The sequence below is a fragment of the Cupressus sempervirens genome, chromosome 7 (genome assembly GCF_028749045.1).
Source record: "Cupressus sempervirens isolate cs-2001-9-10 chromosome 7, ASM2874904v1, whole genome shotgun sequence".
In the NCBI taxonomy this organism is placed as follows: Eukaryota; Viridiplantae; Streptophyta; class Pinopsida; order Cupressales; family Cupressaceae; genus Cupressus; species Cupressus sempervirens.
The window spans coordinates 212,322,703-212,394,791 of record NC_143124.1 but is presented as its reverse complement, the minus strand read 5'-3'; the positions used below and the strand labels follow the sequence as shown (position 1 = coordinate 212,394,791).

The following is a 72,089-nucleotide window of genomic DNA, read 5'->3' as shown; positions in this document are numbered from 1 at the left end:
ATTCTAGTCTATTTCAATCAATCCTAAGTCCTATGTCACTAGGCAATTCTAGCTCTAATATTCGCTACTTGAATTAATTGTCAAATGTAGAAAACCCTAATTTGCATTAATCGTACTATTTATTTAATTCCTAAAGTATCAACTCATATTAGTCACATTAAACCTACTAATTAAGATTTAATTTAATTTAAAGTATTTATACTTTAATTAAATTAAATTATCTCCTAACTCTAATGTATTAAGGAATTAAAAATATTTAATGTAATAATTATTCTTATTTTAATTAATTCAATGTAATTGTTCAATTAAATAGAAAAGGCATTTATGAGGTCATACCTCATTTTATTAAATTGAATATCTTTCACCAAATTCTATTTCTCAGTTCAAAATGGAAATTCTCAGTTAACTACTCATTGAATTAGAAGTGACTTAATTTACTTACTCTCACACTAAAGTGAATCTGAGTTAACTATTTCTTGCACTCAGGATCTGAGTCAGTTAACTACATTTGTATTGGGAACCTTCCACTTTGACCGAATCTTGTCTTCAATCTTGACCGTCGATCTGAGTGGATCTCAACCGTTGATGGATTCTAGGAATTCTATTTAAGAGACTCCTAATTCCACATTATGAAGGTTGAATGGAATTTGCATCCAATTTCTATCAAATTGTGCACTCATTTGCTTACTATTATCATAAGCTTTTCATTATTTAGATTTAATATGCACACATATAGTCTAATTTGTTTTATATGTTATTAGATTACTTGCATCTTTCATATAGACTAATTGCACATCATCTAGATTTAATTGCATTCTAAAATGCTTCATTCTAGAAAGGTTTGGTTGCCTACATCTTGATTCTTAGAGCATAAACAAGAAAAATCCTTCTAAATAGAAGGCAACATGTCGCACTGTTGAACCTCTTAGATGAACTATCCCATGTTCATTCTAGGATGAATCCACAAGTAAGGACCACATTGAAGTGTGTGTGAAGTTCAGAGGCCCACAAATTCACGCATACACATAGAGTCCCTGTTAGGAGATGTGCTTACACTATTAGGATTTGAAAGGAGGACAATTAAACTATCCAAATAGCCTCAAACAGTCCTCACTAGACAATCTTCTGGATAAGCATATCAAAGATCTTTTAAATGACTAAACATCAGCTCCTTTTCCAATACAGTTCTTTTGAATTTCACAATACATTGATCATCATCAATCTCTTCTGTGATCAAGAGATATTTGTATTTAGGTTCGCATGACCAAACTTTATAATGCATATGACCGCATATGATAATTACAACAAAGGAAACAATTTTTCCTTTAAACCAAGTCTTGAAAATAAGTATTGAGGTATCCCGAAAGCTTTTCCAATTTACAATAATAATATAAGACATCTTTAAGATATTAAAATACATGATACATCACAATTAAACTCTTTCCTTAATGATATCAACAATAGTCGGCTCACAGGAAATAATACTATGAACAGTCTTCAAAAAGTTAACTCAAACTACATATCTTATTTATATATCTCAACCATATCATCTTCAACATTTCTTTGACCTTTCTCTATCAAAAGATATAGTTGTTTTACCATCAACAACTTTCCAAAAACTATCTCTAAAAGCTACCTTTAGAAAACATAGTAGAACTGTGTCATCACTTCATCTTTCCTTGCATGCACTTAACTATAGTATCCTCACACGTCATTGAACATATATCTATGAGCGCAAAACATTTCTTATTGACTATTGACCACGCCAAAATAAATCTTCCTCTATAACTCTAATAATTTGCACAGAATATTGTATATATTGACATTAATGACAAAAGTTTTCATGAATGCACCATATAATAATTGAATCATGTCTCCAATAATTATATAATACTCCCCCATATGAATAATATCAGCATTCATGCTAACATGAAATGTGTCATCATAGAAAATATGTCAACTACGACTAAGATAGAATCATTACCTCTTGAGTTCTAGGTAACCTAGGAACAAAGTCCATACTGATATCTTTCCAAGGCTTAATAGGGATAGCTAAAGGTGTATAAAATCTCACCTTTTTATTAGTTCCCTGAGCTACTTGAAATTTTTAAAAATCTTCACCATTTCTTGAACATCCTTATATAACTATGGCCAAAAGTGTCTCTCTAAAATCAACTTTATTGTCTTATCAATCCTAAATGTCTTGCAAGTCCACCACTATGTTTCTCCTTAATAATTTTATCTCTCATAGATCCTATTGGTATGCATAACTAAATTCTTTTAAACAACATATCTTCTTCAATGAAATCATCTAACCACTTATCTTGCTTATCTTCATGTGATTCGTACGAGCCTACCAAGGTTCTACAAAATTAGGGTCAGCTTCATTAAAGTTGTTCAAATTCTTAAATCCAAGTACTTCGATTCTCATCTCTATAAATAGACATCTTCTTCTACTCAATGCATATGCTATCTTGTTTGATTTTCCACTTCTATGCTTCAATACAAAAAGAAAAGGTGTGTATATACTCAACCCACTTCATATGTCTTTGATTCAACTTGTTTTGACTTCCCAAATATGGAAAAGCTTTATGGTCAGTTTACAATACAAATTCTCTAGGCATCAATTAATGTCTCTATTTCTTAAAATTTTGAATAATTTCATAGAACCCTTGATCATAGATTGGATACTTCCTCTTAGAACCATTCAAATTTTCACTATAGAAAGCTACAAGCTTACCTTCTTGACTCAAAACAACTCCATTGCATTCCCACTAGCATCACAATCAATTTGAAAAACTTTCATAAAATTAGGTAAAGAAAGCAAGGGTAATTCTTATACCTTTTCTTTGAATATTTCAAAAAACATATTTTCTTCATGTGTCCATCTGAATTCCTTTTTATTACCTCTCATTGTCTTTGTCATAGATCTACATATTGAACTAAAATTTCTGATAAACTTCCTATAGAAACTTACCAACCCATAAAATAATCTAATTTCTCCCACATCCTTAGGTGTAGGCCACTCAAGTATAACTTTTATCTTTTCAAGATCCATCAACAACAATCAAAAAACCAAGGTACATAATCTTCTCTTTCATAAAGAACATTTCTTCAATTGTGTCAACAACTTTTCATCTTTTAGCCTTTGCAACACTTATTTTATATGAATTAGGTGTTCCTCTTTAGCCTTACTATAGATTAGAATGTCATCAAGATATACAATCATAATTTTACTCAAAATTTTCTTCAAAACTTGATTCATCAATCTCATAAAAGTACTAGGTGCATTAGTTACACAAAAGGGCATAACCAACCACTCATACAAGCCTTTATTGTTTTTAAAAGAAGTCCTTCATTCATTTCCTTCTTTGGTCCTAATCTAATGATATCCACTTCAAATCAATCTTGGTAAACTACTTTTCTCCACACAAATGATCCATAATGTCATTCATCCTAGGCAAAGGAAACCTATACTTCACTATTATTTTGTTTATAGCTCAAGAATCAATGCACATTTTTCATTCTCCATCCTCTTTAGGTGTCAATTTAGAAGGTACTACACAAGGACTCAAAATTTATCTAATCAAACCTTTATCACATAATTCTCATACTTTTCTATTCAATTCTTCACTCTTGGTGGGTGTCAATCTATGTGGTTCTTTATTAAGAAAACTAGTTCCAGGTATTAACTCCATAGAATGACTAATACTTATTACATGAGGTAATCCATCAAGTAAATTATCTAAAATAATATCTTAGAATTCAATCAACAAATATCTAACCTCAGGTTCATGCTCATGTTCATCTTGTTAACTTGAACAAATTTTCAAAACCATTTAGTAGAAAGATGCATATTCTAGATTCAATTGTGTGCCATATTTTTACATTAATATTTTGAAGCGCACTCAGTGATCCATTATCAAGATGGGAAGAGCTATAGAAGATAAATGATTTTTTGTAGACCAATCAAAGAATATGTATATAATTATGCCAAGATATGAGAGAAAGAGAAGGGCATGAAGATCGAGACAACACAAGATCAACCAAGAGAAACGAAAGAGGTCAACGAAAAAGAATGAGAAAAAGAAAAAGAAATAAACTCAAAAGTTGGTAGGACCATAAAAAATAAGGAAATAGTTATAAAGATTAAAATAATGATAACAATAAAGATAATAATAATACTAAAGATAATGATGATAATAATAATATAAAAAAATGAAGAAGAAGAAGATAAAAAAGAATAATAAAATAACAAAAGAAGAAATAATGATAAATGAAAAAGATAACAAGAATAATAATAAACGAACAAGAGACAAAAAAAAATTATGAAGAAAAAAATTGATGAAAGCTAACATGAAAACGGGTTAAGGAGAGAAAATAAAGGGGATGGAAAGATGACAAAAAAGGGACAACATTAAAAAAATGACAAAATAAAGAGAAAAGAAATAGAGATGAAAGAACCAAAATTAATAGAAAAATGAGAAAGAGAAAGTGAAATACCACCAAAGAATATGATGGTAACTAAAAGAAAGAAAGCGAACAATATAACTAGATAAAGAAGAAAGACTAAAGAAAAATATATATAAGACGTGTGTGTGTGTGTGTGTGTGTGTGTGTGTGTGTGTGTGTGTGTGTGTGTGTGTGTGTGTGTGTGTGTGTGTGTGTGTGTGTGTGTGTGTGTGTGTGTGTGTGTGTGTGTGTGTGTGTGTGTGGATATATATATATATATATATATATATGAGAAAAAGTTGAAAAAAAAAGTTGAATATAAAGAAAGCACACTAAAGACTACAAAGATAAAAATTTGAAAAGGGGGTAAGATAACAAGAACAAAAGGGATGGGGTGGTGGGGGAGAATTGTACAAAGATGAGCCAAAAAATTATGAAAAAGAATTTTAAAACAACTAGAAAGGAAACACAAGAAGAAAGAGAGTCAAAAAATTATTTCTCAGTCTTCTTAGAGATCAAAGCACAACAAAAACTATGTTTCTTCAAGTCTCTCACAAACTGATTTCCTTCAACTAAGAAAACTCTAACTATAGTACAACAATTTTCCTTACATTTCTCTAAGAAAGGTAACAACACTTGTTTCTTCCCATTATCCCAAATAGTATGTTGATTCAATCTACCATAATGCAAATCTTATCTATCATACTACCAAGTTCTACCCAAAAGAATATGACAACAATCCATAGGCATAGTATCACACAATACTTCATTAAAGTAATTACCAATCTTTAATTTCACAAGGCATTTTTCATGTACCATTAACTTGTGTTCATCCTTGATCCAAGAAATGTGATAAGGATTGGGATGTTTCAATCTTTGTAATTGCAATTTAGATAGCAACTCATCTAATGCCAAATTATCAAAATCATCATTGTCAATGATCACTTTGCATCTTTTTTCTTCAATATTACATGTGGTTTAGAAAAAAAAAATTCCTCAAGATGGGTTCTTCATTCATTTATTCATTCCACAAGGTTCTTATAACCAGCAAGCTCTCACCATTTTTAGGTTCATTAGGTACTTCAATAGCTTCCTCTTGAATCAAAGCATTTTTGCTATTACTTCTTGTCTTATTACCAGGAAAGGTACATCCAAAGGCTCAATGTCCTTCTTTGTATTTAAAAAGGTACCTTTAAACCAAGATCTATCTTCTTGTTTTCCAATATTATTATTCCTAGAGTAACCAAAATAATTACCTCTAGTGTAGTTACCTCTTCCTCTTCTAGAATTGTCTTCTAATTTTCTTTTGTTATGTGATGTATTATCAGATTTGCTACTTTCTACAGAAGATCTACCTCTACTTCTCTGAAATCTTCCACCTCTTCATCTTTGTCTATGTTCTTGTTTCTTTGCCAATATTTCCTTAGCTCTCAAGGCATTTAAGTATGCTTCTTTAACACTTTCAATTTGCACAAAACTAATTTCATCTTGAACTGAAATCTTCAAACCATTCAAGTATCTACCAACCTTATCAACCTCTTCATCAATATGTCTAGATCTAATTTCTAACTTATAAAATTCCTTAGTAAAATCTTTCACAATCATATCTTTTTGTCTCAAATTTTGTATTCTTCTTAATAAACTAACTTGATAATCTATAGCAATGAACTTTTTTTCCAACTTACCAGTCATTTTCACCCAAGTCTTGGTCTTTTCTTTTCCTCTTCTTTGTCTATCAATTCACAAGTGTTCCCACCAAAGACAAGCATGGCCCTTCAATTTAGTAGTTGTTATCCTCACTTTCCTATCCTTAGGAATACTTTCATATTCATAATACTTGTCAATCTTAGAGTTCCAATAAAGCATCAGTATCAATTTTTCCATGGTAATTTGAAAGTTCAAAAGCCAATCTTGAATTTTCTCTAGCCAAATCCTTAAAAAGTATTTCTTCAAGTTCAACATTAGCTACAACTGCTTGTGTTAGCCCCAGCTAATAATGTACATGAAAGAGTTATATCAAAAAAAATTGTCATCTATGTTAAGCCAGATTTGGTAAGACATTATGCTAATTTGGTAGGATGACGTATCATTTGATTGATGGAGAGGATTTGGTTAATGAAGAGGATTTGAAGAAAGTATAATGATGAATTAAGTAATGATAAGTGTATGAATTTGAATGGGCACTTGATGAGTTAGACTTTGACATTATAATGTTGGTTTGATTGGTTTACATAATTTGATTAAGTATTGAGATCGTGTGTAAGCAAGTTGAGAAGTCTTAAAGTAAGAAAATAGTTTGATTGGTGAATGTAGGAATCAATGGTAACTAAGTTACTATGATTGTCACTGGTCATTCATAGTTACAACTGAGCACATTGAAAGAAGTAAAATTGAACAGTGTTAACCGAACATAGTCTTGACTGAGTGAACACATTGTTAACCAAGAAAGAGAAAGAAGAATATTTTGAAGAAGATTTAATTGAAGGAAAACATTTGATGAAAATATGAATTGATTGAGGAGTTTTGAAGATAAGGATGGAGTTAGTTATCAAATCTATGGCTAAAGAAATTCAAATAAGATCTAATGAAGGAGATTTATTTATTTAAATTAAAGCGCATATTTCAAAGTGAAGGCATGATGCCTAAGTGTGTAGATTCAATGAGAACCTAAGATGGATAAAGACTGGATGATTGTGATTAAGTAGAAAAATAAATGAATCTAATTAAGAAAAAAAATATGTTCATTTAAGGGATGAAAATATTGTTCATTGTTTCTAATCAAATTGAAAGAGTTGATATCGAAGGGATAATCGAGTATAACAGCATTGTGAAGATCAAGCAAAGGAAGTCCTATGTTGATAGAGAGAGGATCAGCCAAAAGGGAGAAAAAAGATGATAGAGGATGAACATAGAAAAGAGATTAATTGAAATAGAAATTTGACCAAGCAAAGTGAGTTGGTAATCTTAATAGATAATTTTACACTTACTTTCTAATCATTGTAGCAGAAAATATCTTAACCAAGTTGGCTTAACAAGTCTTATTTGTAAGTTCATTTGTATGGTAGCATTCAATTGAATTTTATGTAAGTCCTTTATAGTAAGCCACTCTAAATATCAAAGAGTGATAAGGTCTAGATGATCTTTTGTGTAAATCCTCTAGCTAGGTTACATTTAACAGAACTCACTTCAAAAGAGTGAAATTTTTGGGTTGTTGATCCAATGTGGTTTTTTCCTTAACAGGGTTTCCATGTTAAATATTTGTATCAAATTGTGTAGATGATATTTGTGTTGCATGTTATTTCATGTTTACAATTTACTATTGCAACTTGATATATACACTAGATGATTACTCTAATACTCGGTATATGAATTTAATAGTTTATACAAAGTTTAAGTTGAATATTATTGTGAAGTTCATATATGTTACCAAGCTAGTGGATTTTAATTTTGAAGTTTTAAGATTATGAAAAGTATTTTAAGGCATGTAGGACAAATGAATATAACTAACTCACCCACCCCTCCCCCCCCCACCCACCCCTCAATTATTTAATAATTGATATCAAAGTTAAGTGCTTGAAGGAGAAATTTTAAAGAGACTTAAGCTAAAGATCTAAAGATGTACAAGAGAGAGGTTCCTAAGTTGAACAAGGAGACCTTTGCACTATGGAAAAGAAGTACCTATCATGCATTGGAAATAATGTATTATATTGTCTGGACAATTAGTATGTACCTCTTGCCCCACGTATGACTATTGATAAGATTGGGGTAAAATAAGAACGCATCTTCATGAGAGAGATAGCTTCTTCTCTAAATGATTTTGATTTTGATGACATCAAATACTATGACACTACAAAAGAGATGTGGAATATGATAAAAAAATTTCATGGTGGAGATCAAAATGTGTTGAGAGAAAAAGTTGAAAGCCTAAGAGAAAAATATGATGGCATGAGGATGAAAAAAGGAGAGACCGTTGCCCAATACAGTAACTAAATTAAAGAAGTGGTTAGTATCATCAAATCTATTGGTGGAATCAAAAGTGATGAATAAGTTTTTAGAGAAGTATTGAGAATCTATTGCATATTTATGTTATTAGATTTGATGCAAAAAATATTTCAGAGCTATGCCTGGTAATGTCCTTACTCTTGATGCTTTAATTGGTAGATTGACTACATTTGAGTTAAGTAAATTTGATAACAGTGTTCCTAAGATAGAAATTAATTTCAAATCATCTTTTCCTATTGGAAGTTCAAGGAAAGATAAGTATACCAAAGAATAGTGTGAGTATGATTCAAATGAGAAAGATGATGAAGAGCTTGAAGCACTAGTGGCTAGAAGAATACTAAGAGGAAAAGGAAAATACAAAGGTAAACTCAAGATTTGTTTGCTAGGAGATTACCAAGAGAAAAAGAAAAATACAAAGGTAAACTACTCTTGATAAGTTTCAAATGTAATTAAGTTGGTCATTTTGCATCTAGATGTCCTAAGAAGAGCGGGAGGGACAAGAATGACAAGAGGGAGAATGAATACTGAAGGAATAGAGGCTACAAAGACAAAGGAAAAAATTCATGTTACATTATTGAGGAAGAACAAACCGAGTCAAAATCTAATGATGAAAATGAAGTTGAGGGAGTCATGTTTATTGTTGTGAAAGAAGACTCTAAAGAAGAAAAGTATCAAGATGAAAATTCCTTATATCTCATGTTAGCAAAAATAATACTTAAATTATTGATAGTGGTTATTCACATCATGTAATTGATGATATTGATAAATTTGATAAGTTAGAATAATATGATGGTGGATTTGTAAAGCTTGGAAATGATGTTCCATGTCCTATGAAAGGTAGAGATTCACTAATGTTGAATGAAAGGATAAGATGTGATGATGCTTATCGAGTTCAAGGTCTGAAATCTAATTTGTTGATTGTTTCACAACTGAATAACATAGGCCATTGACTAAAGTTTAAAACTAGAAAGGTGAAGATATTTTATGAGGAAGGAAAGTTGATTGGAACTGGAGAGTAAACAAGAGGTAATCTATTTTACCTATATCCTACTATAAATACATGCCTATTTGCTAAAGTTGAAGATATCTAGTTATGGCATAAGAGTCTTTGTCATGTGAATTTTGATAATATGATTAAAGTGAGTAGAAGGAAGAAAGTAAGAGGTTTTTCGAGTTTTTATAAGCCTAATAATATTATGTGTAAAGAATGCCAACTTGGTAAAATGACTAGGTCAAGTTTTTCAAGCAAGTCACATTCATCTAATCATATACTAGATTTGGTGCACATTGATCTATGTGGTCCTATGAGAGTTGATATTTATTATGGTGATAGATATTTCATTATATTTGTTGATGGCTATTCAAGAATGATGATAGTAATATTTCTAAAAGATGAATCTAATGGTTTTCAAATGTTCAAATAGTATAAAGCAAGATTTAAAAAGAAAATGGTAAGCAATTGAAATGTTTGAGATTTGATAGAGGTGGAGAGTTTATGTCTAATGAGTTTTTTATTTTGCAATGAGAATGGAATTAAAAGAAAAGTTTCTTCACCTAGAAAACCACAATAGAATGGTATTGAAGAGAGGAGAAATAGATATATTATTGATTGTGTTGTGAAATTGCTGATTGAAAAATGTGTTGCACAAATATTCTAGAGAGAATCTATAAGCATTGTTTTTTACACACTCAACTAAGTTTAGTTGAAGAAAGGTAAAAACAAGACACTATATGAGCTTGAGTATTGTCACACACTGAATGTAATTTATTTCAAAATCTTTGGAAATAGATGTTATATTTTAAATGATGCAAGAACTGGAAAGTTTGATTCAAAAGGAGATAAAGGTATATTCCTAGGTTACTATATTACTAGTAAAGCTTGTAAGTATTTGAATAAAGTGACTGGCACTATGGTTGAAATTACAAATGTTAGAATCGATGAGTTGTAGATAAGAATGATGAGGAGAGATAGAAAGAACTTGAAGATTACAATAGATTTATTTCTATACAAGATGGAGCACCTAATACAATAACCAAACACCAAACTAATTCACTACAATGGTATACTAAGAAACAAAAAAGAGAAGTCAAGCAACATCAAAGAGAAACCAGAAAACAACAAAGAGAAATTGAGCAACATAAAAGAGCTATCAAACAACATCCTATAGTACCCAAGCCTTAGATAGAGCACACTAAGCTAAATGTTGAGCATCAACCAAGTGATGATAATGTTGGAGAATGCAAAATTGGGTACGTCTTTAAAAAGTAGGTCAGAAGACATCATTCACAAAATCAAATAAATAGAGATAGGAGTGTTGAGTCATGACAAGAAGTAAGTTGAGGGATAATATGTGTTTGATTTGTAATTTTAAGCCTAGAACTTTAAAGGATGCACTTGAGAATGAAGATTGGATCAATGCAATGAATGAAGAGATAGATCAGATTGAGAAGAACAATACATGGACACTAGTACCAAGATCCAAAGACAAAAATGTGATAAGAACAAAATGGATTTTCATAAACAAGTTGAATAAGAAAGGAGATGTTGTGAGGAACAAAGATAGACTTGTATGTAAAGGTTGTGCACAAGAAGAGGGAATTGACTATGGAGGAACCTTTGCAACTATTGCCAGATTAGGAGTGAGAACACTATTGGCATATGTAGCTTACAAAAGATTCAAGGTCTATCAAATGGATGTCAAGTTTTAATTTATGAATGGAATTCTAGAGGAAGAGGTCTACATTGAACAACCTGAAGGATTTGTGGAACCAAATCAGAAGCACATGCATGGTATGCAAAATGAACAAAGCCATGTATGGATTCAAGAAAGCATCGAGAGAATAGTATGAAAGATTGAATTTCTAATTCATTGAAATTGGATTTGTAAGAACTAGTTATAATAGTAACTTGTATTTGAAGAGTGAATTTGAAGATGAGGTCATCATTGCTGAGATATTTGTTGATGATATTATCTTTGGAGGAAATGAAGTGATGTGTAAGTCATTTGTTGATCAGATAAATAAAGAGTTTGAAATGTCTATGTTTGGTAAGATTAAGTTCTTTATTAGTTTACAATTAAATTAAACTAAATGAGTAATATATGTTACTCAGTTAAAATACATAAAGGAGATACTAAAAACATTTGGCATGGATGAATCAAAACCTATTAGCACACCTATGGTCACTAGATGTAAAATGTTTAAGGAGGGCAACTCAATAGAAGTGACTGAGACATTATACATATCTATGATTGGAAAGTTGCAATATATAGTTTATAGAACACCTAATATTGCACATGTAATTGGTATAGTAGTAAGATTTTCAGCCAATCCTAAGGAGACAAACTTGATTGTTGTAAAAAGAATACTCAAATCTTTGAAAGGGACATAATATTACGGATTGTGGTATAAGAAAGAAGGTGATTTGAACTTAGAGTCTATACTAATTTTGATTGGGCAGGAAGTGTAGATGACAAAAAAAGAACTAGTGGTGGGTCTTTCTTTTTAGGAGAAATGTTGGTAACATGGATAAGAAAGAAGCAAAGTTGTATCTCACAGTCCAATGTTGAAACTAAATATGTAGTTGTTGTAATAAATTATTCAAATATTGTATAGTTCAAACAACCATTATAAGGTATGCAAAAGGAAGTTACAAAACTTGTTACTATCTATTGTGACAATAAAATTGCTATTAACATGTCAAGGAATCTAGTGATGCATACAAAAACAAAGCACATATCCATCAAGTATCGCTACTTGAGAGAGAAAGTTCAAGAAAACCAAGTGAGATTGGAGTATGTGAAGTCAAAGAAATAATTAGCAGATATATTTAAAAAGTCATTACCTAAAGATTATTTTTTGTATCTAAGAGGTAAAATAGGGGTCCTTCCCTTACCCAATGTTCACTAAGTAAAGATGCATGTTGCATCAATTCATGGATGATCATAATATCTTTGTGGAGTTGATGTAGGAGTTCACACTTTGGGAACTTTTCTAGAGCTATAAAGAAGTTTGTAATGAAGAAAATGTACTTAGATAATGCAAGGTACAATGCTTAATAAGTTTATACTTGAACTTTATAGTTACCTTTAGCATTGTTTTCAAAGGGAGGTGATTTACCATATGAGGGAGAGATTAACTAAAGTTGGAGTGATTAGTGATGTGAATTTGAAATAATCTATCGGAGAAATGATTCAAAGGGGGAGAAGTATTGTATAGTAAATATGTATGAGCAAAGGGGAGAGACAAGTAAAGAAGATGCTACAAGTTGTTGATTAAGTGTTGATGATGTATAAAGATGACTATTTCTATCAAGGTTGAAATGAGTTGAATATGTTACTAAAAAGTGAATTATATCGAAAGGGGGAGCATATGATTGAAGATGCAAAATAGAGAACCTAATATAGAGCAAAGATCATGAATATTTAGATAACATGATGAAGTTAGAGAGATGAAAATATTTTGGTATTTCATTTTTTTATTGTTATGCAATGATGAGTTGTAATAATGTGTTTCCATCAATACCAAAGGGAGATATTGTTATCCCCAAAAGATAATGGTAATAAAGTGTGTGAAATAGTTATATTAGTTATGTTTTCATTGATGTCAAGCCTAAATTGGTAAGATATTATGTTAATTCAATAGAGTGTCATATCATTTGATTGATGAAGAAGATTTGAAGAAAGTATAATGATGAAATAAGTGATGATAAGCATGTGGATTTCAATGGGAACTTGATGAGTTAGACTTTGACATTATAATGTTAGTTTGATTATTTTACAAGATTTGATTAAGTGTTGATATCATGTGTAAGAAAGTTGTAAAGTCTTGAAGTAAGAAGACAATTTGATTGGTGAATGGAGGAATCAATGGTAACCCAGCTACTACAATTGTCACCAAGCATTCATGGTTTAAACCAAACACATGGAAAGATATAAAGTTAAACAGTGTTAACTGGACTTAGAATTGACCAAGTGGGCATAGTGTTAACTGAGAAAGGGAAATAAGAATAGTTTGAAGAAGATATAAAATTTGATGAAAATATGAATTGATCCAGAAGTTTCAAAGATAAAGATGGAGTTAGTTATGAGATCTACGGTTGCAAAAATTCAAAGAAGATCTAACAAAGGATATTTAGTTATTTTAACTGAAGCACATATTTCAAGGTGAAGGTATGATACCCAAGTGTCTTGATTCAATGAACCTGATTTGGATGAAGATCAGTTGATTGTGATTAAGACGAAAACTAAAGGAATTTGATTAAGTGACAAAATGATGTCTATGTAAGGGATGAACAAATTGTCCATTATTGCTAATCAAATTGAAGGAGGATTTGATAGCTAAGCAATAATTGAGCATAACTATATTATGAAGATAAAGAGGAGGAAGTGCTAAATTGATGTCTATGAGAGTGGATTATCTATAAAGGAGAAAAAAAAAGGATGAATAGAGAAAAGAGATTGAGAAAAATACAGATCTCACCAAGCAAAGTGAGTTACTAATCTTATTAGATCATTTCCTTGTTATTTTTAATCATTATAGCATAAAATCTCTTAACTGAGTTGACATAACAAGTCTTATTTGTAAATCCATTTGTATGGTATCATTAAGTTGAACTTATAAGTCCTTTAGAGTAAGCCATGCTAAATATCAAGGAGTAATAAGCTCTATATGATATTTAGTGTAAATCCTCTAACAAAGTCATATTTGACAATGTGTATGTAACCTTTTACAAGGTTGGCTCCTAATAGAGCTCACTTTAGAAGAGCAAAGTTTTTGGGTTGTTGGTCCCAGGTGGTTTTTCCCTTAATAGGGTTTCCATGTTAGATACTTGAGTTAAATTGTGTGGATAATATTTGTGTTGAACATTATTTCATGTTTACTATTTACTAATACAACTTGATATATACACTAGATGATTACTCTGATACTTGGTATATGAATTTAACAGGTTATTATAAAGTTTAAGTTGAATAGTATTCTGAATTTCATATCTTTTATTGAGCTAGTGGATTGAAAGTTCAAAGTGTAAGTTTATGAAAATTATTTTAAGGTTTGTATGATAATTGGGTATAACTGATTCACACTCCCTCTCAGCTATCTAATATCTTCTTCTTCATCACTATCATTAAGATGCACTCCTCTTCTTTGGGTTCTTTCAATAGCTCCAAGTCTAGCTGCAATTTTTTTCAACATGTTCATAGTAGCATTATTTGCATTTCCTCTACCTCAAGCCATTTTGACAATAGTTCTTGCAAGAATCATAACCATTTGCAAGTTATAGGTTAAGATTAGATTTGTCGCCCTATAACCAATCCAATCTTGATTATTCATGATCTCAAAACTTCACAAAAAAAGAAACCTTCACTCTGATACCACCTAACACAAAGTAGGATGGGGAAATGCACCTTAAGGACTTACCAACCTATTAGAGTAAACATGCGGCATCCACAAAAGATATGGAAGAAACCAAAATAAGTATATTGATTCCAAATGTAGCTAAGGTGAGACAATCTCCTTACAGTGTGTTAGGCATAAGGTCTACCCTATTGCAACCATACACAATTGAAATACAATTTGCAAGCTTAGAAGCTCAGGCTTACAGAGCCAAAATTATGATATCTTTTTCCTACTATTCTTGATGCTACTAATTCTAATCCTAGATCCCAAATTATATAGCTAGAAAGACCACAAGTCAGCATGTTAGGCAATTTATTACAAAAATAAAGGTCTTGCCACAAAGGAGAAATTAGCGACCAAACTTTTAAACAAACTAGCATTCACAGGGACAAATAAGGTCCACACGTTATCCAAGAAGATATTCTCAAGGTCATCAAAAGTGTAAACATCACAAAAACCTCAAAGAAGAAAATAACCACATGTTACTCAATATGAAAAATAAAAGCACACCTCAAGCAAAGAGAAAGATAAATCCCATAAGGAATGGAATTATTTTTTGTGAACATAGGATAAAGATCCATGATAGGTTTTCATTAAGAATCAAAATGTGTAGAAAGAAAGAATACAAATAACAAGGTTTATTCCATGAACAATAGACAAGAAAATATAATAGGAAATATTTATGGTTGATGCAAGATTGCCAAAGTACCCAAGGTGCTCTTGCATCAGAGATTCTAGAGTATATCTGTCATGTTGCTTATCGTCTAGCATTGTCACCTAGTCTATCATGCATCCTAATGTATTCCATTTTTTTTTAAGATAGTATATTCATGATGTGACCCATACACTTGATTGGGATGCTTTACAAGTAAAGAATGTGAAGCTTTCTTTGGAGCTCGTCTGCATTCTGCAATATCAAAGGCTAACCCTTAGAGTTTAGGATATAGAGTAGGTAAGGGTCCAATGGGACCCAAATGATGAGACATCAGCCACTTGGGATGATACTACACAATTGAGAGATTTGTACCCTCTTTTTGTAGATTCTAGGAGTAATACTATGCCTAGTAGGGGAGGATGTGGTGCCTCCCACGTTTGCATTCTATTACATGGTTTAATTTGATTAGAGAGATAGATTAGTGATTTCATGTATTTGCTTATTGACATGCTTTGATGACTCTACAATATTTTTCTTACAAATATCATAGTTGATAGATGCATTATTTTTCAATTTCATCATATTTGCATGATGATGCTAGTGATGTGACATAATGCTTTATGATGATGTCTGATTATTTTGTAGTCAGACATGGATTATTGTTTATGATTACTTAATGGATATTATTGGGTTCATTAATGGTTCAGTTGTGCTATGAATATTTATTGTGTTCTTTTAGTAGACTTGTTCAATTATCCAAATGGAAAATTTAAATGGGTTATTTAAATGAAATTAATTAAATGCTTTATTACACAATTATGCATACTTGTTGTAGTGGGTATTATGTATTATGCATCTACACTTAATGTTGTTTGTTTACTATACAACAATATATATCATTGGTAGTGGCACATGGAGTCAGTGATTTGGCTATTCATACTAAGCCAATGTCACCCCTATATTAGCAACGTATATGTCTAGATGATAGTATTAATCCTACAAAAATTGATAAATATGGATTCATAATGCATTTTTTGTTTAGACTTGTGAGAGTGTTTGCGCATTTAGAATTTTGCAGTTGTCACAAAAAAATGTAAGTTTAACTAATTAAGGGAAATTTTATATTGATTTAAGTTATTTTATTTATTGATGATTTGTGGTATTGAATTCCAATCAATTGGATTTGTCTGATTTATTTAGAAAAGGGGCCAATTAGTTATTAAGTCATTTTAATAACCTAATTCATAAGTCAATTTGGAAAAGTGCCTATATTGGCAAAAATGAACTTTACTGTTCACCTTTTATTGTGCCAATTCATGTTTTGAGTGAAAATTTGCTCAAACCCTACTGTAGAAAAATCATGGCTTGTTTTTTAGGTGAGATTGGCCTAGCAGATCATTGTGACATCAATCTTGTTGGATTTGTAATGGGGAACCCTTGCTTTGCTGAGCATTTCATCACATTTCGTGGATTCTTTATTTTGTGGTTGCATTTCTTATTTTGACTCTTTTGGCTATGATGTGGGGCCTTCCCATTTTATTAGTTTTATTCAATTTTAAGTCTTATTTTTTATTGCTAAATGATTGGAGGATGAGAACTAGTGTTCCCCTCTATCTATATGCTTTAATTTGACTTGGATGGGCGAGGTCAAGCATATGTGTATTTTGGAGGTTTTAATTTGTAAGTTTTGTATTGTTATGTTGCTGGAATTTTTTTGAGAGCTTGTAGCTTAAATTTTATTTTATATTTGGGTGTTTTGTCCCATTTGGAAAGTGGGTTTTTGATTTCATTTAATTTCTGTAACTTTGATTTTTGAGTAATTTTTACGTTGCCTCGTTTTGCATGCCACTTAGATTCTGTGAGATTTTTTTGGTACAATTTTGGTTCATGGATTTGGAATTTGTTCTAGGTTTCCAATCTAACCATGGTTTTACTTTATGTGCATTAGGCTTCCTACCAAATTCATTCTCTCGGCAATAAGCCCAATTGAGTGAATTTTGCATTTGGTGTTTTATTGGAATTTTTCAGCCCACCCTTTCTTTTGGCTCCTTTGGTTTTTGTGAAGTTGGTTGTGTCCACACACGATCATGCACACATTCATATGAAGGGATCTTGGGAGACCTAAACTCCCAAATACAATCTTGTTGAAAAATTTTGTATTTAGGAATTAGGTTGGGAATTTGCATTGCCTACAGTCACTCATCATGTGATGAGCATGGGTATATAGGGTAGATGTGTGGAGTGGCTTCTCTCATGTACCTCAACCTATAAGTGGCCAACAAGGTAATGCAAAGAGGTTCTAACAAGTGAAAACTAAATTAACTAATGGGATATTAAAATGTAATCTGAAATATAAGATCTACCCACCTAAATGACAATTGAGCATCCCTAAGGAGTCGGTGTGGGGGTGGCATGTCTGAATGGTATCCATTCTTATGAAAATTTTGGTGTGAGGGCATGGTGTGAGCCCTCTTGTTAGATTTTTATGTGGCCTCTCAAGGGAGTTGATTTATCATATCATACTAGCTTGGGCTTATTGATACCAAGAGGATTACACTCAAGTAATCCCTACATTAATCCCATGTAGTGTATGACCAATTACATCTTGTACCTTGTTGTCCTCATGATCATGGTTTTGTCTTCATATTTTGTTTGGTGTGATTGTTAGCCTTGGATGATTGTACTTCATATTTTTGGTTGGGTCACTATCTCCATCACCATGATGGTTTAGGGCCTATGGGTACCACATGGTTGGGAGGCGTAGCTACCTATACCATAGTTGGGGACCAATTTATAGAGACAATTACTTTTAGTTCAAGGTCGAAGCATGATACTTCACTTGGATTCTTTGGTTGTTCATATGTTTCCTTGTGGTTTATGTTATTCCTTGATTCTTATGATATCATGTTTTGAGATTATGTATATGTTTACTTAATGCATGCTTGTAGTATGATGATGTATCTTTCATAGATTATAATAGAAATTTACTTCATGGATTAGTATGTTAGATCTATTGATTATTTTGATTACATTGAGTGTTCACTCCTCGCTAAACATGTATCTAGTACTCTACAGTGTGGAGGTTATAACCTTTCTTTAGATTAGATTTAATGTTTTGTACTTAATTTGTTAGATGAAATTGGGTTAGCATCTTATACAATGAAACGATGGAAGATTTTCATCATACCCATACCAAAGTTCCATCACCTCCAGTTCTATGTCACATCATATGGTTCAAGGTTTTATTGCACCAAGTCTTTGGATCTAATTGCACGATACTTTTTTTGTATGGCTTTAAGAGTTTCAATGTATGGGTTTGTTTAGAAAGTTGGTATCTGAAATAGTGAGTACTTCCCAACATGTTCGGAGATTGCATATTGTGTTTCAGATAACCTTTTGGGAGTTGTATCTTCCAATCCAAAACAATTTTCCTATCAGACATTTTTGGGTTTGAATATTTTGTCATATCAACATTGTTGCATTTAAAACTCGATAATGGACTTGTATGGCTTAATCACCTAGGAACTTGAGTTTGGGCTTTAAAGTGAATATCATAATGAATGTTAGCTTGTATCTTGGAATGAACATTGTATGATTAATTCATGTAGTTAGAAATAAACATGTTGGTAAGTAGTGACACTTGGGGATCTTTGGTGGTTTGGTGTTTAGTCTTCAATTGAGATCTTTGTATGATTGTATACATGTTGTATCTTAATAATAATAATAAATAGCCTATGTTTATCCTTGTGTACAAGGATCTCTGAGTAGGAAATTACAAGTGTCATAAGGAGACTAAAGGTGTAAGAGTTAAGTGTTCTCGTGCATATGTCAGAACACATTGGGGAAAACATGAAAGAGATGTGTTTATGACATGTGTAAGAGATTGGGTGGCATGTGAAAGTGACATTTATATAAAATGTGTAAGATTTATTGTGGTTTTGAGGTGACCTTTCATACTCATACATGTGAGTAAGAGGAGGATAGAGATACTTGTCACGGTATGGGCAAGTCTAGATATTGGTATATGTAGATAGATTCAAACCCCAGGATTGAGTGAGCACAAATTGAGAGAGAGAGAGAGAGAGAGAGAGAGAGAGAGAGAGAGAGAGAGAGAGAGAGAGAGAGAATAAGAAAAATGGTATAAATAGCCTAAATCAATTGATTGATTGATTGATTTAGTAGGATTGGTAAAATAAGGTTAATCATACAAAAATAAGTCTATTGAATTAAAGGTAGAGACATCGAAGTAAAAGTTAAATTTAATTACATGATGAAAGATTAGTTAATTAACAATACAGGTTAAAGATAAGACATAACAAATAAATAAAAAATATGTACTTAATTTTCTAGAATGGGATAATAAAATCAAGTGTCCTCAAGTATTATGCAAAGCAATTATAATAAGAAGTCACGATAATATACTTAGAAGTTCCCTATGTCAACGTCAATACATGAAAGTATCAATGAAGGTTCTAACCATATGCCAAATTTTAAATGTTATGTCATTTTCAATAGATTAATAAACATATTAACTGATGCTCACAACTATTAAAAAATGGTGCAAACTACTCTAGCTGGATTTGGAAAAAATCTACCAATAAAGAGCAACTTTTGTTACTTTTTATCTTCATTCAAATTTGCAAAATAATACAAAATTCCAAAAATAATCTCTTTACACAAGATAACATACGGTTCTTATGTAAACAATCTTATTACATACTATTTTTAAAAAAATGTTTTATTTACAAAACCACCTAAAATAATTTGTTCACTTGTTCCCAACAGTATTAAAGGGTGCAATTGATAAACAACTCAATATGTAACTTATTTTAAATTGATAACTTATCTTAATTGATAACATGAATGGGTTCTCTTACAGTCTCTTTTATAAAATAGGAGTAGACCATTTTCCAAATTTCACTTTAACTGTGTGAATTGGAGAGGCTTCATATCTAGTTGATATTGCAAAAACTAAGAAAGAAGCTGAAACAAAAATTGCATTTTAGCATTTAAAGTCATCAATAGTAAAATTCACCCTTTTGATAGTTGATAAATTTAAATACTATTAAAAGCAATAGTGTTTCACCTCCTCTTAAGTTTGCAAAAACATTGCAGCAAAAGATGTATCTCCAATTCACACAATTGAAGTAAAATCTAGAGAATGTTTGCCCCTATTTTTGTCCATCTTATGTACACGATGTTTTACCAATTTCCTCTTCCAATATTGTTAGGAAAAGTGAACCAATTATTTAACATGGTATTATAAAATAAATATCTTTTTTAATCTATTTTTTTGAGTCTATATGAAAGTAATACTCCATTTTTAAAAATATCTAACTATTCTACAAACAAAATTGCATACTTCAACATTAATCTCTCCTTCAAAAATTCAAACAAATAAACAAGAACAGCTCACATAAGAATAATCTCTCTATCCTCTATTCCCAAATATTATGAGGGCCTAAAAATTTTAAATAGTTATTGTATCGTCTTAAATTTGACACACTTGGATTTAAGACCTTTTAGCTCCTCTTTAGTGTGGTTACATTTCATGTTTTCACCTTTAGCACACACTTCACATATTTCCTTTCTTTCTCTTAGGAGAAACTGAGGTAGGACCTAACCAATCCTCCTTGATTTCCCTTCATCCTTTACACAGTCAATGAATTAGGACCTAATCTATGAGTATTCTCTCTTTCTAGGACCTCAAAACCCTAGATTGGGTCTCTGAATGATAGTCCAAGATACACATTTCATCCACCAACCTTTGCTAGTATAAAATATGGACAAGGAGACCCTAATGAACAACTTCTAGACTAGGTTGACCCAAGTTGACCTAGTCCAAACTAGGTCGACTCAAGCGACCTAGTACCAATGCTTCCAATGATTTGGGACTTGTAGTTGTTTAGAACTCTCGTTAAAATCTCACTTGTGCAATCGGTCCCAATGGTGTAATTTCATGATTATTCCAAACATTCACTATAAAAAGGGATCCAATCCCTCATTTTCACATAACATGATAACAAGAGGATTTGAGGAGCAATGAGAAAGCAAGCGTGGACACCCAAATCTAACTTTGAGAAATTGCAAGGTGGAAATAAGGGCTAACTTCTTATTCTTCATTTCTGAGGAAGGTTATTCTTCATTCAAGCATTCAAGGCAAGTATATCAATCATGGAGTTGCAAATGGATCTCGAAGATGTTTAGAGTACTTTTAGGGGCTTGGTATGATTTCTACATCATTCTTCAAATCTAATTCTTTACACCTTCATACATTTACATACATACATACTTTCATGCTAGGGTTTCACTCATGAAGTAGATTCTTAGCATTTTTACATTCTAGATCTACAAATCTAGGGTTACACACATACACATAACATTTTTCCTAACGGCTATTTGTGGACATGAAAATCACCAAAATAGGGGGTTGACTAAGGCAAACCCTTTTATAGCCACCCCACACACAAAATTTTTATAGATTTGCAGGTGGGAGCAAAAAGAATTACAAATCTAGAACCTACAAGCACCTCAAAGGAAATTCCTCAAGCACCTAGTTTACCAAATTTCTTCTGAAAGGAGTATAACTTAGTTGAGAAATTGTGTGTTACTCCCTCTAAGATCTCTTTATGGGAACTTCTTCAAAAATTACCTATTCATCATGAAGTTTTGCAAAAGGCTTTATCTACTCTTCCTAAACCTCCGCCTAACCTAGATAATGTAAATTATTTCTTAGAATGTATGCATGCTACACCTACACCTCTTCCAAGTGTGTTTACTGATGAAGATTTTCAATCTAAGGAAGTTCAAGACCAATATGATGCTCTTATGGTTGTGGTTCTTATGAATGGGAATCTCATTCGTAGAACCTTAATTGATAATGGATTAGGATTGAAAGTTTGTAGTCTGGATATGTTGAAAGTTATAAACCCTAATATGTCTACTATAAAGTTGGATAGCCTACCTATCTATGGTTTTTATAGAATTGCTAAGAAAACCTTAGGAGTTATAAGTCCTCCTATCAAGGTTGGCCCTGTGGTATTAGACACTTTTATCCCTATTATGTTGAGACGTCTGAACTACAACCTTCTTTTAGGGAGACCATGGTTGCATATTATGCATGTTATTCCCTCTACTCTTTATCGTAAAGTGAAGTTTATCTATGATAACGTGATCTACATACTTCATGCAGATAATAAACCTAATAATTGTTATAGTACTAAAGCTTCTAAGGTGCCAACACCTAGGGAAGAGAAAAAAAAAGGACAAAATTGAAATTAAAGAACAATCAAGTGAAGAACATTCTTCTTTTTTATCTGATGATGATTAGGGAAATTTAGACTTTAATCCTACATTTATTGGAGAGTACAAGGTCTCTAGTCTCTCTTTTATGAAGACCTTTGAAGAACCTAAGGAAGAAAAAGTTGGTTCAACTCTTCTTTCTAGTCAGGAGATAGTTTCCTATGAAGCTCCTTTGACTATTGCTAATATGGTAGATCGTTGTGATCTTGGATACTATTTCTCACTAAGCATGGGTTTTATGGTCAATGATGTGGAAAATATGAACAAGAAATACAAGTTCCTTTATCTAACGACATGTTTATGAGCATACTTATGGTTTGGGATTTAACCCTTATAAACAACCATCATTCTTTCCAAATATTAATCATATCTGTAGTAGTCCTTTAAAGCTAAAAAATCTTCATCTTATTGTGTTTGATCAATCCGCTTCTTTGGATGTTTTCTCCTCTAATGATGTCTTGGCTGATTTTCTAGGTGCATATGAAGATTTACCTTATTTTCATCATAATAAGAGGAATCCTTATTGTTTGGGTATTAATGGATATTTTGGAGAGGAAATGGAATTAGATTCACATATTGATCCTCCTCCTCCTATTGAAGAGACACAAAAGAATAATATGTTGATCACTAAAATGATAGATATGTTTGTTGATCTTGATGACTCTAAAAAGGTTATTAATATTGGGAAATTTTTAGATGAAATGGAACAAAAACATCTTACTAAAATTCTTCTGGAATTTTCTAATAGCTTTTCTTGGAGATATTCTGATATGTCTGGCATTGATCCTGAAATCGTCACTCATAATATAGTCCTAACATCAGATTTAGACCTATTAAACAAAATATTTGTAAAATGAATCCTAAGATTTCTCTCTTGGTTAAGGTTGGGATAGAAAAACTTTTAGACACTGGCTTCACACGTCCTATAGATTATTCCCCTTAGATCTTGAATATTGTGGTTGTCTCTAAGGGTGAAAATAGGGTAAGGATATGTACTAATTTTTGGGATACCATTTTCTCACTAAGAATGGGTTTTATGGGTTTTCTAGACATAATCATAGTTTTATTCCTCCTTATGATCAACAAAAGACCACTTTCATAATTCCTTTTGGAACTTTATGTTGGGTAATAATGTCTTTTGGATTAAGAAATGTAGGTGTTGCTTATCAGCATGCTATGATATTGATTTTTCATGATTACATGCATAATATTCTTGAAGATTATGTAGATGATATTTTAGAAAAGTCTATAAGATGTGACGAGCGTGCTCCTATTCTTAGAAGATCTTTCAAAGGATAAGAAAATACAATATACATCTAAACCCACGAAAATGTGTCTTTGGGGTTGACAATGCAAAGCTCCTTGGGTTTATCATATCTAATAGAGGTATCAAGGTAGATAGAGAGAAGATTGATGCTATTGGCAATATGCCTCCTCGTAATATCTTGCAACTTTATAGCATACAAGGAAAGATACAGGCTATTCGTAGGCTTTTTTCTAACCTAGTGGATCATACTAATCCATTCACTTCCTTGCTTAAGAAAGATTCTACTTTATCTTGGAATTAATATTGTAAGCTCTGATTTGAGAAATTCAAGGCTTATCTCATTAATCCTCATATCCTTCAACCAACTCAACCTAATAAGACATTATTTCTTTATACTTTTTCTTCTAAGGTGTTGAGTGGTGTTTTGGCTCAGCATGATCAAGATGGTAAAGAACATCTTGTCTATTGCAAGTCGTACCTTGATTGATAATGAAACGCATTATACTACGATCAGGAAACAATGTTTTGCTTTAGTTTTTGCTTGTCACAAACTCAAACATTATCTGCTTAGTACAAAATTTAATTGTTATGTGAAGTTTGATCCTTTGAAGCATCTCTTTTCAAAAATAGATTTAACTGGACAACTTGCTAAATTGGTCATGCTCTTAACAGAGTTTGATTTAAAGTTTCTCTCATAAATCTATCAAAGAGCAAGCCTTGACTGACTATCTAGCTGAGGCACCTTCTTCTATCTCTACATCAACTCATGATAAGTTTCCTAACCAATTTGTCTCACCTATTGATGTTGATGAGACATGGGAATTATACTTTGATGGATCTAGATGTCAAACTAGGTCCAGAGCAAGTGTTATATTAATACCTCCATCTAGGAAACCTATCCCTTTATTTTACGAACTTACCTTTTCATGTACTTATAATACTATTGATTATGAAGCCCTTATTGCTAGATTGAAAGCGGCTTGTCTTTGAATATTAGACACATAAAAATATTTAGTGATTCACTTGTCATACAAAAAATTAATGGGACATATCAAGCTAAGAATGATAAATTTAACCAAGTATTGTAGTCTTGTTTTGGACATACTTAGAAGATTTTGTTTTTTCTCCATTCAAAATCTACCTCGAAAAGATAATCGGTATGTTGATGTTATGGCTAGTGCAACATCCTTTCTCACTTTAGAGAAAGGTGTGTTGGATTTTTAGCTTACGATTCATACTCTATTTGAACCTGCTATTTCACATGATGCCTCACTAGATGTAACTGGTCTTAGCTTACATTTAGATGAGTGGTATTCTCACATTTATCAATATCTTAAAGATGGTTCTTTCCTTGAGTTGGAAACTATGGATTCTAAAAGTATAATTTGGAAGTTAGCAGCTTGTTATATCATCCTTGTTGATGTTCTTTAAAAAGATCTTACGATGGCCTTCTCCTTAGATGCCTTACTAAAGCTGAAATCTATGTAGCTTTGCAAGAAGCTTATGGAGGATCATGCGAGGGGCATTTTGGTGGGAAGTTTTTAGTTAACAAACTTCTTCATATGGGGTATTATTGGCAAACTGTGGAACAAGACTCGTTCTCTTTTGTCATAAAGTGTCTGCAATGTCACCACCATAACAACCTTATTCATGCTCATGTGTATGCTTTGTGCTCTCGAGTTCCACCATGGCCTTTTAGTGTGCAGGGTTTTGATCTTATTGCTAAAATCTTTCCCCCTTCTTCTCAAGGACATACTTATATCCTCACTATAGTAGATTACTTTACTAAGTGGGTAGAAGTTGCACCTCTCTGCTCTACCACCGCAGATGTAATTTGTGATTTCATTCTTCAAAACATTATTGCTAGATTTGGTATCCCTATGGCTATAATCTCAAATAATGGAGCTCAATTTAAAAATAAGAATGTTAAGGCCCTTTTGGAGAAATATCGTATTCATTATCAATTTTCTTCTCCTTACTTCCCTCAATCTAATGGACCAAATGAGACTTCTAATAAGGTTATTGAACAAATCCTTCATAAGACAATAAATAAACATGCTAAAGATTGGCACACTTGGTTTATGCTTTGTGGGCTTATAGGACAAGTGTTCGAACTACAACCGGGACATCTCCTTATAACCTACTTTATGGGGCAGATGCGGTGATACCTTACGAATTAGAAATTCCTTCTTTGAGAGTTTCTTTCAAAGGTATAATTGACAAAGATACCTTTCAAGAATAACATTCAAGAGCTTGAAACGTTGGATGAACAATAAATCAATGCTCTGTAACACATCATGACTTATCATAAAACGGTGAACAAGAGATACAATAGTAAAGTGATTGAACGCTCTTTTTCAATAGGAGATTTAGTTCTTTACGAGAATCAAAGGAATGTAAATGCCTTACCGAGCAAAAAAGGGAAGTTTAGTCCTAACTGGTTAACCTTATATTGTCATAGAGATATATGGATCTAGTGCATATAAGATTGTTGATATGAATGGTGTGTCTTTTAAGGAACCTATTAATATTATGCATTTACAACGATATTATGTGTAATCATTCATTCATTTCACATGTTTTCTTTTCTCTTCATTGCAACCAATTATAACAATTAATCAAGGAAATAAATAGCAAAACATGTTCATCATATGTATATACATTATCATCAATGTGTTTTGATATACATAAGTAAGCACTCGATACAAAATGTGTCTGATATCAAAATAGGTACAATCAACTCTCATCCATAGGACGATGAGATCTAGATCTCTCTCCTCCATGATGTGATGATGGGGCTACCCTCTGAGTCATGGATACATATGTATGACTCGTAAAGGTACTCCTCTCTAATTAGCTATGTGATCTACATTGATACTCACATAGCACTTGTAGCTTGCATCCTTGTTGATCTAGTTGCTCTCGCATCAACTGTAATTTCACAACTATATGTGTAAACATGTTTGAATGGTGTTCGAGGTCTCGTCTCCTCATGTACTAGATCTGTGAAATGGATGGAATCCTTGCTTCTATAGCTATGTCTGTCAGGATATCTTGCACAAAGGATCTCCACTCCTCTATACTAGTTGTATAAGTTACAAATTTAATCAGTCATATATTTGATATCATCATTTATGCATTCATTCTATATCTCTTTTTCATACCTAGATCTCCTACCTGGAACCCAAGATCTATATCCTAGAGATGAATAGCTAGAGGTGGATGACTCAACTCTCCACGTTCTTTCTATCTGTTCCTAGGGGGTCATCTAGGTATAATCTCATGGTGTGCATGACCGTAGTGGTTTGGCTTCTCTAGGAGATGGTGTCTTCTCCTATGGTCTCCCATCCACTATTGGTGTATCCTCCTCAACCTTTATTGGATCTCCCTCCAATGGAGGCTCATCATCATCATCCTCATCATCATCATCTCCACCATCTCCTCATGGTGCTCAGTGATATGGACTTGGATCACCTGTAGGGTAGTCATCTGGGAATATAGATCTCACACCATGCACACTAATATATTGTAGGTAGTCTTTAGATACTCCTACATCCTCTAGTATAGGAGTCACCTTTGTGTCATCTAGGCCCTCAATATTTTTCATAGTCACATCATCTATAGTCAATCATTCTCTAGTTCTAGCTATATCCCTGAACCTACCTCTGTATGGATATTGGGGCACAGGTGAGGGTGCATCTTATTGAAAACCGAACAGTAACATCACTCTATCACAATAGTAGGGCACCACGATGTACTTGTGTCTGCCCTCTAGCACCCTTTGTCTCTACATCCACCTCTATAGTATTATTGAGTCTAGCCATGCTATCATGAGGTGGTAGGATCTCCATATAACATCAGTAGACCATAATCGATTGAATTTGATCCTCCAATATAGTATATCTCCAAACTATCAGGTATGGCTCAATGAGTAAGCATACACTCTTGGTGACTGTTGAAATCTCAGTCAAAAATTATAATGGTTTTGTGCATGTGAAGTGCTCGAAGGCCCACACCTATAAGAGTGTACATGTCATAAGACTAGCTCATTGATATCTTACAAACTTCCCCAACTCATAGTACAGATGCACTACCATGCTTCATTCTCATGCATATACTATCAACTCTCTATATGCATGACTATATGTGCTAGAGGAGTCGGGAATATTGTACTTTGTATCGGGTATGACAGTCATGGTCATGACACATAGAATAATCTTCCTAAACAAAGGTACACGTCCAAAAATGATGCTTTTCAACTACACCTAGTCTCTTCTTTGGCTTTCTCTATATGGCATACCCATACAGTACTTGAATTCTGTCTCAATCTCTCTGTGCAAGCTTTGTCCTTGAGGTCTCACTATAAGTCCCTAGATTGGCAGGCGTAAGATCCAGTAGAAATCCTCCAATGTGACTGTCATATGTCCCACTATAAGTGGAAGGAGCATGTGGTATCATCCCATCTCTCCATCAATGCTAATAGCATACCTCTATGGAATCTCACATGTGGTTGTTGTGCTAACTAGTCAGCCATGTACCCTGGGTATTTGTATCTGTGCTACTCTAAGATCCTAGATGTGCTTTCAAATATAGATCATCACATCTGATATATAATGCTCCCACATGACTGGTGGATCATGTAGAATCATCAAACAAGAGATCTATCAACAAATCATATCAATCTGATGACCACCCAGTTTTCCTATGAACTAGGTTGACCTCCTAGAGGACTAGGTTGACTTCCCCAGGACTAGGTTGACCTCCGAGGGGACTAGGTCAATCTGCCTCTGGGCTAGGTCAACATGCGACACCCTAGAAGCCATGTGGACTAGGTCAACCTAACCTAGGACTAGGTCAACCTCCTACTAGGGACTCTACAGATCACCTAAATAGTTAAATTCTAGAACTAAGGAAAGCATAAATGTGTAAGATAACAAAAAGATGGGTATGATGCTCACCTCCTCTAGCATGGTGCCATCTAGTACATCCTATCGGAGCACCGCCATATGTGTGGGTTGTAGTGGCTTTGTCTTTGATATCTCTCTTCCTTCTTCTTTTCTCCTTCAAGCAGAAGGTAACAAATGAGCTCTTTAAAAGGCAACTTGCACTTATATATCATTGTTTTAGGTTACATTTTGAATATGTTTTACATACCCTAATTTAAATATATTCACTCTTTCTATGATATCTTAAGTTGTGTAACTCTGATTTCCTCCCCGTTACAGGCATCAGAATCATGATTCTGAATTGTGTAGTCGGACCCAATGGTGTAATTTCATAATTTTTTCAAAAATTCACTATAAAAAGTGATGCAATCCCTCATTTTCACATAACATGATAACAAGAGGATTTGAGGAGTAAGGAGCAAGCAAGCGTGGACACCCCAATCTTACTTTGAGTAATTGTGAGGTGGAAACAAAAGCTAGTTTCTTATTCTTCATTTCTGAGCAAGGCTATTATTCATTCAAGCATTCAAGGTGAATATATCAATCATGGATATGCAAAGGGATCTTGAAGATGATTAGAGCACTTTAGCCTTGGGGGCTTGGTATGATTTCTACATCATTCTTCATATTCGACTCTTTACACCTTCATACATTTACATACATACATACTTGCATGCTAGGGTTTCACTCATGGAGTAGATTCTTAGCATTTTACATTCTAGATCTACAAATTTAGCTGACGGCTTAAACATCACACACTAAGGTTTGATTCCTAGGCTAAAAGTGTTGAATAGTCAAAGTTGACTTTTTTCCCAAGCTTAATTTATTCCTTAGTGTGTGATGTTTAAGGGTGGCAAATCTAGGATTACACACATACACACGACATTTCTACTAACAACTATTTGTGGAGGTGGAAATCACCAAAACAAGGGGTTGACTAAGGCAAACTCCTTTATAGCTAGCCACACACACACAAAATTGTTACATATTTGCAGGTGGGAGCGAAAAGAATTACAGATCTAGAACTTACATTTCGCAAGCTTTCTGGAGTCACCAGTTTTGGAGTTGCGAACTACATCAACCTGGTTGTAAGATGTCCTTCCAATTCAATCTAGTCCTTCAGTCTCAAATTTCAAAGAGATTTTTGAATTCTGTTCCTTTCATCATTTTATTCTGAGATCTGTAGTCGAAAGTTCAAAAGTAGTTCAGATCTACGAGTTCTAGAGCCAAATCTCATCTTCCATTACGCATTTCCATATAAGTTCATCTTTTATTTTCCCTCATAGCATACATTTACTTTCAGATCTCCATTGGGCTATTTGTATGTATTTCAGATTTATACTTGTCATATATATTGTTTACATTGCATGAAAGAAAACTTGCTAATGTACTTTCTTAACGAGTCTCTAGATTTCGCATTAGCATCCCTTTATCCTTTTTGGGGTCTTGCTAATCAAATTTAGAACTTATCGAGAGTTATTCTTAAAAGCCTCTCTTTCTCTTGTATTGAATGTCTCAAAGTGAACGTGTTTAACTTGCCTACTCTGGTTTGCACTATTTGTCATTGGTGTCATTTTCCCGCCGAACAGGTACATCTCTAGTAAACACAACTTCGCTGATAGACTCGTATTCGACGTGTGGAAGCATAGAAAAGTCGCCCGGCCTGTTTGACATAACGGCCAAAAGAAATCTGGTTCCATGACCCACAGGCTATACGGCAAATGGATTTGTAGAAAATAATTTAGAAACTAACAAACAAAAATAATTGGATGATGTAAAACCAATTTGCATAATTATTGCCTCCGTCTGCTCCAAATGACCGACGCAATTGGTTTTCATGATGGAGGACAAAAGATAGTAGCAGTGTGTACGGAGTAGTAGGAAATCAATAGAGAATTAATAAGATTGTTCAGAGTAATTTGTTTCTATTGACATAATTTCAGACAAATATATCGAAAAATGTATATAAACTGAAGTTACATATTAGGATACATACCAGAAATTATTGTCCAACAAATGAATTCAGGAGTGAAGTGTCTTTGGCAAAGGTGGATTATATTGGTTATAGAATGCTTGGAAAAAGGATATTAGAAACCAAACAAGTTTTAATGAATGCAAAATAGCAAATTTTGAGTTGCTAGAAGATTTATCAACATTCGGCGTATTTGAAATTATTCCACTTAAAAGAATCGAAATAGATGATGTTTATTTTAGAATCTAGTTACTTCAATTTTGTTTTCTTTAAAATTAGTAAAGTACATTGAATGAAGGAACCAAATTCCCAATTGATGAATACGAACAGGGGAAGGCACTAAAAGCTTATGAAGCAGCTTAAGCATGATATGTGAGACTCCTACAGTGAGGTCCCTGAAAGAAGAGATTCAGGGAGCAGATGCCTGAAGAAATCTTCGCCCCAGTTTTCCCAAAAGCTTTAGAGACTGAGAGATATTGGTATTTCTGAGATCTTATTGACGGCTATTATGAGGTTATATGAGACTGTGATTGGTAGGCTCAAGGCCACAGAGGGCCTCTCTGATCCTATCCAGAGCACCATTGGGGTGAAGCAGGGCTGCCCTCTCTCGCCCACCTTGTTCGGGATCTACATTGATGAACTCGAGGCTTTTCTTAGTGACTCCTCGCTTCCAGGTGATGGTTGTCATCTACACCAGGTATTGATCTCCATCCTTCTCTTTGCTGATGATGTGGTTTTTCTTGCTTCCTCTCCTGAGGGTCTTCAAAGGCTTTTAGATAGACTTTCATCTTTTTGTGATATGAGACAGCTAGTTGTGAACCTTGAGAAGACTCGGGTTATGCTCTTCAACGGTCTGAAGACTTCACATCTCCATTTTCACTTCCAGGGTCAGGGAGTTGAGATTACATCATCTTACACATACCTTGGAGTTAAGTTTTCTGGATCTCGTTTCAACTTGAGATCAGCTATTCAGCCTCGGATCAGTAAAGGGTTGGGTTCCCTTGCCATGCTCGAGAGACAGTGCTTCAGACACCACTTTCAGGATACATTGTCTAAGCTATCCCTCCTGGATTCCTTAGTAAGACCCACAGTGCTCTATGGTTCAGTGGTTTGGGGTCCTTCTCTTTTAGACTCAGATTGGGCCAAGATCGAGAGTACCCAGATTATGCTCCTCCGTCGAATTATCAGATGTCACGGTTCTACCCCCCACAGCATTATTTTGGCCGAGTTCGGTGCTCACCCATTGAAACTTGCAGCCATTTTTTACATGATCTGGTTTCTCCACCGTCTTCGTGGCTTTGCTGACTCGGAGGAAGGCCAACATAGATACCCTCATTTAGCATACTGCTCTTCAGTTGTTATTGCTAACTTCAATCCTACAACTAGAGCCCGCAGTTGGTATGCTCAGGCTACTATCCTACTGAGTTCAGTGGGGATCGACATTGATCATCTTCCTCCCTACCAGTTCTCATTGGATGCCCCTGCTCATCTACTCCCTTCTCGACAGGAATTGAACGGGCATGTCAGACTTGACATTTACAGGAAGTATATCACATGGACCTGGGTGGATCCTCTAGGGGGACTACGTCCAAGGATGGCTTTCTACACTGAGCACTTCTTAGTTATCCGAGATGGGATTATTGTACACCCTGAGTACTTACATAGATACTGGACTCACGCCCTGCGTATCTCCCTTGGCTCCTTTAGGGTGGGCTCGCACAAACTCCGGATTCAGGTCGATCACCATATTGCTAGAGAGGATCGAGTGTGTACACTTTGTACCTTAGCAGAGGTAGAATCTGAGATTCATTTTCTTTTCAGATGCCCCATATACTACGAGATTAGAGGGAGATTTTGCTGTCTGTTTAGAGATTGCAGATCCCTCTCGAATTTTTTCAGATACAAAGATCAGCATTGCATTGCACTCTATCTCCACGAGTCCTTACAGCTTCGTGACCATACTTTACAGCTTTCATTTCCCAGGAGTCAGACCCAAGCACAACTTATTACGACCTTCTTCTCGCCCTTAACTCCAGCTCAGGGTGTGAAGCGACCGTACAGTTTCCCTAGCACAAGTGGTTCCAGATCGGTGAGAGCCCGCAGGGGACCTTTTTGCCAGCGACACTCCTCTCGTAGCACTCAACTTCATCACAGGGCTTCCGGTAGCCGCACAAATCAGTCACTGTTGGACTTTTTTCCTATGAAGACGGATACCTAATCTTTTTCGTGATGTTTCCTGCTTTCTTCTTCTTTTGTTGTGCTTGTTCTTTTTTGGACACCGTTTGGTGTTCCGTTTGTCTGTTGTTGTAAGCTTCCAGTCCCATAGACCCACATTGTGGTTTTTTGTTGGACATTAATAAATTTATCTTATCTTATCATACTATGGACTTGTAAAAGTAATATATTCTTAAAAGTTTCATATTAAGGTAGCCAAAAAAATTACATTGTCCTTTGAACGCCCTCGCCTTGATTGGGCAATGATGTGAATAAGGCTTTATTTTATCCTGTTTTTGGAAGCTATTAAGTTTTGGGGGAAAGAATTTTTTAATTCCTGTTTCAGTTTGCGAAAAAAACACCTGAAATACCTAAGCCCTTGAAGTTGGTGAACATATGCAAAAATGCATATGTTGCATGTTTCATTGGAATAAAAAATGTTAAGAACTCAATGTGGAAACCTAAGTTCAAAATGCAGTGTAAGGTTAGTGGATAAGGCATTAAATGCATATGTTGTATCTTTCATTTTAATCAAATGTGGAGAATTCAATGTGGAAATCCAAGTTCAGAATGTAGTGGAGGGTTCAAAATGATATTCTAAAATGTAAGTCTTGGTCTTTCATGGTTGGCTTTTATTATAGAGATGGTTTGTAAGTAAATAGATTCTAAGTTTTGCAACTTAATCTTTCATATGTGACTACTCAAAAAGAGAGATTATTTGTCTCATGGTTGTTCTCACAAGATCTTGCAATGATATCATCAAAGGCTTTGCCGACCAACTATTCCATAACAGCTCTTCAATATATATAATTTTAATTCTCCAATTGTCACTCCTCAAAAGTTCTTTCTTCAAATATTTTGTAATTTATTATCAATATATAAATAATAGATAAAGCAGCTTCAATTTGGAATGATATATTGGATAACTTTTATATTGTTATATACATCGTAGTTATGGATATTTCCAATTAAATTTATACCATTATTCTAAAGATATATAAAAATTTGCACAACACTCATCTTTGTTAGTGTAGTTTTTTATTTTTCCTATTTTGATATTTTTTCCTACACTTTTAGTAATCTCGCTTAGGTTAATAAAGCATGTCTTATTAGGTGAATGGTTGTGAGGTGTCACCTTCCTACATGTGAGCATCCATTAGCTATCTTGGGAAGATACTTTGCTATCTTTAGTCCGATAGATGGTTGCTCCTCATTGGTTGGTGTTGCCACCTCCTCCCTCTTGCTAGCCTATATAAGCATGCTACCTGGCTTGTATTTGTATCTCTTGTTTTTGCTTCCTCTTAATGCTATTTTGCTTCTAGCATTTGCATTACTCTCTTAGAGACTAACTCTATGGTGCTATTTTGATTTTGTATCATTTGCATTAATAGTTTAGATATTTACTCTTTGCACTAGTTTTCTGGGTTATTAATCTTTTCAAATTCTAACATGGTATCAGAGCTTTTCTATGTGCAAGAGTAGATTTTAGTTTCCTTATTTGAGAGATTCCGAGGGGGGGGGGGGGGGGGGGGAACAAACTTTATTGTAGTTTTTTGAAAAACGAAGTATGTTGTTCTCTTGCATCTTTGGATGATCCTGAGAATCAGAAAAGTTTTGACAAAAATAGTTTTTTTCTGGGGTTTCAATCTCAAATCTGACAACCAACATGCATATTTGGAGTTTGCAATCAGTTTTGCAAGTTCCAGCATGTCATTGATGGACTTAAGAAGCCGATCCAGCATTTGCATATCATATTTTGGTTGCTGGGGTCATTTTTTGATTTTTGGAGCCATTTTTTACTGTTAAAGGCGTCTGATTTACACTACAGCAAGATCTTCTGTACATCATCAAGAAAAATGCTTTCTAGGTTTTGTTTGCAGCCCCGAAAAACCATCTGGGTATCTTTTAGATTTTGCATGCAAGCTGTATTTTTTTCATAATCGAGCATGCAAAGCTACAGCCATACCCCTCTCCGTTGGCAGCCGCAGATTTGAATGCAGTTTTCAAATGTCTTGTTCTTGCTCATACGGACTTCGATTTTGATGATTCTTATTATGAACTTGGCTATTTTTTTGTGCTCTATCCACTAGTGGAGTTATTTTTTGATTTTCATGCATGAATTCTTCAGAAATTGCAGATTCTCAGTCGTGACTGTGCACAGTTTTCGTTTTGGAAACTTCGGAGGATCATAACTTTCTCATACGACCTCATATCGAGGCGATTCTTTTTTTGAAAGTGCATGATTTTTCGAGTAGATCACAGTGGTGTTGTTTGTTTCCTTGATTATTGTGCCCAAGTTTTACTTTTAGCATATGCTCTTCATGAGGGTTTGTAATGCATTGAAATCAAGACCACTAAGTATCTCTTTCTAGTGGTAGTTGTAAATGCACTAAAATAAAGTGCCAAATCATATTTCTTTGGGGGGGGTTCTTTGATTGAGTAAAAAGGGGGGGGGCATTGGTGTGGCTGGGTTCTCTTCTTTTTAGCATTTCTTTGCATTTCTTCATCATGGATCAAACAAATATGTCCATCCTAACTCCATACAATTACTTTGAGTGGAAATCACGCATGACAATTCACTTAAGGAAAGCTGGATTAAATAGGATAACTATGGGACTTGAAACTGAACCTGCTAAAGATGAAGATAAGCCTAAGTGGTTTAACAAATGTGATGAGGCATTTGGAACATTGTGTTTGTCTGTTTCTCCTGACTTGCTATTTCACATTGAGTCTTTGGATACACCAAATGAAGTATGGACAAAGCTAGAAACACTATTTGGCACACAAGATTCAATGAGAGGTCATATGCTGGAAAATGAATTAATTAGTTTGAGTCCAGGCAATTTCAACACAATCCAAGATTTCTTCACCAAATTGAAATCACTAAGGCTACAATTAAAACAATGTGGAATTGAAAAGAAAGATGAACAACTGATTCTTAGTATTCTCTCTAAGCTAAGTTCAGAATATTCTGTGTTTGTCTCTACCTTCTATGCTACTAAGAGTGCACTTGGTACTCAATTTACCATGCCATCTTTAGATGATTTTGCTGTCAATCTCACTCGAGAACAGGACAAGCTAATCCAGATGGGCATTCTTAAGTCCTCTAAGTCACATGCCTTGGCTGCCAACGAAGGCACAAAAGAACAACAAGGACAAAGTAGTAACAACAATAGTAAGGACAAGAAACAAAAGAATAGCGAGGAGAAGAAGGATCAGATGCCGGTTTCTTCAAAAGCAACTATTGATACACCATCTTCCAAGGGTGATAAGCCTAAGAAAGAAAAGGTCAAATGTGTCTATTGTAAAAGACCTGGTCATGATGAACATAAATGTTTGCAGAAACAACTTGATCACTTGACATACATTCTTGAGAAGAATAATATCAGTGTTCTTGAGTCTATCAAACAAAGTTCTAATGAAGGGTCTAACAAAGAAAAAGAAAATAGCAAGGGGAAAGGAAAGGGCAAGGCTCTTTTTGCAGTTGCTTCCTCACCATCCACTTGGGTTCTTGATTCGGGTACTTCACACCACATGGCTTCATCTAAGGAAGAACTTCCATCCTTGGAGCCGTGTACTATGCCTTCTATTTTGATGGGTGATAACACTCTTGTTGAGGTGTGTGGGAGAGGGTCTGTTGATGTGGGGGATGGTACATTCCATGATGTTCCTTATGTACCCTCATTGTCAACTAATCTCCAATCGGTACACCAGATCACTCACACAGGTTTAGGCAAGCGGGTTGAGTTAACTCCTAGTTCAGTGGAGATATGTGAGTTGCACAATGATTCTACAGTTGCAGTTGGGAGAGCAGATCATCAGTCACAACTCTATATGTTTTCTCACTTTGTTCCTAATCCTCCTTTGACTGTTTCACTCACTCACTTTAATGATGTGAGTAGATTATGGCATGAGCGGTTTGGCCATCTTAACTTCCACTACTTGCATCAGCTTAACCAGCAGAGCATGGTCACAGGGTTGCCTTCTACTTTGACATTGGAGTCACTTGGAATACATGATAGATTTTCTAATGGGTCAGATTCACTTGAGCAGTCTTCTACCTCCACTTCTGATGCAGAGAGTGATTCAGAGGACTCACCTCCTTCCTCTCCTAGTCATCATTCACAGGTTGATGATTCTCCTCTAGATTCTCCATCTTCTAGTCCACTTTGGGCTAGACAAACCTTGCAGTTTGCAGGTGATTGGGTTGGGGATCCATCAAACACCAAGCAGACTCATTTACAATTCCAAGATGCTCTACATATCTTCATTGCTACTGCCTTAAATCCACAGTCCTTTTATGAGGCTTCTGGTATTTCTGAGTGGGATACAGCTATGCAGGAAGAGTATAGTTCCTTGATGAGGAACCACACTTGGGATCTTGTCCCTATTCCTAAGGGAAGAAAACTTGTTCGATGTAAGTGGATCAACTAGAAAAAATTTGCAAGCTTTGCTGGAGGTGCAAGATGCTTCATCTTTTGGGGGGGGCCTCTTCCTCTCACTTGGAGTCCTAATTTTCTTTGGGGAGTCTCTTTTCTCTCTCTTTTGGGAGAATTTTATGTACATGGGTACCTCATCAAGCTTGACTTGCCGGGACCCATTTCTACATCCACCTAAGCTTTGCTTATGGGGGGGTGTTAGTGTAGTTTTTTATTTTTCCTATTTTGATAGTTTTTTCCTACACTTTTAGTAATCTCGCTTAGGTTAATAAAGCATGTCTTATTAGGTGAATGGTTGTGAGGTGTCACCTTCCTACATGTGAGCATCCATTAGCTATCTTGGGAAGATACTTTGCTATCCTTAGTCCGATAGATGGTTGCTCCTCATTGGTTGGTGTTGCCACCTCCTCCCTCTTGCTAGCCTATATAAGCATGCTACCTGGCTTGTATTTGTATCTCTTGTTTTTGCTTCCTCTTAATGCTATTTTGCTTCTAGCATTTGCATTACTCTCTTGGAGACTAACTCTATGATGCTATTTTGATTTTGTATCATTTGCATTAATAGTTTAGATATTTACTCTTTGCACTAGTTTTCTGGGTTATTAATCTTTTCAGATTCTAACAAAGTTATTACCTTACCCTCCTCTACTCCTAGCTCAAGGTTGCCGTAATTTTTGGTTGGAGATTAAATTTAAATAGATTCCAGTGTGGATAACTGTTGCAATTGTTGCTTAGCATTGTCGACACTTGAGATGATTTTATGCCGTCCTTAAAAAGACTAATCCAAATGTAGAGAATCCCACATTCGCATCAATTTATAACTTGTTTTACTTAACCTACAGTGTATAAAATGTGAGCTATGGTTTACGGTTTGTATTGTGAGTTTGCTTAACCAAAACATGTAAGAAGTTGTCCAATGATACAATCTTTATTTCCTGCAAGTGTCTAGATCCTACGCAATCTTTCTAGAATTGCTTGATGATACTTTTATTGTAATATTGCTATCAGGTTTTAATTGTGTAGTTTTTGAGTCAAACTTATTGACCTATGTTTCATGAGTAGTGATTCAACACGAATCCATCTCTCATGAGAATAAATGAAACACTTAGCACTCATTGGGTCTAGGTGATGCTCACAAAGGTGAAGCACCCTAGAGGTCACCTATCCCAGTACTACTCCAGCTTGAGTGCGCTTAACTATGAAGTTTCCTCCATGGTTAAACCCACTCTACTCAACCCCATTTGCAAAACCTTCACTAGTGTTGTGCCTTATGAACCATTCATTAGAAAGCCCCTTAAGCTCGTCAATTGACAAGTAGGAGATCATTTCCACAACAAGTCAAATTGTGGTAGTACTATCAAGACATAACTGTGTAGGCTTTGAGTCAAACTCATTGACCCATGTTTGATGAAGAGTGATTCAACACGAATCCATCTCTCATTAGAACAAATGGAACACTTAGCACTCATTGGATCTAGGTAACGCTCACAAAGGTGAAGCACCAGGGCTTCCCAGGAGATGGATATTTTTATTATTTTGGGATCATTGGATGGTCTTTGCACTTTTTTTTTAAAGAGATACTTTTTCCTCATTTTGGAGGATTGCTGGATCATAAAGAGGAAAGGACAAATATAATTCAAGGCACCAGTGGATGCAAGAGATAGCGCGTAGAATGCTAAAAGTATTTCGTGCTTCAGTCATAGAAAGAGATAATAAGACACTGTTAACCTTAAGTTAGATATTTCAATGGCCGATTAGAACACTCGAGGGGACTTCTGTGCGTGACATTGACTCCCATCTTCCTACATTTGCTGGTTTTATGACTTCATGTGAAAAATCTTATGAGCAATTTTGTAATGGTCTTTCCTTTATTGAATTTGGGGAGGCGGTGTTTCGATATGGACAGCTAAACAGACCTTTGATATGTAAAGCCTTCAATATTTTTTTTAATAAATGCATGCAAATGTTGTTCGATTTTTTTTACACTACAAGATGGCAGTAACATACAATTGTAACGTTACAAAAATGTTAGAGAAAAGTGATTTATATAAGATAAACATAAAAAATCATACCATTGGTGAAATAATATATATACTATTCAAATGAGCCATGGTCAGAGTATGCCTGCTCTAACGTTGTTGTGACAGAAAACCCTTCTAAGTATTAATTATGGACTCAGACCCTAAAATTCCAAAAGATATATAAGATTATAGTCAAATGTCACGCTTGCATCCCTCCATACCCACAATTCTGAAAAATAAAAGAAACTATAACCTATTTATAATATGAATATCAAAATACTGGTTCAGTTTAGAACAAAGGTATGAACAGTAATAATGAAGCATCAGAGTTGCCATTCTTTTATTTACAAATGTATTTTAAAGAGAGTAACGAGTAGAATAATGTTCCTCAAAGATCCCTGTCACGATTCAACAGCATGCCCTTAATTGTTGAGCCAAATCTTGTCAAGCTGTTTATCATTAATAAGCTTCCCAACAGCATGTAGTATCGAAGAAAAATATGACCTGATAATCGATCATAGCCATTATTGGATTAAAAAGGTTATTTATCAATTTCATTATTTTCTTCCATTTCTTGTAGTGCACCCACTATAGAAGCTGAGGTACAAATTAGGGACGAACACAGCAGCATTGAATAAAACTGTAAATTTGATTACCAAGCACATAACAAAGTTCGTGGCACAAATGAAGCAAGGATTACCAAATCCCAAAAACAGCATTTAAACATTTCACAAATGATGCGTTATGAAAAAAAATATACTCTGAACAGGTCTGCTTGGTTGAAAACCAAGCATGCATATCTTGGGAACATATTTTAAAGTTCTAAATCTCTTTAAGAGCTAACAAAAATGCAATAATGAAGTGAATGCAGTTTCCACAAAGCTCCCTAGACAATTTCTTCAGTTTCTTTCCCAAGCTGGGGTTTGAGGGCGAATTCCTCCTCTTCTTTTGGAGTGTGAATGGTAACCAAGTCTGGCAATGGCGTCATGGGACCCTGCTTTCCCTTGGGATCCCAGTCCAACATTATTTTCACTTTAATTCCAAGGACGCCCTGCAAAAACGTGCATAACACTTGTAACTCATTTTTCATGCAAGAATTGGCTTTCGATATTATATACATAAACTAGACAAACTTCACAAATTGAAATTACATCTAGTAAGAACTGATGTTTCCAATGGCCTTTCTTAAAAGACATGCGCTTTTATAAGACCAACATATACATTTACCTATGTATATGCAGCAGTAATCAGAGAATATCCAATCAGTGAAAAGGTAATCTAATTCATGTATGTTACACACAAAACTCTGCAGATGAAAATTTCAGGTCTTCACCTATCTAAATCAAATTTGTAGCTTTGTCCAGCAAGCAAGAGCTTTAACATGTTAAATTCTTACCTGACGCAAAAGAACATGTCGCACTGCTTTGTCGATGTATTCATTGACTGGTTGCCCAGAAGATATCATATATCCATCCTTGAACTTCATTGATTTTGCACGTGCTGCTCTCAGTTTGCCACTTACTATAACCTGAGATTATTGTCTAGACATTAAAGCCCGCCACCAAAAACTTATCTTGAAAACAGTGAAAAGACCCTACATGCTAAAATTAGAGAGTGGTTTGTTATGAGCAAGAAAAGCACCTCACAGCCCTTGGCGCCACTTTCCATGATGAACCTAAGTACACCATAGCAAGCCCTACAGAAATATCAATCTCACAATTAGCTTAAAATGGAATTTGTTCCATCTTAGCAAATAAAATTTTACGAATTGGAAAGGAAACAATTTGCAAAAGGGCCACCGAGACAAAACCGTTTCTACCTTCTGACAGCAAGCCCTCCAAGTAATTTGTACCGCAAAGACTCAGCTTGAGCAATTGCACATAAACCCCTGTTGTTCACTTTCTCTGCATAAAGCTCAACAGTGTTCTCTGGGAAATTAAACCTTTTTTGCACTACAGAAGTTAACTCCCTAATCCTCCGCCCTTTTTCACCTGAGGCAATTACACTATATGCTTTTCAGATCACAAACAAACTTAAAAAACGTTGCCCCGGTTCTGAAAAAATCCCCTTACCAAGAACATTTTGTGTGCGAGTTGCTCGAATGATGATCTCTGTTCGCATAGGTGTCACACGAACTTCCACACCTGAATATCCATCCTCCGCAAGCTCACGTGTAAGAACCTCATTCAGCTCAGCAAAGAATACTCCATCAGCGACAAACTGCAAGCGAAATCAATTTAGTGCCACAAACTGGATGTTCCACAACAAACAGGGACTAGTCTATTGACAAATTGAGAGCTTAAGCATACCTTTCTCTTTTTGCTCATCTGTGTCGCCATGGTTTATGAAAAAATTGGTAGCTTAAGCTCACACACCTGCTGCCACTCAGATTTGAACAACATTAAGTCACTTCTGATAATATTCATGTTTCAACAAGTTGTCTTCAAATGAAGGCAAAATTACAAAAAAATAGCATACATATACAAGTTTCACCATTACAATATATATATACAAATATTGTTGCTTTTTAGACTTTCCAGGTTCCTCCATACATAGTTGGTAGACTTGACCAAGTACTCACCAAGTTTTGAAAACACAAATACTTATCATTTTTACTAAAGAAAGTTGATCCGAAAACATGCCAACTATGCACCAAAAACACTCAAAAAAACATGTTTTTATCAATGTAGCACCAGAACTGGAGTACATCGGGACAGCAGGACGCTGGAATGAGTTTCGAGGACGGGGGGGGGAATTGGCCTCATATTTGTGATGGCGGGGGAACGGCCAGGGGACGGTGGCAAGGGATGTATGGGGCAGGGAGGGGTATTGTATAGCATACATATAGAACTTGAAATTCTAGTTATAAAATGATTTTTCAGTAGAACATACCAAATTAAAATTCTTAAACATTGCGAAATTACAACATGAACTAGAACCATTCAACATTCAACGTAGTAACCTATTACATACCCAATAGTAACATTCAAAATTCAAATTTCAAATAGAAATTCAAGTACCCATCCCTGCAGCGGCGTGGTTGCGGAAAGGCAGAGGTGGGGGTACTCACGTACCCGGAGTGGGGACTTCTCGGGGACGGATACTTCAAAGTTTGGGCACATAAATCTTGCATCTTTTGGAGCTAAGTCAAAGGATTTGTGAACAAATTTGAATAATTTCAAGGGCGAGTTAGTAAACTTTTTTTTTTTGCTATCATTTAAAATCATTTTGGCTGCAAAAATCTAATTTGTGGGTTAAAAATCCTAATAATTTTCTAAGACTTCGGACTCTTTGACCTTGCTTTTCCCAAACAAACAAAAAAACTCATCAATGTTTTTGTTCAATTATCCTGATGATTTTATGAATTCACTGCTTTTATACACGTTATTTTTTCTAGTTGTAAGCTTTTCTTGAGGATAAAATGACTAGGTTATATTGAATTTATGCTGATTTTAACAAATCTAGTTTAAGCTAAATTTAAACTGATTTATTTAAATATTGAAATTAGGTGAATTTTCTTTGTACTTAAAAAACTTGCTATGCTTTCAATATATACTTGTAGGTCAGATACAATGGAAAATGGAGAAGCCTTTGGATCAGGTTAAGCTTCGTGCCAGCAAAAGTTACAAGTCACTGTCCAAGAGGAACTAGAGACTCTGCTTGGAAACATTTTGTACAAAAACGGACACCTCAGGTTAGCTGTTTGCATTCCGTGCCAGAAGCTATATCATGGAGACATAAACTGCCTCAAGTACCATCTTGTCAGCATTACTCATCATGAAGCCAAGCCATGTTCCAACAGCTCAAAAGAGAGAACTAAACATGATGCCTACCTTGCATTGCAAGAAAAAAAAATACAAAGGAAGAAAACAAGGGCAGGCACATAGCAACATCCGTGGCTAGTAGCAATAGTATTCAAATGCATGCAGAAACAGATGAATATATGGAATGTAGAAATAATGAGCTCCCTTCATGTATAATGCATATTAAGCACATCAGCACCCACTTCATCTACTTCAAGTAGAGTGCAAGCATCTATACACATGACAAATTGCTTTTTTGTGCCCAAAGTCATACCTGGAGCACAACTGCCGTTAAAAGCTACAAGGTAGGACAGGGAGGTGAATTGAAAAGCAAATAAGGCACATGTGGATTCTTTTTGTACTTCAACAGCCTTCCTTTCATGTGGCAAGCAATCCTTAATGGGACATTTCAGTGATAACATTGACAAAAGCAACAAGCCACCTTCTTGGAAAGACATAAGTGGGAGATTGCTCATGAATGCAGCTAAAGAGGCAAAGGTACTGATGGAATAACAAAAACATTGCACAATCATGGCTACACTATTCTTTCAGATGGGTGGACAGAAAAAGCAACACATCATTATCAACTTTTTCATAACCTAGAATAAGAATGACATAAAGGTGGGACAGATATATATCAGATTTACAAATGCAGAAATATTGAGTTAAATGTTAGAAGAACATCATGAAGGAGGGCATGGAGAGTGTAATTCAAATCATAACTGTGCAATAGAAAATGTGGTGGCTAGGAGATTGCCCAAAAAAATGATGAGTCGCTCTTTTGAACCCCTTGAAAACACATTTCTTTGACCTTCTTTTCAAGGACATGGGCAAACTTTATTTGGCGAGACTAGTTTTGGATAATGTGAGGAGCGTAACAACATTTATTTACAATCAAACTTGGGTTCTTAATTTAACAAGGGATCACACAAACAGAAAAGAGTTGGTGAGATCAAATGTAACAAGGTTTGCAAAGATTTTCCTGAAGTTGCAAAGCAATATTGATTTTCCTTATTCCCAAAATTTTGGGGACCCTTTTTTTTCGATCACCTTGGCAAATTCTTTTGAAGTCGTCCAAAAAATGTTGATTTGATTTTTGAACTTTTTGAGTCTTGGACACCTTCAGGCCAAAGGGGAGAGGGTTAGATTTATTTTCACCCAGTTTCAACTTGATTTTCTAGAATGACCAATTTCATCCTTAGGCCGAACAAATTTCAAAGAACAACACTTGGCAGGATAAAATTGTAAATTTTGTACTTAAACGATCGTTTTTTGAAAATTTAGATATAATTGTATAAATTTGAATAATTTTCAAAAAATGAAATTTTTGTTAGATTTGGGTTTTTTGGAAAATCTTGATTTTTTTTTGGTGAGAAAATTAATTTTGTGATGATGAAATCAAACAAGAAAATTAATTTTAGATTCTAGAGAAATGATTTATTTTTGTCAAAAATTAAAATTGCATAGCAAAATCGATTTGAATTAAGTTGCAAAAATTGGCTTTAAATGGATTAAAATTGCCTTGAAGATTTTAAAAGATTTAAAAAAATTAGTAATTTAAAATTGAAAAGATAAATTTTGGCTAGCCAAAATCCAATTTTTAATGATATATTAATTGATAAGTAGGAGATAATTTCCACAGCTAGTCAAATTGTGATATGAATATCAGGATTTAACTGTGTGATTTTGAGTCAAACTCGATGACCGATATATTAATTACTAAATCATCATTAAATGGAAACATTTAACATCTCCAAGGTTTTATTCACTTTATTTTTGCAATCTTGGTCTAACTGGCAATTTTAAAAAATAAATTTCATCTTGACAAAATTAATTTTTGGCTAAGCATTTAATTGGGGGCCAAATTTGTGTTCTAATTAATTTTTTTTTTTTTTTGCTCCCAAGGTTTCAGTCGGCCAGCTAAGGAGGGCAAGCAAATGGGGTATAAGAGGAAGCCCTTTCCCCTTATCTCCTCACTCCTCATTCCTCCTCTTCATGTTGCTTGGCGATTTAGACTAAAGAGCAGATTTCCTCTTTCTTGGACAATTTTGAAGGAGCAAATTGGCATTTTTCCTTGGGCGATTTTCTTGCAAAGGCAGATTTTCATGGTGTTTGGCGATTTTTCCTTTTAAGCAATTTGGATCTTCACTTCCCATTCTTGGCGATTTGTTTTGGCAAAGAAGAACATTTTCATAATTGCAAAGTTGGAGGGCAGATTTGTTATTGTTCAAGTCTGATATTATATTTGCTAGAGGGTTGCGATTTTTTTTTCTTGCCCTAGCTGATTTTTGAGGTCTGATTTTTCTAGCAAAGTGGTTGCGATTTCTCCTAGAGGTTGGACAATTTTTGGTTGGAGAAGAAAACAAGTGATAAGGCCTGATTTGTAGCACATGCATAGACAATTTCAAGTGGGCCAAATTCTGATTTTTCCAACTAGGGCATCAATATTTGCAAGGGGCTTGAAATTCCTAGGTCTGATCCAAAATTCAAAAGAAGACCTGCCATTGGTAAAAACAAGTTCAAATCATTTAGAGTTGAAAGGGGTCCTTAAGCGGATTTCGCTCTTTTGTTCTTGTCTAGTTTTGTTTCCCTTGGTTCTTCTTGCATTCATCATCCCATCCTAAGTTGAAAATTGGCGATTGATAAGGGTAGAATCCATGATAGGACATTTGAAAAGGCAGAAATAAGCTAAACCACCCTAGATTGAAATTGAGAGATATAAATGTACTTCATCCTAAGAAAACGATGAGGCAAAAATAAGTGTTAGTCCCACCCTAGGTTAAAAGTTGAAGATTGATTAGTGTAGTGATAGGACATGGCGAAGTAGAAATAAGTGTAAAATCCATTGATAGAAAGAAGGTTGGAAATTGACAAGGGTAGTCCATATCACTTCGAACGAAGGGGTAGAAATAAGTGCTTAGGATGGTAAATGTTAGTGCAAGCAAGAATCCAAAGGGAACAAACACTAAGAAAGACAAAGAGGATATGATGCCCAAAACAACTTTCTTCTCAAAAATGAGGCGAATAACCAATACCAATGTTGGTATAGTAAATATGATACAGATAAAGGACAGACTAAAAGAAGGACAATCCCCCATGGCAAAGAAGATATATAGAACTGGGATTGTATATGCAGTAGCTTTTCCTCCTACCTTGCCTTGTCTAGGATTGGTTATGGAGTGTGCATCCAAGTTTGATCTTATCAGTAAATCCATTATTTTTGATGAAGGGAAGAGGTTGTTGGCCAACATTGGCGGACAGGCAATCAAAAAAGCATTTAACATTCCCCGGGACAAGAGCATGACAGTGGTGACGATGGATCAAGTAGCCAAATCATTTCAAGATAACTAGAAAGCTTATTTCATGCATCTAAAACAAGATTGGCTACACGAGGGAAAGAAAGGAGTCACCAGATCATCGAGGCTCACAACAGCAGACTTCAAATCAGAATATGGTGATCTCATTGTGCTTCTCAGCCAACCAGATCATGGGCCTAGCTCAAGGTATGCAATTCGAAAACTGGATGTACTTTTTTATTGATGAAATTGAAAAAGGAAAAAGAAGATTTGATCGGGCTAGGATCATAAGCGAGAATCTAGAGTTGCAACTTAGAACCGTACAAAATCAAAAGCAATTCTACATGGGATCCTATCTGTTTTACCTAATTGCTAGATTGTATAAAAGTTTGGGACTTAAGGCCTTAGGAGAAGTTGGCAATGGGCTGGGGCAATATTTGGTGCATGAATGCTATCCACAGCTTCATTTGCACAACAACAAGGATTACAAAATGTTTTGCGATGCCTTTGCCATGAGGACAGTAAGGGTATTACAAGGGACATCTGCTAAGAGACTCTCATCAGAAGCAGAAGCAAAGATAAAGAAATATGGGAGTTGGTTCATCCAATTTCCGCAATTCACCTACATTAGAGTAGCAGGAAGCACAATTTGTCAGAAGAGGCTTCCAAGATACCCACCCGACAAGGTAGTTTTGATGGAATTGGCTAGGCAACTTAAGCAGTATGATAGAACAATGAGAAACGAAGGCAAGACAGGGATTACCTTCTCATTTTGAATTGGCAATGATAGTTTCCCAATCGTGTTGCCTTTGCAGCTACGGAGAAGGAATTGGAATGGTATCATCAAGGATGGTATAGAGCAAGGCAAGGATTCGATCCTAATGGTCTTATCAAGGCATCTCATGGAAATGCGTTTAAACATGTTCCCACTATAGAGGACTTTTGGGCCAATGCCAAGGATGACTTTCATGTGAGAAAGCTAGCTTTCTCAAGATTGTCAGTGAACATGATGAGAGATATCAAATGGAGAGGCCTTGATATTCCCGATCAACTAGAAGATGACGAAAATGTGTTGAGAGAAAATTATGATATAGTAGAAGGAACAAAGTTGAATCCAGTAGATTGGGATGATCATCAAGATCCTTCCTTGGAGGTAGTTACAAGAGCAGTTGATTTGCATAACGAGTCATGGTACAATGAAAGATTAAGAAAGTTGCAAAGTCAAAGGATTCCCCTTACTTATGAGAAGATGAAGCCAAAGGAGGGTCCAATAGGATCAGTCAGACAGAAGGGTGAAGGAAGTAGCCGGCAACAAGAAATAGTTAGAAGCAAGAAGAGAGTTTTGGAAGTTGTGAAAAGCAAAGAACATTCGGAACCTCCAGCAAAGAGATAGCACGCAGCACCGTCAAGGGAAAGTATAATTGAGGCTAGAAGCCAAGACGATAACACAAGCGAACAAAGGACCGCGGTAGAAGTGAGCTCTGGTTCAGAGTCAAGTGGTTACAGTAATAGCACCAAGTACTCTCCTCTCTCAGAAAATCAACGTGGAGATGACATGGTAGTTACTAGTGAAGAAGGGGATGAGCCGATTGATATTGAGGCAATAAGTCGGGTACCTGAGGCCATTAGTGATGCTTTGTTAATCGAACCAAATCCAAATTTGGGGAGATGCACCGCACCACTATGGTTAAGGCAAATGCTTATGCCAAGAGGCGAGGTAGTAACTGCCCAAACAACGGAAGACGTCCAAAGATTAATAGAGAAGGGTGATAGCGAAAACCAGAAACAGATTGCAAAAACAGTGGCAAAGGTAATCAAGAGCGACAATGATGGTCACTAAAAGGTTCAGATTGCTATACCGATAGTCAACAAGGCATTAGATGAGATTACAACCCAAGAATATGAGATAGTGGAACATAATTTGGGAAGAAACACAGATGATATGGAATGTGAAGAGATCCACGAGGGTATAGCTTCAATCAGAGAAAGGTTGAGGAAGGCAAATGAAAGGATCATAAAGTTGGAGGCCGAGAACAAATGTTGGAGAGATTGCCAAGCTATCCAACAGTTGCACCAAGCAACCCTTCCTCAAGATAGCGGGAGCAACCTAGAAGAGATATTGGCTCAGCTACATGAAGTCGGGGATTGGATCCATGATACAATCCAAGATGGGCGAAATTTCTTGCCTTCCTTTATCTCGACATTCCAATCATTAGTGACCATTAGAAACAAATTCAGAGTATTTGAAGAGGAGTGGAAAGATTTCCTTCCAATCAAGGATTTAGCTATTCCCAGGCTACAAGCATTCATTGGGCTACTGGAGGCATATTTGGAAAGGGCCAAGTTGGTTGATGAAAGAGGATTGAATACAGTTGAGTCTTGGTTTGTTGTCTTGACTACCAGATTGAGAACACTCAAGGAGATACAGAATGCAGTTGCACAGCACAACCCAAGCGTCGACGCTTCTATTTCAACCATGATGAGCAACGTTGGGGTGGCACTTGATTTTGAAGACATTAGAGAAGAGGACATTGATAAGACAAGACTTGGGTCAAGATTGGATGAGTTAGGAAGGTTGCTATCAGGAAGAAACATTTGGGCTCCCTTTCCTCCCTCGATGCCTTTATCAGATTTGCAAATGAGTATGAGAAGGACCATGACTTTAGGCAGCAAGCAGCATGATGAAATCAGCTGAGCTCAAGACAAAGCATACACCTTGCCCTCTCATGGAGGAAGTCAACGAAAGGCTAGCTAGGTTCATTGCCTTAGCTAAAAGAATGAAAGAAAAAGGGAGGTTTATATTAGAAAATCATTTGATGTAAGCCCAAGTGGCAATTTCTCTTTCTTCTAGGGTAGGACAAGTGTCGAAATTCTGATTGGCCACCATTTTGGTGCCTTCTCATTGGTTGCTACTTTTCCACTTTTTTCATTGGTCCATTGGCGAGGTGGCATCTTCTCGTTGGCCAATGGGGTGGCAACCCTAATTAAGGTTTCTAGGATTCGATCTGGATCGTCAGTTTTGCCTCTTTATCTCTACCGTCCGTTGTACATTTTGACCTCTATATAAGGCCATTTGCTCTCATTTGTAATGGTCGGAGAAAATTGTTGCATAAGATAACACCAAAATTGTTTTTCTTTTTCATTGTTGTGACTTGCATGGTGATTAAGAACTTTTGGTATTGTTGCATGGTTTCTACTTCCACTAGTTAGAATAAGATTTTCATTTTGAAGTTGTTGAAGTAAATTTCATTTCAAGAAGTTGCTAAGTAAGATCAAGAGTAGATGGGTAGTTGCATGGTAGTATTAATAGATGTTTGATAGGGATCTATAACTAGGCAACTAGCATCCTAGCAGCTTGTTGGGAAGCCTTGTGTGGTAAACTAGTTCATTTTCCTTTGAATCATTGCATCTATGGAGGTAGAGCTGCTGGTTAACTTTCATTAGATTCGATCCCTATCCATTTGCTAATCTTTCCATTCATAGGAGTAGGAGTAGAATAGCAAGTAGTTAGGAGTTGGAGTTTTGAAGATGAAAGTTAGAAAGGCATAAGTCATAAGAACATTCACCCTCCATCACCATCACCTTCTCCAACAACATCATCTAGCATTCACACCTAATCACCATCACCATCATTCCACCAAAGACCAAGTTATCTTCGAATAAATAACATAAGCCCACCTACGTGATTACCAACAAATCACATCGATAATTGAGTTAGTATCCACAGGTGTAAAGAACATTGGAGTTATTCTCATGTCTTCATGAGTATTAACTTTTCAAGAGAGGAATTAAGAATTTGATATCCCATATCAAGTGTTCAATTGCTATATGTTATGTAGTGGTACAAAACTGACATCAACACTTAGCTACAATGTTTGTGATTCAAGAACCGCTAGATTATCGTATTAAAAAAAAAGCTTAGGAGACAAGGTCTTTGATTTATCTTTTTGCACAAAGAGTTATAGAGATTGTGAGGGTAGCGGTAGCCTCAACAAACTTCAATTTTAAACTCAAATTGAATATTTTATTTTTTACCTTAGTCTTTCTTCAAAAACTTGCAACTGTTATCTTTTTGTATTTATAAATTGTAGGTGTTGAAGCCCTTGGTAAGAGATCTCTGTTTAATAGATGGGGGTCCAAACCCAATGTGTTATAATTATGAGGCCATGGATAGGGCCAAAAAATCCACCCAAAACTATCACAAGGGGAACAGCCTTGAGTTTGATCCTATTTGGAAGATCACTCATTAGAGGTGGAACAAACTTCACCACCATGCAACACAATACTTCCCAAACCATAAATTTTACCATTCAGATGGCTTCTTAGATCCTCACAGAAAGATTATGGAGGGCCACGCAGCATGCATTAAAATTTAAAAAATGACAACATAGGTTAGGTTAAAGTGAGAGACCTCATCATTCAACAATTGCACTACTACAAGACTAGTAGGGGTAAGCTCTTTTCTTCAAAAACAAGCAACAAACTTTTCAAGTTACAATTTCTAAATTTAAAATTATTAATAATTTGAGAAAAATAGATTTGCTCATTGACCTTCAATATTTTATTTTCTAGATTCTTGATGGACAGATTGAGATGTAAACACTCCAAATCTTCAAAGTTGCCACCCTTGTCTTCAATCCAACTACAAGTAAAATTTGAGTTGGTTTTGAGGCCATCCACATTAAGTGCAAAGAATTAAATCAAAATGCCTCCTTATCTTACTGCGATACAACATTCGATTTCGCACAATAAGGGTAGATGAAAAATCAAAGGAACTAACTGACTCGGATGACATTCACCCTTATAGCAATTGGACAAGGCAAGTTGGGCAGCCACCATTTCTCTTTTACAAAATATGAGACTTTTGATTTTGAGAGGTGAGAAATGGAGGATGTATGTACAACAAAAGATTTAGGATTGAATAGCATTGATGAGGCATATAAGTCATTGACATCTACTAGTATGATGGAGGTCAAGCCAGAGCCACTAGCATAACCTTCTATGCAGAAAGAAGCCACAACAAACTCAAAGTTTTAGAACCTAAACCTCTCCCCAAATAATCACTAGATTAGAGAAGAGAATGATGTAACATGTATTTTATAATAGGTAATTTATAAATTATGATGATGATTTTCAAAGTCGGACACTAAAAATTCATTATAGTTGTCAACTACCTGCTATATCAAGCTATCAGTCATCATGATGTGATTCTGTGATCATTTTTTATTCAAATCAATCCAAATTCAATAGAAAACACTTTGATACTTATTATAGACTTATTGATACATTTTCCCATTGAAATTTGTAAAATAAAATGTGTCTCTATATAAATTTAAAAGTACCATTAACATAAACAAAATCTTGCAAATTTGCAAATTTTGAGTTTGTTGAATTTTGGTGAGTTGAAGCCTACCAACTATGTCTTTATCTACATCTATTTAATACCCTTAACTCTCTGATAACAAATTAACCTGTGACAAGCCCTAAAGATATATTTGCTTGTTATTCACCCAATTATTATTACAAATAAATTTTATTTTAATAAATAAGAACATCACAACTTGATGGTGTATTCAAAAAAATAACCCATTGTTGATGTTTGGGAGCTTCAGTCAGATAAACCTATGAGATTAAACTATTTAAGATATTACATATACATATACATATATATAAATAATTAAAATTGTTATTATCTTATATAGAAAAATGCTTCAAGAGATTGCTGCCTTTGGAAAACACATACCGTAGAGTCATTGCTATTGTCTTCTTGGTTTATTCTCAATATAAATACAAGAGATCGCTGCCTTTGGAAAACATATTGTACAAGCAGTGCTATTACATTTGCAGCGATCCTTATTACATTGACAGGGTATCACAACCAAGTTGCAAATGTAAGGAAAAAACGAACATGTGAAAATATGATATAAATTATCTTGGCATCCTTCTAAGCATACAAAGCTTAGGAGGCGGGAGAATTTAAGTACAAACCTTGGCAAAGGAAAACCATTCTTCAGTCTACAAACGTGATTGGGAGTTACTTTATGTGGACGAGCGAATAAAGGAGGTCTGCAAGTAGTTCACAAATATCTGGGCAGAACAAAAGACACGAAGTGAATAAGAAATCTCTACCTATCACCGCATTCACAATCCGCGAAACTTGAGAAGCAACCCCTTGATGCAATACATGGCATGACCAGAAAATCCACAAGGATGGGCGCAAGTGTGCAGGTGGCATGCAAGAATCGTTGTTTGCGTTCAACACTGGTTTGCAGGAGTAAATGGATAAGCAGTCGAGCAGGAGAATTAAGTAAGAAAGACTCTTCGAACAAATTGCCAACATGGCCAAGGGTGGTCCTCACATTAATAAACAGTCATTGGATCTCACATAGAGAAGAATATAGAACCACGTCACCTTCTCCTTATTGCAAAGTATAATATAGGTGATTGAATGTAGAAGACACATAGGTAAATACCACCGAGTGGCAATACCATCCACTTCAAGGTATCTATGAACCTGTCACCCCAAATGACAAACATCATTTATACATTGACGTAAGCCACCCAAAATACGAAGGGATTACAATATGAGAAAAGTATGATAAGATAATCCAATAAACTACAGTAGTCTTATGTGGCAAATAATAGTTATGAAACGTTGCCACTCAAAAGTTATAAAGACGTGTTCTTTACAAAAAACCATCCCTTCAGTAATACAAGACTTAGAAGGGAACGATATGAAAGGGGTAGCAAATTATAGGCGGGAAACTATCTAAATCAGTCATCAATAGTAGAATGGCATCAAGGAGAATATAACTGCCAAATCAACCCATTAATAGATATGAGTTGGACAAACGAAACCACGGAGATATTTGGAAACCGCGAGTGCTATACATGTCACATATTGACTACACACCACATGGGCAAAGGTGGACCCACCCACAGGCATGGAATTATAAGGAGGTAAATATTTGTCTATTTCATCATCGATGTGCATTTAAGTGAGTATTTATTGAGAAATAGTTAGGAAGTATATTTGATATTAAAATAACGAAATAACATGTTGAAAATATAGATTAAAGTATATATAAAGAAGATGGAATATATGCATATATGTTTTTTTTTTAAAAGAGGGGTAAACGCTTTGACCTGGAGCTATGAACCAGTGAGGCCACAAACGGGGGACCTCATCCCCATGAGATTTGAACCTTGATGGCAAGGATAACAACGCAACAACTTAACCATCACAACATGCCACTATTGGCTATGCATATATGTTTAAAGTATATATTAGAATTAGATATTTATCTATATTATATTGGGATGATCTTATATTATTATGCAGAATTATTCATTATCCCTTGAGTATTATATTAATCTCTCTTATTTTTTATTTCAATATGTACTGTAAGAGCTATTTACCTTGATCTTTTCCTTTCTCTCTAAGGATGTGTTTGCAAGAAAACGAAGATTGACATCAAATTCAAAGGGAGTCTAAACATTTCATTAGAGGCAACATTGGATGAGGAGCTCAAAAGATTGATATTCGGAGGGAGTCTAAAAATCCATGTGTGTGACTCCATGATTTTGAGAGGTCTACCCCATGTATATATCATGAGAAAGTGACGACTTCCAAATGATTATCACTTGTATCTATAGAAGTTATTGAAAGGTGATAATCTTTCAATTACTTAATCTTCTATTATGATGGACATGTTATGATGTCTAAGAAATCATGATAGATAATAACTTTCATGGTGGATTAAGTTCCTTAGACATAACATGGCCTTCTACTGTGATGGACATCTTATGATGTCTAAGCAGATTATGATAGATGATAACCTGCATGGGGGATTAAGTTCCTTAAACAAACCATGGCCTTCTATCATGATGGGCATCCTATGATGTTTAAGCAGATCATGATAGATGATAACTTGCATGGAGGATTAAGTTCCTTAAACAAAGCATGAATGTTTCTATGGTAAGTAATATTGAGGATGCATTATCCATGGATATGTTTTTAGTACTTGGTGAATATCATGTGACTTGATAGTCTAGGGCCAATTCTCGAAGTACTTGGTGAATATCATGTGACTTCTACTCTAAGGCAATTACTCTTGATACCATGAGAAATTACATTAAGGTAATATATAACCATGTGTATATCCTCCCTAGCTAAGAAGGGGTGTTGATGTTTGCTAGCTTCAACCAGATAAACCTATGAGACTATAATATTGAAGATATTATATATACATATACATATAAATATAAATGTATAACTATAATTAAAATTGTTATTATCATAATGAATAGACATGTCTCTTCATGGTTTATTCTCAATATAAATACAAGAGATCGTTGCCTTTGGAAAGCACATACCATACATGTAGTGCTATTACATTTGCAGTGATCCTTATTAAGTCAACACCCATTATTAAATTGTATTTATTCTTAAAAATTAAATACATCTCTAAAAGTCAATAGATTGTCTTTTAATAGAAATTAGAGGTAAAAGGTCAAGATCTCAACTAATTGTCAATTAAAGAAAAATTTGAAATAAGCATATATATTTCTATTGTCAACTAACCGAGTCTTCAGACATTTAATTCAAGTATCCCTAATAAAATTCTTTAAATAACAAACAGTGAAATAATGAGGTCTAGGCCAAAGAAGTGAAGCAAACACTCACTTTTTTTAAGAATAGTATAGGCTTTTGTGTTTGGAGATGTCACAATACCTTGCATTTTTATGACTAGCGGATATTCTATCTCGTGACGTTGCTATAGAAAGATGTGACATTTGGTTTGAACTTTAGTTATTCATGACTATTTCAAAGCTAATACCATTTAACAATATAATGTATAATCAATAACCCTATCAATATGCTTCATCACATCTTCCTTTTCCATTTGAGAAACCAAAGAATCCAACTCAACTTGTACTTGGGCAGCTACAATTTCCCATTGAAAACATCTTGTGAGGTTTTCAAACATCTACCCAATGCAAATGGGGGCCCCCTCTTTTGCTTAGTTTTAGCTTAGTTGTCGTAGGTGAACGTCAACTTTGGTTTACCTTGGTAGTACTTTTGAGTTCTTCAATTTCCTAAGCAATCATGAAGACTTGTCAGTTTAAGTGGGGTTTTGGTCAATTTATTAAATAAGTATGAAGTAGAAATGTTGTGAATGTAAGAGTGGAAATTTATGATGAATCACAAACCCTCCACCAAATAGAAGGACAAACCTTCATAATTATTATGAAGGTTTGTCCTTCATAACTTAGTTTTTATGACTAGCGGAAATTCTATCTCGTGGTGTTGCTATAGAAAGAAGTAAAATTTGGTTTGAACTTTAGTTATTCATGACTACTTCAAAGCTAATACCATTTAACAATATAATGTATAATCAATAACCCTATCAATATGCTTCATCACATCTTCCTTTTCCATTTGAGAAACCAAAGAATCCAACTCAATTTGCACTTGGGCAGCTACAATTTCCAATTGAAAACATCTTTTGAGGTTTTCACACATCTACCCAATGCAAAGGGGGCCCCCTGTTTTTCTTAGTTTTAGCTTAGTTGTCGTAGGTGAACGTCAGCTTTGGTTTAGCTTGGTAGTACTTTTGAGCCCTTTAGTTTCCTAAGCAATCATGAAGTCTTGTCAGTTAGGTGGGGTTTCGGTCAACTTATTAAATAAGTATGAAGTAGAAATGTTGTGAATGTAAGAGTGGAAATTTATGATGAATCAAAAATCCTCCACCCAACAGAAGGACAAACCTTCATAATTATGGCCAATTTTCCACACTTTGAAAACTGCGAAATCAAGAACTTTACAATAAGATTTGAATTTCCACTCTTGGAGATTAAATGGTTAGGAAAAAATGAAAGGGAAATGGCAACTTCATGGTCAAGGTTATTTTTCCACCCTATGCAATTGAGAGAAAAAATAATGTAAAAATTAAATAGAAAAGAAGTGGAAATGAAATCATCATTGTGGAGGTCAGTTTTCCACTCTAAGGCAAATTCACAAGGCAAAATGAGAAAGTAGAGTGGAATTTCCTTGTTGACTATGAAATTCCACATTTCATCAAGACAAAACTTCCTTGTGCATGGTGAATTTCCCCCCTTGTGTATTGGGAGTTTCCACCTTGGGCAAGTCTTGACAAATGAATGCAATTTAAATTTCTCATGATGTGAATATCAAAACCATAAAAGAAATGAGCTGGGCCAATTTCTCTCTTAGCTTGATACATTGTTCCATTTCGTTCTTGGATCAATTGTTTCTATAAGTGATGATTATATAAATGCACAATATGAAAATACACATGTTGAGTTGCATCAGAATCTAGGGTACAGTAGAATCCAAAGACTTTGAATCGGTATATTGGGGTATTCCATGGATACGTGCTCCCTGCCCTCCGGGACTGATCTCTACATTTTGGGAATATTAGAAGGTAGAGTGGACATCCCATTGCCTACTCATTTTTTCTGCATGAGCCTAATCTCTTCAAATTTGTCACATATTTTCTGGAATCCTGACATTTAAGGGTGTACATGGATGCATCATGTTGACTCTGAGACTGGGAGCATCAAGAGGCATTCCCAATCTGGTGAAAGCATCCCAAGAATGTTTTGATGTCCCATTCATCATCATTCATTTGAAAGAACATAAATTAAAAAACTTTTGGAAAAATGGAGCTAAGGGATCATTTTGGAACAGTTATTTTCATGATTATTGATTCATTAGTAATACAACAATCAGGTATTTGTGATTGAGAATTTCATATTTATATTTCAGTGTTTCGCTCAAATTTTGGGTCCATTGTTCATCGTAATGTTCAATGTTCATTGCTCAATCAAAAACCTTTAGTGTTATAGAAGTTACTGATCTGAGTTTCATCCCTCTGCGGCATAAAACACTGCATTTAACAGTGACTACAGTTTTGAGGACTCAATCCTTTTACACTTGAAGTAGCAAATATAATCCACTTAAAAATGGTCTTAACGCTCCAATGGCGGGAATATAATCTACAATTCGTACAAAGAAAAAATACAATTGAGTTAATTTTGATCCAATAAACTCAAAAACTCAATGGTATGAGCGTGGAAAGCAAATGCTGCCACACGCCTGTGAAAAAAAAATTGAGCTCCTCGGATCAAAGTCGAGCTATAAACCCCCAACCGCCAAAATCGAACAAGAACCATGAAAATGAGTCACAAAATAACCTCCGGACTAAGGAAAACTAAATTAAATTAATAAATTGAAGCAACCAAATCAACATAAACATTCATTTTAAAGCTCAAGATACCTCTCAGTGAAGAAACAAACCGGGATCTAAGACTAGGCATTCAACGAATATCATTTAAGAAAACAACCGTTGGTAAAATCTCAAGCCAATGCCTTCATCTAAGAGATAACAGAAAAGTTTTATAAAGAAATAAACACGACAGAAAAATTCAGTGAGGCCACGACAAGTGACTTACCTGATCCTGCAAAGATTGTATAGCACTATAGATGATGCCGTTGAGAAAAAATGGGCAGACTGTGAAAGGAAAATTTATCCGAAACCGTACGAGGTACCAATTTCCGGATGAAAGCTGAACAAAATAGAGACTACCAGATAATAAACAGAACTAAAAATTATACTCTAGGGTTTGAACGAAATTGTAGTCGAGATTAGGGGGTTTTTTTAATATTTGCATGCGTCATTAAATATTAAATATCATGATATTGTATTCTAGTTACTAGTTAGCCTACGCATCCAAAAGAGGTGTTTAATTTATTATTCCTTTTCTTATAGCAAGGAAACTAATATTTTAGTTGTCTATTTTTATTAATTTGAATAATAATAAAAATTTAACTTAGAATACTAGCAATTGAATCTTTGTGTACAATGGATATGCCGAAGAGGTGTAGAAGGCCAATTAGGAAAAATAGTTAGTCTATTTTCCATTTATGGAGTGCATTAAGTCTTTTGGTAGACCATTTAACAAATGATGTTTATGCAAAACAATTTTGAATTGAGAAGTGATAGCTTCAAGTTAAATATGTGTATACTTACATGGTTCCAAACACAACTAAAACCAATTTTGAATCAAGAAGAAAAGGATGTTCCATTACCAACATGCTTGCATTATGTTTGTGACAAGGATAGAGTGTGATGTGTGTGTGCGTGTGTGTGTGTGTACGAGTGAGAAAGAGGGCTGAGGAGATAGAAATAGGGATAAAGTTAGAGAGGAATATAGATATAGATGGAGATGGCAATGAAAGTGGAATAGAAAGAAGGAGATATGAGACTAGAAAGAATGATTGATATGCTTGACAAAGATAGAGAGGATGAAGAGAGAGTAAGAGAAGGATGGAAGGAGAGATGAAGAGGGAGAAAGAAATAGAGATCAAAAAAGGGAGTAAAAGAGAGATAGATGTTAAAAAGTGGATTTTGGACCTTCCCATGTATTAAATATGGTTTTTCCTTATTGTGATGAAGTTGTCAATGTTATGGTAATTCAATGTTGTTGCAATTGTATTGAACAAAGGAGATGAAAGCTCCTTATATAGATTTACAGAGACGGTGTTTCTAAAAGAAACAATCATGAACTAAAGGCGGAAATAGAAACTACCTGAGAAACTAAAGACTAACTAAGATTGTCATTAAGGAAACATTAGAATGTTCTAATATTGGCATTATTATGGTAAAATAATGATGTGTTATTAAATAAAGATCATAAATGATCTATATATACAAGTATACACAAGAATATTTCTATAATGAACAAAGAGAGAGAAATAGAAGCATTCTAAAGAGAGAAAGAGAAAGTTTTCATATTGAATAGAGAAAGAATATGGAAACATAGAAGAGGAGTGACTAGTAGAAATAAAAGTAAATTTATGGAAGAGAGAGAAACAACAATAGAGAGATTTAACTCTAATACCCTCCCTTAATGGTCAATTTAACTTCAAAACAAAAAAAATAGCAAGGAAATCTGCTATGTATGTTCCACAATATTGGTTTCTGGTCGCATTGATTGTGGTAGGACGAGTGTTAACACCCATAACAAGCACCTCAAGGTAATTGTACTCAAAGATCATCATCATTCTTTGTTTCCAGGTGTTGTAGTTTTTTCCATTGAATCATTGACTATCTTCCCAAAGAAGAATGGTGAGAGATGCCATGACATTTTTTTTATGGTGAAATGTGAATATTTAAAAAGGTACAAACTTTGAGGCAAATTGATGGAAAACCTAGAAAAAATAAAAGGACACCCACAAGAGAGCTTGAAAAATAATTGGATTCTAAATCCGTTGGCTCAAAAATTAAGGCATTGAAAATGGTGCACCTAGAAAAAATAGAGACCGACCCAATTGAGATATGGAAAAATCTTATTCGAATCTATAATCAAAATATAATTGTGGATTGATCTAAAACGTAGAAACCCTAGTTGAAAGTGCAAGAACTAGAGGTGGTCATAAAAGCTCAAATATTTGTTAAAAAAATAGGTCCACAAATTCAAGCCCAAACATACCAAAAAGTTGTCGTATTTCGGAGGAAGCTAGTCGCACGAGGAGGGAAAAGGCAGATGATGCACGAGTTGCAAGAAAAGCCACCAAAGCACAAACCTGTGTCACCTTTTATAAAGGAGAAGTGATATCAGAATTTAAAGTCTTCAACTTTAACGAAATAAAAGTGGCATTTGTGCTTAGAATTTGAAGATGATGTAAACTAATGAAATGTGTAAAATTGGATGAAGTTTATGTCTATAATTTTTTTTTTAAAAATTGAGTGAAAATTTTATTTATTTTTAAATTTTTTAAGTGTATTTTTTAATTTTTTTAAAATACTAAAAATATAGAGTTTTTTTCCCGTCAAACAAATATGCAAATGTTCATATTTTGGTTTGATTTTGGAATATGTTAGAGTTAACATGTATACCTAGTGCACCGAAAAAGAAAAATTGAAATTTGGCTAATATTTTTGAAGTTATAACTGGTCAAAGTCAAAGTTATCAAAAATAAACAGTTTTTTTCTCCCATCAAACTTTTTCCATCAAATCTACATATTTTTTAAAACAAATTACATATTCTTGAAGAAGACTCTCTCCTCTAGTGCACCATAAAAAAAAATTAATTTTTTAACATGATTTACTATTTTTTTATTATTTTTGAATAGACATCTTCCTGAATCTTAAGATACCTACTTGTAATATTTTCAAATTATAACATATTATTCATAATCAAAACTTTAAAAAAATTATACAATCATAATCGTGACTCCGAGAACTACAAAAGTATATTTTTAGTTTTAAAAAATACTTCAATTTAGTAGGTCAAATTGGCCTTAAAAGTGAGATGTTTACAGAAGTTCTGATTTTTGCTTGTTTGGCTGCCACATAGACCGTTTCGGTCGGAATTGTTTCGGCTGTAACTATTTCGATCGAAACGCCTGTCGGCAGGAGAAACCGCTAGCTGTTAATGTGACTATTTGATATAAAAAAATATTGTTTTCCCTCTTTTTAAAAATTAAATAGACAGGGACAGCAAAAATTGGAAGAAGATTTGCAAAAAATAATTAATTTTGAAGCAATTTTCAACAACTGTTTTGCGGATTTAATTAGTATTGCAAAGGATCGAATATTTTGAAGGTTCTTTTTTTCTCTTCTAATTATTTTCATTTTCATGTATTATATATTGAACCATTAGCTGATATTTAGTGAAATCTAAATTTTATTTTATTTTTTCTATAGATTGAAATATTCAATGGGTAGTAAAAGGAAAAGATCAAGGAAATATGATAGAAAAAGAGATGACAAAATGAAAGGCCATAAAAAACATGCTCAAAACCAACCTACTGAAATTCCTGAACATGATGAGATTCATGAAGAAAATGAAAGTAATGAAGAGGAAGAAATTGGCAGTTCTATTGATAGAGACAAATTAGAAAGCATAAAAAATTTGATGGATTTGGATGAAGAACTACTTTTTAACCAAATTCCATCTAAAGATATGATAAATGATAACACTATCAGAAAGCATTGTCAGAACATGTGGGATGAATATTTCAAGGATAAAAGTATATTTGGACAGGCACAATTATTTTTCAAGTTATTTAGGAGAAAAGATATGAGACCTGTTTTAGAGTTGTTAGGTGTTGATAACAGGAAAAGCCATGCCCATAATATTAATAAAACAATAGTTGAAAAATTGCAAAATGCTTATAACAAAATTGACAACACAACTCGAGGAGGTGATTTGAGTAATGCATGTAGAGCATTGATGACTACTATATCTAGTAGAAAATTGACACATAAAAAATAAGTACGTGCAATTTCTGATGTACTACATATATCTAGAAGAACTGTCCAGAGATACATCAAGAGGAGAAATATGCTAGATGATAACATTGAGAATAACTGGGTGAATATTTGTAGAGTTCCTCGAAAAGACAAGATTTCTGAAGAAGTAAAAAGACAAGTTATTGAATTTTGGACCACACATTCTCATGTTTCTTCCAATAGGCATGATACTATACAAATTAAAGATCAAGAAACAGGGGCCAAAATTGAACATCCAAAACATTTCATAGATATAACTCAAAGTGAACTTTTTGAAGCATTCAAACAAGAATTTTCAAATGTCAAAATATGTCAGAGAATGTTTGAGAGTTTACGTCCTTCCTTTGTACGCATAAATAAGATGTGAGAAACTTGTTGTTGTAGAAATCATGTTGAATTTGGTCTGCACTTGCAATCATTTAAAAAAGTTATGTCAATAATTGATCCTAATTTGGTCATCCCTAGCAGTACAACACAATTTGTGAGGTCCATATTATGTGATAAATTAGAAGATTCGGATGAATTCAAAGTGCAATGCATCAAAAATCAGTGTGAAGATTGTGCAAATTTACACAAATTTTTTGAAATTATGCAAGTTGAGAATATTAATGAATCCACACCAGCTTCATGGATGAGATATGAATATGAGACATACCAAAATAATAGAGGGGATGAATCAAGAAAAATTGTATTGAAGGAGAGTGAATTGCATTATGATGAGTTCATGGCCAAGTTCCGTCCATTGATATATCCACATATCCAACATTGTCATCATGCACGATGGCAAGCTAAATAGTTTCGTGATTCCAAAAATTGTTTTCCACCTGGTTGTATACTTTTAGTTGTAGATTTTTCTGAGAATTATACATTTGCACCTCATACAGAGCTCCAAAGCCAATATTATCATTCTGAACAAGTTGCAATATTTGTGCAAGTGACCTATAGACATGCACAATTTGAGGTGGATCAGATAGAAAGATTGGATGAAAATGAACGCATCATCATCAAAGAGGTTCATTTCTATATTAGTGATGATAAAGTTCATGACAGGAGTTATGTGGCTCATTGTTTTGCAATGTTCTCTGAAGATCTCAGAAATCGTGGAATAAATGTTTCAGAGCACTGGATTTGGTCTGATGGATGTGCAGGTTAGTATACACGAAATAGTTACACATTTGTTTAACTTTGTTTTAACTTGTATTTATTTGGACATGTCTATTTCTATTTGATATATGTACTTGGATAATTGTAGATACTTATCATGTTTCACATTCACGGGACAATTCAAATCTGCAAAAGCATTTAATTGGTTAGCAATGCAACATGCTAGAACCAATGTTAAGTTTTTATGGAATTTCTTTCAAAGTGGACACGGAAAAGGGGAGCATGATGGAGTAGGAGCATGTATAAAACATGCACTTCGACAACATGTGAACTTGCAGGTAAATATATGCATTTTTTAAATGTACATGTTTAATACTCTAATAGCATATATTTTAAATTTTATATATACATGCATATTTTATACATACAGGGAATAGGATAGAGAGCACAAATCAAATTGTTGAATGGTGCAAAGTTCATTTTGCTACTCGAGATACTGAATACAATAAGCGTTACTTTTGGGAGGTGAAAGGTGAACTAAGTTATATGTATTTTTAATGTCTTTTTCAAATCAAGTTGAGTTTTTAATTAAATATTTATTTTGAAATATGACAATTAGTTTTTGTATTTGTAACAGATATAGATCAATCTAATCCTTACAATTGTCAAACGATTCCTGGAATTAGAAGTTTACATCAAGTGATGACTACAGGAAACCATAAACCTCCAGTACTTAAAGTAAGAGAGAAAACATGTTTTTGTGATGACTGCATTAAGGACAATGTAGTGAGTGCATGTGAAAATATTGGGAATGGATATGTTTCACATTGGGATTTGAAGGAGATAGTTAGAAAGCCTCCTTTTGAAGATGTTGACATTGGCATTGACATTCATGATCCTGTATATTCAGTTGATTATGAGCACATTTCTGATTTAGTTGTGGTAGGTTTGTGTGCATATATACATATATATAAATTAATATACATGTATATTTGTTTTAAAATTAATTTATATTTATCTTTTTATATACATGCAGGAGATATTTTTGCAGTTCAAGCCTTACCAGATAATGTGGAAAATGCGGACTATTATCTTTTAAGATGCACAAAAGCAAAACACAAGTTGCTAGAAGGAACTATAGATGTTGATGAACAGTCATATCCAATTGGATCAGTTGTTATTGAAGGAACATATTATCAACAAACAAGGGTAATTGGTAGTGGTATTGAATTTATTGAATACAAGCCTGGAGAAAAGGTTTTACACTATAGTAACCATGTTATAGCAACCAAATTACAATTTGAAGCAGTACAAAGAAAAGGACGTCGTGGAAATCAAAAGTGGAAATTGCCTATTGAAGAACATGAAAAACTTATAGAGATAATAAAAAGTAGAGAGGATCTTAACAATACATTGCTTGTGGAGCTCTAGTTTACCTATGTACTTATTGTGGAGCTCTAGTTGAGTTATGCCTATATAGCTCTTATACTTTCATATTTAATATTGATAGGATATTTGTTTTATAAATTTGTGTACATTGGATCATTTATCTTGCATATGCAAAATTAGACATGTATTGTTATTTTTATTTAAATTCGACATGGATATCTCATTTAAGACCAGGTCTCTTAGGACCTCCCCTTAAGGCAACTTTTTTAGTATTTGTATGTATTTGTATGTATTTGTATGTACATATAATCTTTATATGTTCTTATATGATACATTCTTTATGTTTGTATATAATCGTTATGTTCTTACATGTATATGTTATACGAACTATGTTACATATTACATGTACATTATATTTTATTAATTAAATGTTGTTAATTATAGTTAATTAAGAATGTATGTCATTAAATACAGTTAATTAAGTCATTAAATAGAGTTAATTATTAAGACATTAAATATAATTAGATTAAATATAGTTAATTTAAAGGTTAAATATAGTTAATTAAGGCATGTCATTAAATAGAGTTAATTAAGTCATTAAATAGAGTTAATTATTAAGACATTAAACATAATTAGATTAAATATAGTTAGTTATAGTTAATTAGGTTAAATATAGTTAATTAAGGCATGTCATTAAATAGAGTTAATTAAGTCATTAAATAGAGTTAATTAGTAAGACATTAAATATAATTAGATTAAATATAGTTAATAGGATTAAATATAGTTAGTTATAGTTAATTAGGTTAAATATAGTTAATTATAGTTAATTAAGGCATGTCATTAAATAGAGTTAATTAAGTCATTAAATAGAGTTAATTATTAAGACATTAAATATAATTAGATTTAATATAGTTAATTATAGTTAATTAAGGCATGTCATTAAATATAGTTAATACATGATCTACATTAAATATAATTAGACTAAATATAGTTAATTAAGACATGTCATTAAATATATGTTATATTGTTATGTACATTGACCATTAAAATTATATAGTTAATTACACTTAGATTAAGGCATTAAGATGAATAACTATACATATACATGTAAACTTGAATATTAAAAATATGAATAACATATAGAAACATGTGCATAACACATACATAAGTTACATAAAAGATGAAGACATCAAAAGATCAATAAAATAGACGTATACATTAAAAGATCAATAACATACATGTGCATATATCTGGAGAATATAATGTACCCATATCAAATGTATAAAAATAGATCATGTAGATCAAATGTCTTGAAATAGCATATATAAAACATCAAAATCTCCATATAAACATGTATCTGGAAATAACATATAAAACATCATTTAGTGTCCATGATATAAACACGTATCTAGAAATAACATATAAAACATCAAAGTGTCCATATAAACCATGTATCTGAAAATAACATATAAAACATCAAACTGTCCATATAAACATGTATCTAGACATAACATGTGTGTAATAAAATAAAAGGCCACATATGATCTAATCAGCTACATCCCCCCTCCTGATCCTGGGCCTTGTCCCCAAAAGGGTCTATCAGCTGCATCTGAACCCTGTGTCAAATGATAACAAGTGAACCATTTAATTATGTGTACAGACAAATTATATCAAGATCTACATGTATATAAATCAAATATATATATATATATATATATATATATATATATATATATATATATATATATATATATATATATATATATATATATATATATATATATATATATATATATATATATATATATATATATATATATATTGTAACATACTTGGGACTCACGATGTGTAGGATCTGTCGGTGTCTGCAGATCAGCAAAACGTAACATACTATCACTCAAACCCTATAACACATACACAAACACACACATATACATTAATTTAAACATATAGACATATTATTTACTATAATAAAAATAAATCTAAACATATAGAGATATTTACCGTAGCATAATGTAATGCTCTGCCGATCTGACTGATATCTGAATCATGTAATAAAAAAATAGTATCAGCATCCAAGTCAATAGTGCGGCCCTGATCTGAAAGCATGGAAGTAAATAGACCAGGCTATATGGTGTCACTGAGATCCTGAGTAGGGGGGGGTGTTGTAGGGTCCTGAGTAGCTGGGGTTGGTGCTGTAGCCTGGGCCTGTATAGCAGTAGGAGTAGTAAAAGGTGCAGGAATGTCCTCCTGCCTTTGTGAATCCTCTGGGACTGCTATACGTGACAAAATATGTCTAATCTGAGAGCTCATGTCATGAAGTCGAATCCCTAAGAGTGTATATAATGCTCGATATGCATCTAAAAGATCAGATGCTAAATATGATGCCAAACGATGCAATGCATCCACCTCTAAGACTGCAAAAATGTCTACAGGAGAAGGTATGTCTGCAACTCCATAATCATCATCAATAGGTGTGCTAGATGATGCAGCTATGGGAGCGGTACCTCAAGACCGTAGCATATATCGACTACATCGATCAAAATAAATCTCGTGTAATTGTGTGGCGATGATGGCGATGCTTGAAAAAATCTGTGTCCTAATTGTGTCATCAGGAACACTCTCACCTGCAGTAGCCATCTGTGGACCTCTCGGCATAACCAAAAGGTTTGGACTCGCCATTGCCCGTTTGTTAACGGGTGCAGGAGTGTCTGCGGGTCTAAATCTGTCAAATTGTCTCCCCTAACCCTGCCCAACATGCCTTGGATAATCTGTATAGTCAACATCATAGTGTAAATGAAATTCTGCAAACAATTGTTTGCATAAATATAGGGGGAACTCATCCTTCTGTGGCCATCTATGATGAGTAGCCAACCAATGAGGATACATCAATGGTGCAACGAGTGGATCAGTATACTTCGTCGTAGAGTAGCCTCTGACTCTGCGACGATCTATATAAGATGGAAACATGGTTTTCACCATGCCAATGGAAACCTCAGTGTCAATCTGTGTGTACTTCACAGTGCCAATGACACTGTGAGATAAAGAAGAATAAAATGTCTCAATGCTCAAATCATCAAAGGGTTGTATGATTCAACTGTCTGAATCATACGAAATAAATCCTCTCGCATCGCTATGATGTAGAAGAGGAAAGCGAGGTATCCAAAACCTGCATAGCACGAGATAATCTCGCAACTGTATCTCTAAATAACTGCTATCTATCATGGGTGGAGGAGGTCGATCTACGTGTTGGACCAGACTCAGCACTTTGACCCCCACCACGAACACTGGCATCCCCTGAGGATGCAAGAGCACGATCCCCAGAACCAGATGCCATAATGTATATATGAAAATAAATATGAGAATATGAATGTGAAGCTACAATCTGAGTGATAAATATCTAGAGATCTGCACATGCATATATATAAAAATATAAACATACAAGTCTATTTAAATTAAAATAATTAAAAGTTAAATTTAATTTGAAACACATGTACATATAAATACACAACATTAAATGTATGGTGCTAAATTCAATCATGTAACATACATATGTATTTTAAAACAAATTATCTTAGAGACCATATCTAATGTACATTGTAACGTGCTCATGCAAATGTGAAAAATAAATATTCATACATGTACATGTATATGCAATAAAAAATAAATAAAATTTCTTGATTAAATGATAACTAAGTGTACACATGTACATACATGCAATAAAAAAATATAATTCTTAACTAAAATCTAAATTTTGATGTAAATGCTTTGATGATTATGGGGAATGTAGATGAGAGTTAGGACATAGGGATAGAAAAATTTGTTACTAGATAAGTAAATGAGTTTAGTTAGCAAATGTTAGTTTACAATTTAGAACTCATGACTTAATTTAGTAGTTTGAATTAGAGTTAAGAATGTTAATAAAGTAAATGGGATATAGTTTTATTAAGGTTGATAGTAAGGTCAGTCTATTATGTGCTAGTAAACATATGAATACCTATTACAACCTATAACAGACGTAATGACCTAGTAGGAGTCCCTAGGTCCCCTTAACATATATATGGATAAAAATACCTAGAAATGTATCATGAGGTCGTTATGTGTCATTTGATAATGTAAGAATCATCATTACCTAATAAGACCTATTATATCCTAATAATACATATTAAGACTTATTAGAACCTAAAAAAAATAGTATGATCTATTACGACTCCTATGTCCCCTTAAGACACACATGTATGGATAACGTATTGAAAAACACAGTTGACATAAGTGATCTTAATGTGTTGTTTGGTAATGTAAGACTCATTATTACCTGAAAATACCTATTATGTGCTAGTAAAAATAGGAATACCTATTACAACTTATAACAGACGTAATGACCTAGTAGGAGTCCCTAGGTCCCCTTAACATATATATGGATAAAAATACCTTGAAATGTATCATGAGGTCGTTATGTGTCATTTGGTAATGTAAGAATCATCATTACCTAATAAGACCTATTATATCCTAATAATACATATTAAGACTTATTAGAACCTATAAAAAATAGTATGACCTATTACGACTCCTATGTCCCCTTAAGACACACATGTATGGATAACGTATTGAAAAACGCAGTTGGTCATAAGTGATCTTAATGTGTTGTTTGGTAATGTAAGACTCATTATTACCTAACAATAACTAGTTGTTAAAATGAACATCATCAATATCTAAGTGTGGTTTATTCAGTTAGTAGAGGGCCTATGTTATGGTTAGAATGTGGTATGGGTTATGATTGTAGTTAATATAAGGTTATGTTAGAAGGTGTATTTAATGTCAAAATTAATTTCACCATAAGATATTATTGTTTCACCTCTAGATCCATCAGGTTATGTTAGAAACTAAATAATGTCCCCTAAAGGTTTGCTACATTTTTTACTAATATTTTTCTACATGTTTACCTCATAACCTAATATTTTTCTATATTTTAACCTAATGTTTTTCCTAATGTTTTTCTATATTTTAACCTAATGTTTTTCCTAATGTATTTCTATATTTTAACCTAATGTTTTTCTACACTTTTAACTAATGTTTTTCTATATTTTAACCTAATGTTTTTCCTAATATTTTTCTATATTTTAACTTAATGTTTTTCTACACTTTTAATTAATGTTTTTCTACGTTTTTATCTCATGTTTCACTACATTTTTGCTAACAAATTAATTTAAATACCATTCTAAAGTAATCTAAAATAATTTAAATAATTTAAACATATTAAAAAATAAACAATTTCAAGCATTTCACTCACAAAATATGTCAAAAACAACTATTTTAAGTACGATTAACATCTATTGATCAAAAAATACATTTAAAAACTATTAAAAAATGGGGAGGAAAAAACCACTAACCAGTTACGGCCGAAACCCTTAACCCGCTCTCCAAACATCCAGGAATCACAACAGTAACAATGATAGCCGCTAGAGGTTTGCGGCGATTTTTATACCGGCTCGGGGTTTCAGCTGGAACCCTTTCGGCCAAATGGGTTTCGGCCGAAATGGTACACGCCATGTAGGTGCGCAAAATCGCCACATGTGTACGATCGGAGCAGTTATGACCAAAATTGTTATAGTCGAAAGCATTTCGGCCGAAACAGTACAAGATATCACAAACAGTGACAGAGCTTTTTGCTTTTACCCACATACATAAATGCTATAGATGAATTTTAGAAAAATATCCTTGCAAACAAGTTGTTGAACACACCCAACCAAAGGACATTGAAACTTTTGAGTCTAAAATTTCATAAAGAAATTAAATATTTTCAAAACCTATTTTAAAAAATAACTTCAAAAATTTCAATAGTGAAATTATTATTCAAAAAAATAGATCTCATACCATATTATGGTAGAATAATAGTGTGCTATTAAATAGAGATCATAAATTATCTATATATACAAGTATTATGGTAGAATAGTGATGTGTTATTAAATAGAGATCATAAATGATCTATATATATATACAAGTATATACAACAACATTTCTATAACAAACAAAGAGAGAGAAATAGAAACATTGTAAAGAGAGAAAGAGAAAGTTCCTAGATTGAACAGAGAAGAATATGGAAACATAGAAGATGACTAACCAATAGAAATAGAAGTAAATCTATGGAAGAGAGAGAAACAATAATAGAGAGATTTAACTATAATAATGAATTGGAAACAATCTCTATTATTTGAGGCTACAATGCTTCAATTGCTACAATTGAAATACTTTGACAGTTTGACTCCATTTTCTTTAAGGGATTGGAAGTGGATGACTCTCACATTATTACACCTTGTATGTGTAGGTATTCTTATTTAGTAATTAAATCAATAGATATGATATTATTATTTTTGAGACAAAAATAAGTGAATTCACTTTCTTCATTTTTTTTGTATATTTGAAGGTGAGAGATTTTATACTTTAATTATTGTACATAATTTTATGAAGTATCTCTATTAGGAAATATTATAACTTGTAGGAAGATTTTTTTTTTTATTGGTAAAAGGCTATTGCCAAAGAATTTATTAATTTATAAAATATTACAATGTGTTTTTGCTTCATTCAAAGTGCAAGCACCAAAGAAAAAAAATGAGGAAGAAAACTCTTGGTATAGTCTAGGACGTTGGTGTCTTGTATATTACAAATCATACATTTGCCCATATTCTCATAAGGGGTCTTTGAAAAAGCATACTTTATTTTACATGAATAAATTGTAAATATATTTGCTCCTATTTTGAAATGGGGTCTTGAGAAGGAATTCTTTCTCTTGCAATTATAAACTAGCAGTTGCACATTTGTGCAAGTGCAATGGAGCCAATAGGTTGTGGCATGTAAAAGGAATTACATAAAATATTTTGAAAAAAGATATTGTGAGAACTATTAAAGATTAATGCCTTTAATCAAAGTTCAAAACTAGACTCGTTGAAAATGAGCATAAATTTTATAAATATATAATTATAATAAAAATAAATAAATTAATATTCACATTAAAATTTTAATTAGATGATTTATTCATTATCACATTTAAATAACTCTATCAAATTTAATGTTAAAACTAATTTTTAAGATTAAGATTTTATATTTAAAGTTACTCAAAATATAATATTAATAAGATTAAAAACTAGTTACATATTTTCTATCTCGTATATATATATATATATATATATATATATATATATATATATATATATATATATATATATATATATATATATATATATATATATATATATATATATATATATATATATATATATATATATATATATATATATATATATATATATATGCATTATGTCTCCACAAAAATTATATTTTAATAGTGTTTCTATCGTACAATATTTTAAAAAAAATCTACATATTTAAAATTTTGGAAAGTTTTTTAAATGAGATAAATTACAATGGTAAAAGGAAAGTATCAAAAAAGAATAAATCACTTTTAGAAAAGAAGTTAAATTGGTTTTTAAATCACATAAAAAAATCA

The 72,089-nt window shown here is 33.8% G+C and overlaps 1 protein-coding gene across 3 annotated transcripts; it reads right to left on the bottom strand.

The window, feature by feature from the left end:
• Positions 1–40,299: 40,299 nt before the first annotated feature.
• On the bottom strand, positions 40,300–58,355 carry LOC149546240 (small ribosomal subunit protein uS3x). 3 transcript variants are annotated; one of them, XM_089791088.1, is made up of 7 exons: positions 58,247–58,355; positions 41,979–42,047; positions 41,742–41,889; positions 41,489–41,660; positions 41,311–41,365; positions 41,066–41,197; positions 40,300–40,720 (listed from the first exon to the last, which is right to left on the bottom strand). In XM_089791088.1, the coding sequence occupies exons 2-7, from the start codon at positions 42,006–42,008 to the stop codon at positions 40,556–40,558; spliced, it is 702 nt and encodes a 233-aa protein (XP_089647214.1). In that variant the 5' UTR covers positions 42,009–42,047; positions 58,247–58,355; the 3' UTR covers positions 40,300–40,555. The 3 variants fall into 3 exon arrangements, with proteins under 3 accessions (XP_089647214.1, XP_089647213.1, XP_089647215.1); XM_089791087.1 differs by having other exon boundaries at positions 41,979–42,044; XM_089791089.1 differs by having other exon boundaries at positions 41,489–41,573; positions 41,979–42,044.
• Positions 58,356–72,089: the final 13,734 nt, after the last annotated feature.

Coding starts and splice junctions, on each gene's coding strand:
- LOC149546240 (XM_089791088.1), bottom strand. CDS start 42,008: ATGGCGACACAGATGAGCAAAAAGAGAAAG. Junction 41,890..41,978: donor AGATGAGCAAAAAGAGAAAG/GTATGCTTAAGC, acceptor TTTCGCTTGCAG/TTTGTCGCTGATGGAGTATT. Junction 41,661..41,741: donor TCGCACACAAAATGTTCTTG/GTAAGGGGATTT, acceptor TAATTGCCTCAG/GTGAAAAAGGGCGGAGGATT.